At 41.8% G+C, this 52,210-nt stretch overlaps 1 protein-coding gene across 5 annotated transcripts; it reads right to left on the reverse strand.

Moving 5' to 3' along the window:
* Window positions 1-2,460: 2,460 nt before the first annotated feature.
* On the reverse strand, window positions 2,461-39,831 carry PWWP2B (PWWP domain containing 2B). 5 transcript variants are annotated; one of them, XR_016443461.1, is made up of 6 exons: window positions 39,495-39,831; window positions 36,387-36,795; window positions 24,211-25,837; window positions 8,103-8,976; window positions 4,898-7,799; window positions 2,461-3,046 (listed from the first exon to the last, which is right to left on the reverse strand). XR_016443461.1 is itself a non-coding variant. In XM_090057065.1 (4 exons), exons 2-3 carry the CDS (start codon window positions 36,527-36,529, stop codon window positions 24,229-24,231), a joined length of 1,752 nt encoding a protein of 583 aa, XP_089913191.1. In that variant the 5' UTR covers window positions 36,530-36,795; window positions 39,495-39,791; the 3' UTR covers window positions 2,461-3,046; window positions 24,211-24,228. The 5 variants fall into 5 exon arrangements, 2 of the variants coding, with proteins under 2 accessions (XP_089913191.1, XP_089913192.1); XR_016443460.1 differs by having other exon boundaries at window positions 4,898-5,003; window positions 7,427-8,976; XR_016443459.1 differs by having other exon boundaries at window positions 4,898-8,976.
* Between the last annotated feature and the right edge of the window lie 12,379 nt (window positions 39,832-52,210).

A 52,210-nucleotide genomic window follows, 5' to 3' on the forward strand; every position in this document is an offset into this window, starting at 1 on the left:
GCCCCATCCCAGGGTGGTGGTGGGGGAGGGGGGGCCCACACACAGGCCTCCCCTCCTCCCTTCAGCCTGCATCTAGGCTAGACTTGCTCCACTGCCACCTACATGGAGCCAGAGCTGCTACAGGCACTACACTCCAGCTCTAGCAGGATGGGGGCAGCTGGGGGCCTCCCTACAGCCCTCCAGTAGGGCTGGGAGGAGCAGGGTGTTGTGGGTTGGAAGCAAGAGGCACCAGCATGACCTAGGGGGTGGGTGTAGGGGCCTGTGGTTTGGGAGCAAGGAGCACTTGCAAAGCCAGGGGGCTGGGGTGGGGAGTGAGGAGCAATGGCAGGGCTGGAGAGGCTGTGGCTTGGGAGTGAGGGGCATCTGCAGGACCAGGGAGTTGTGGGTCAAGACTAGCCATCGGTGTTACAAATGGGTCCTAGGACAAAAGAAGTTGAGAACCACCGCTCCAGAACTGGGTTCCCGACCTCGTTGTGCTGGTCCGGGTTGCTGGGCAGAAGTCCCATCCAGAACACAGGTCAAGAAACTCCCCCCCCCAGGCAGGGGAGGGGGGAAACGGTGCACCAAACCTCAACCATGGCTGCTGTGGGCTCTGCGGGAGGAGTTATGGCCTCTCCGCCTGGCTCTGCGGGGCTGCAGTTTGCCGGTCCATGGTCCCTTCCAGTCTGGCAGTTGACTGTCCTGTGGACCAGCAGATGACTCTTCACAGCCTGGCACCAGGCCACATCCTGGGGGTTGGGAACCCTTGCTCTAGGAAACACTAAAGTCCCACACACAAGACTTAGAGGAAGAGTGAGTTTCACTTACAGGCAGGACAGGCTCACTTCATAAATAGATCCTTGCCAGGAGACTACAGACAACAACCTGCTTCTGAAATGGGCAAGTTAGATGCACAGGTAAGGAAGATCAATTTTGAGCCAGGCTCACAATGGGCAGAAACACTTTACTCTCATTACATACAGTTGTCCTCAAACCATTCTTCAGGGCACCCAAAATTATCTTGAGAGAGTCCCTTATATCACTGTTTTATTTTAGTTTCCATATTAGGATCCTATAGCAAATGATTGCAACCGTTTTGAAGAAAAAATTCTTCAAACATGCATCTCTTGCCAGGATTGAACAGAGGCACTTAAATGTTTTATAAAATGCAACTAAAATGAAGTAGCTCAAATTCCTCTTTCTTCCTGCCACTACATGATACGAGTTTTGTAAAAGGCCAAACTCATACATTTACATCTAATGTAATTACCCATGCATGAACTGCACACATTTGAGAATTCAGTGGTATTTTGAGACAAAGAGACCAATTCCCCACCATCCCCACTCCCACAAAGCCTTGTTTATTCATCATAAATATTTTTTAAAATGCTGATTTCAAAGATTTTTTTTCTACATTTTTATCAATTTAAAATAGGAAAGACATTGAGAGTCTAGATGTGACCTACTAGTTTCTCCAAACTGAAGACAAAAGAACTCTATAACATGGATATCTGCTTTAAAATAATTCTGAGCTAATCTAAATACTTTCTTTAGAAATGGATAGGAAGCCAACCATATTCTTCAGAGGAATCCGATTGAGGGAAACTTAAATTAGAAGCTGCCCAGAAAGAGAAAACCTAGTTTACTTTCAATAACTAAATATAAGTGAAATGCAGACAACATATGCAAAATAAGTTTTAAAAGTTTAGATTTTCAAACTTTGTGATATAGCAAAACTGCAAGATCGATTATCTTGGATCTAGATTTTATACAGCTACAGGACATTTCTTTTTTTGAAGAGGTTTTCAAGTTTTATGTGACCATAATGTTAACTACTAAAACATTACTTTACTATGAACCACTAGAAACCAAGAAAGAGTGCTTTTACTCATTTCTTTTCACTATTTCTCTTTTCTAGGTGGCGGCTGGATTATACTTTGTATTGAATTTTAAGCAGGCATGGATTGGGATTTTAGAGAAAGCAAGAAGGAACATGCACTGTCATGATACTTTAGAGTAAAGCTAACTTCCTAGTACATGCAGGCAGCTAACTGCATGGGGGCAGTTTTGACCGCTCCCCCTCATTACTAAATCAGGACTATGAAAAAGATACCGAAACTATATATCAGTTTTAAAAATGAAATAACTAAGGAAGTTCATAGTATTTCAAATTCAAATAGATTTGGAAAATAAATATACTGAACACTTCACAAATTTCACAGTAATAGAGTTTTCTGACCCTGCTTTCTTTAAATTAGTTTTTAAGAAAATGTGAACACAAGATTAAATTAATTCATCTGTTGTTTGCAACAGGCTGAGATCCCATCTCAATACATTTTGGAGGACTGAACCGAGTATACACTACCTTTTGTTTCAGATGACAGGAAAGTAAAACAAGTTAAGGCTACATCGCCATCCAAATTACCTGTTGAATGCTTGAAAACAGTATTCCTAGTTGATTACCTCCACTCTGCCATTAAACAAGTTCAAAAAGCTTTAATGTATGCAATGACAGCCACAGTTGTGTGATGCACATTTTCCAAGTTTTAATAGACACAAAAGTGAGTCCATTGTACTTAAGACACTACACTGATTTCATTCTATTGCGTGTCCTGCTCCAATTACATTTCTCAGAGTACAGTATTGAGTAAAAGTTTCATAGCTTTAAAATTAACAAGTGTGTGAAATCTGTAAGTAAAATAAGCAGCAGCAATTATTTTGGGTTTGTTTGTTTTATCAAGAGTAGCTAACATTTTAAGTAATAAATACATTCCAAATTTGTGGTATTTACTATTCCCCTAGTTCACTGCAGTATTACTTGTCAATTCTCTTGCTTTAGGTTAAGATATCCTTAAGACTTTCCTGTCAGCCTCACACCAGAAGAGTCTCCTAACTCCAGTCCAGGTGCCCGTCACCCTTCACAGATGATAAGCAGTGCAATCTGACAAGGAAACTCATCCTGCTGTCATGTGTATGGCAGCCACAAGATTCTCCTGGGGAGCATGTCAGGATGTTTACAGACTTCAGGAAACTCTAGGAGAACAGCTGTGCTCTTATCTTCTGTTACCTTGAAGAAAGTGAAAGAGGGAGAGATTACTGCAAGTGGCACAGAACTGACCAATACTAGCTGAGAGGCACACGCTCCATACACTCCTTGGTTTCATTTAAAAATAGGCTGAAATTCTCCGGGTCTAAATTCACATAGCAAACTGAAGACTGTAGTTGTTACTGTTTTATAAAGAGACCCCTCAAGCGAACAGATTTTAAAAGAGAGCTGAAAGCAATGTTTGGGAGTATTATTATTATTATTTTATTTATTTATTTATTTATTTTGAAGATAGTCGTTACGTAGTTCTATTGGTGAACAGAATCATCAGTTACCTAGCTTAGTATTAAAAGAAACAAAAAAGCAAACCAAAACACCCCCCTACATACTATACATACCACTTCCCAGTAAGAGAAATATTATGACTTAATTAACCAGAAACCTGTGCAAAAAAGAGTCCTATCAAAAGTGTTTAGAATAAAAGGTATAGCACCATGCTGTCTTACTACCTGCACTTCTCAGGAAGTGGTGAAGCAAATAGAAGAAGGTTTTTCTTGAAATCCAGTCTTAGCATAACTTAATTTTTTTTTGCCTTGTTAGACAGGTTTATGATGCCAAATATCAATTGGATAATTTAGGGTCCAAGTGGGAAAAAAAAATACATTTGCCAAATCAAATGCACCTCTATAATAAAAAGGATGAGAGCCTGACTTTCAAAACAAGATTTTTTTTCTTTTTAGAACAGAAAACAACTATACTTCACATTTCAAGTTTAATGGTATCCTAAAATGAAGGGAAATGACTGCATGATATTTCCATCAGATCTGTTCACATTGCATGTTTTCCTCTTGGTATTCTTGGTGGGACATTAATGCTCCCAACATCCCAAATCCAGGCCTCTGAGCAGAAATCATTTATACCTAACTACATCAAACTGACAGTGTCCCATTTACTGTTCCCTAAGGAATCAGACATTCTCGATACTATTTGCATTTGGTTTTTGAAGTAAAAGTGTTCCAATATCAAAAGAAGCTGTGAACTCAAAATATTCAAGGTGTTGTATTTGCTACTCAATGTTATGGAGCAGCATCTGATAAAACTGTTAGGCAGAAGGCAAGATTGTGGAACCTGTCATCTGGTCTGCAGCAGTCTTGGGCAGATAACTCAAGTGGTAGTCCTGGTTTGAAAAAAGATACCCTTATTAAATTGTTGCCTATTCCAATCTGTTTTGTTAGCTTTGCTGTCCAAGATGTACTTACACTGTGCTGGAGAGTTGGGTTATATTTTAATGCAAAATATTTATCTCGAAGACTGACAGGAGTAAACACTACCCTGCTCCTTCACCTTTCTTAACCAGGCATATGAGTCAGTAGAGCAAGTGACAGAAAAGTGAGTGGAAAAACAGAGCAATCCAAAAGCTTAAATGTTAACACTTGTTAGCAGCAGAAAACAGGTCACCATAAAGAACTGCAGATGCAATTCAAAACAGGCCTAACCTTAAAAAAAAAAAAAGGTATTCAGTAATCAGTCCCAACCCAGGTTGACGCCTAGTAATTCACAATGAGTCAGTAACTTAAGATTCATGGCCTCAGATTTGTTTCCCAATGAATACCTTAAGTAGGTGTAATGCTACAGCTTAAGGATGAAAGTTCTTTTAAAACCAGATCATGTTTTAAGCCTAAAAATTTTGAGTTACAAAACTAAAAACTCCTAAAAATTATTTCTTTTGACACCCCCATGAGCATCTACACTAAATGCTACAATGTTTCAGCAAAAGTCTGTGCTCAAGGATTTCATGCACACATTCAATACTGAGCAAATTCACAACAGCAAAAAACAAACAAACAAACAAAAAGCCAGTCATTGTGCTACCAGTTTGCTGCAATGTCCTGCAAGTGGTTCTGTCTGCAGGGTGGAGGTGGTCTGTCTCCATAAAGGTGCAGAAGTTACCTGCAGTATATGTCTTGCAAAATGCAAACTTAGTTTGAAAAGAGAAAAAGAGGTTAAATGCAACAGCAAGTAGGACTTTCAAAAGCACCGAAGTCAGTAAGTAACTTAGGTGCTTCAGATGATCCCACCCAGCTGTACCAAGTATGAATAACTATATAATTTACATTTATTTTGTTTGCAAACTTGTTTATTTAAAAAGGAAACAACAATGCTAAACTGAAGCCATTTTCCAAAATGAAGTTACCATTCAGCACCATTTATTTCATGCTATAATAGGGAATATTAAGCACACACAGACCAAACAGGGGTTTCTGGTGTTCTGAACTGTTGAAAAATTACTATTTAAAAAGCCATACCATGTTCAACACACCAAAACACTGTATTATTGTGAGATCCTTTTAATGCAAGACTGCAAACATTGGGCCCCTTCCCCTGTTCTCAGAGTTTTTAGAATTCATCCTGTTCAAGGGTGCTGCTTAAAGAAATTGTTCCAAGACCAAGATCAGAGATTTTTTCCTTGCAGCCGAAATCTGATACTACTGGCCAAACTGCAAACTGGCTTTTACAATAGTTTTGATGAACTCTCTGTCCTTAAGTGGTGAAACCCTATAGCTTCTGCTCAGATTCAGCCACAGTTTTGGTGCCATTACCTAGTGGCAGATGCAATTACCCTGAATACAGGAGTGCATGGCTGAAAAATGAAATATGAACCTTCTTCAAAGAGCAAAAATACCTACTTTAAGCATGCCTCAAAGTAGACTCACCAGTTTTGAAAATGCAACCCATGCTACTGATGCAAGAAGATTTATCATACAAATAAACCAAACAGTTCACCTAGTTACACTGATGCTTCAGCTGTCTAGCACTCCCTCAAACTAGCTTCATTTTGAATAATCTGATATTCAGGACACTGCCCAGTCCCTGAAGGTTTACACAACTATAAATACATACATGATACATCACTTGATTCAGGACAGCAGCATGATTAGCAGCTAGGGCACTGTACTGGAAGTCAAAATTAGGATCTGAACAACTCATTTCAGCAGCTTATTCATGAAAACACACAGACTGGGGTTCATTAAAATTATCTGCATGTTCAGGATTAATTTGGCAAATGGTTTCAGCGGTGCAAAACAGTTTGGAGACCTTCTTTTTTTTAAGGCTAATTTAATGAGTGGACTTGTGCAATGATGTCTTCCTCACATATTAGAGCCTGGTAGTTAGGATACAGAGGTGGGAGTCAAGTTCAAGACTACTCCAAATGAAGCACAGATGGGGGCAATCACAGCCATCCTCCATTTCGTGAGAAGCCTTGGGCCCAAGCGTGCCATGCAACTGTAGCCCTTCATTTTAAAGTTCTCTTGATTTTATTAAAACACCTTCATGTGAAGCTTTCCTTTTTTTTTTTTTTTAAACAAATTGATTTAGGTCAATCACAACCCTCCCCCCGCCTTTTTTTTTCCCCCCCCTTTTGCGCTTTCTTGGCCAAACTCTCCCCCTTCCTGTTTGCAGTCCCTGTTAGGAAACTCAAGATCCCAGCAGCCTCACTTGTGACATCCGAGGTAAGCCACTTGACCTTGCGCCTCAGTGTGTGCCTGCAGAAGAGTTTCACGTAACTAAATGTTTCATGTAACAACAGGGGGCAGAACAGTCTCATGCCTTAATTATGTTGAGCCTAGCTCTGTTGTTCCTAGTGGGCCCTATAGTCCTCATTAGATTTTACACACCTTTCCAGGAATATAAATGCCAATCTGAGCTTAACAATGTTGGACAAAAATCCAAAATTTCTAGTTTAAATACTACTGGGATTAATAAGTACTATATACATGCAATACTGCTACATTTACAATCAATCAGCAAGCCCTGCAACCTGTTCAGGGATCTGGTATGTGAGCAGGCAGACGCACATTAGCTTGGAGATGAACACTGAGAAGGATGTGATAGACGCGTTATATATTTTTTACACAGCACACAATCATTATGCCTAGGATAACACTCAGCATCTTCACCAGGCTCTCAGCTGTTTGATGGCTGAGGTCTAGTATGAAACTTGGGTAAAAAAACCAAATACCACAAAAAAACCAAAACAACAATCAAAAACCCCAAAACAACCCTTCCCCCCCCAGTTATACACTACCTACAAAGGCTGGATTACCAAGGGACAGTCAGGATAACATCCTGTTCCAAGAAGCGGTAGGCAAGCCCCCATTGACTCCAAGGTACACTGTTTTTACTGCCATGATGGACACGGTCACTCTCGGAAAAGATTTCTCAGGCAGTAGAAACTAGAAACATTATTCCTTGGCAAAGATTAGACAATGGGAAATGATGTTGGTTGAGCACTGGATCCATCAGAAAGGCTGTACCTCAGCTTGAATACATTTGGAATATGGCAGTGGGCAGGAGAAGGAAGGTATATGTGAACAAAACACAAAAAATGGCCACACTTACAGCACAAACTTCTGTTGCAGAAGTAATTCTATGTTGCACCTCACGAGCAGCGGTGTAGGGACACAGCCAGGCACCTGGGGCACAAGGGCAGCAGCAACTTCTGGTTGCTGCCCCAATCACAAGTGCCACGTGTTTCAGGTTCCTCTCTTCCCCCCACAAACCACCACACAGGGTGGTTGCCCCGGTCTAGTTCCACTACTGCTCACCAAGCCTTTTATATTTGGGATGCTAACTTTAGGTTGCCACAAGGAAGTTCCTTCTCACCCCATCTCTCTCCAGTTTACTTATGCTACTTTTGTCTTCCGTTTGTTTTGCTTGTAAATGCTTTGCTATAGTAGATGATGTTAAAAACTTGCTTTGGACAAATTTTCTCCTATGAGAAGAAAAAAAAAGAAAAAAAGACAAACACAGAAACTGGTCAGGAATTATTCTCAGAAGTCATTTCTGTGCCGTGTTATATTGATGCCTTAAGAGGAAAACTATTATTCCTCACACTACTTCACGAGAGAAATATTAGCTTTCATAGCTGGATGAAACACAGAAGTAAAACATATGTATGTCTTGGCCTGAAATGCTCATGGTTTTTCAGTGACTAGCAAGTTTAAGGGGCCACAAGTTGAGCACTCAAAGACATCCTTTAGAGCACAAGTAGGTCAGCACTTTCTGGAATTCATACCCTTAAGCCATCTCAAACTGGGACCAGCCAGGAAAGTCAGTGCCAAGCATCCTGTTTTAGAAGACTGTTGCTCACCATTCTTCATTTAATTCATCAGGAATGGATTCCAAATGCTAACTCACAAGTGACAAGTCTGTATGCAGGCACAGAGCAGAAAGGAAAGATTTTTCAGACTCTGACCAAGTAATCAAATAACAGTAATGTGCCTACAGGCTGCATACACATGTTCAAATAGTATGGGCAAATTCTCTTGGATTTGTTCTCCTGCTAGAGAAAAATCATACCCAGAAATGCCTGAACAGACATTTCAATGCAGAGCCCCTGAAGAGCGGGAGGCCTGAAGTGTTGATGCTGCACACCAGGGGTAGGGAGCGGGGGAATGCCTTGTGCACACACATCTTAGCATGCTCTGAAGATGTCCTTGGTCTGCCTGGAGATAGATGGTAGCACTGCACAGGGCAGCCACGATTGGCTGACCGAGACTGCTCAGACTCAGCCTGCATCTCTTTGAAGCTCACTGTGGGGACTATGAGAGAATCATGTTCTGCCTCATGCTTATCTGGAACAGTAGAGTCCAGCAAGTGACATGTTCCTGGAGGGAGTGAGGGTAAGGAGGAGACAATGTGGATGGGAGCAAAGCACCCTGGGTTGCTGGAGGACTGTGGTGTGGCTCCTCTCAGCAGAGAAACTCTGTACATGGCCTATGTTTAAGACCATGGTAGACAGCATGCTTTTCCAAAATGGGCTAATTACTGCTACCCCAAAGAATTCAAAAAAAAAAAAAAAAGTGTGGAATTTTGGCTTCTTCATATTCTGGGGAAAAGGCAGAAAAAGTTCCAAGTTTTCTCTGAAGTCACAAAAGCTGCAACATTTTCTAAAAAAATAAAAGAAAGGGGAGAGTTTAGGAAATGGACTTTTAAGCAAAACATCAAATATCACAACAACTGGAAACACTATTGATCCACTTCATATAGAGGCTGTTCAATTCACACCTGAAGATTAGAACCCTACACAAGTTGATTCCCAGTGCATAGATCATGTTCTGGGCTACTTATGTGGATCCAGTTATAGGATCCAACCCTAAGGCAGCAAGTCATGCAGCTATAACACTGGCAAAGCCAGTAACTTATAAATGTCACCTGTGAACTAGGAACAGATACCACTTAATAAAAAGGTCCAGAAATGTTCCTACAAACCAAGTGCCTATTCCCTCTCCTACCCAAACACATAAGGATTGACTGAGGACAAAAAGATTATGCTGGAGAGACTGGGTCCTCATTAGATGCAATAAAAAGAAACTAATGCAACTGCAAACTAAGCAACCGGTCAACTATGGGGACAGAATCTGATCTGGTACTCTACACTGCATTGGTGCTTATAAAAAGACAGTAGGTAGCATATTCATTAGTGAAACTCAAATGTGTCAAAACAAGCTCATTCTAGCCTCTGGAGTGATATACTGAGTGCTTTGTTATTGCTGAAGTCAGGAGGTAGACTGTAGTAAAAAAGTAATCATGTATTATGAGCTAAATCACATTCTGGAGAAGGATGATTATGGTAAGAAGGAAAGCAGCATAAAGGCCTTATACCTGCTCATCCTAAACCTACCACTGCATGTATGTCACAGACAAAGACACTTAAGATATATATAAATCACATGTAGAAGGAAGTGGTTCCTGCTTACCAAGCCACGTGGCAATCCCTACCCAGGGGTAGCCAGGTTGCCAGCATTCACACTGCAGTGTGTAACATTCACGGCCTGAAGCTTTAGCAGAACATCCTAGAACAAGCTTCACCACATTCTCCCCACTCACCCTCTGGCTCCAGAGGAAGGGTAAGTGGGCACAGATCCTAAACTTAGCTTGTGGCCAGACTTCCTCAGGAAGGCCAGAATGCTGCTGCATATTTCAGAGATGAAAATAAACATTCAGCTTTAACATATGAACTTAAACAGAAAGTGAAAACATTTGTATGTTTCTTTTTAAAAAAAAAAAAAATAAATAAAAATCAGGTGTTCTAAGATAGTAGAAGTTTTACCACAATAAACTTTAAGGCTCAACTCAGGGTCACCAATTCAGACTCCAAAAGGGGTCACGGATATAGATTTTAACTGTTCATCACCCTCTGGCAGGTTAATAGTAACAGTAACAGCTGACTCAAATTAGTGAAGCATGGCATGGCAAGCCTTCCAAAACCTAAAATACTTTATCCCTTGAAAAAGGTTTCTGCAAAGCCAGTATGTAGGGTGGGGAAAAGTGACACCTTTTGTAACATGTTATTAAAAGGTCTGAAGCCATCAGATACAGATGGCGACTTCCGGCATTTTTTTTATTGGAAAAGGTTGCTCTATAACCAACTTCTCAGTTTTGTTTTCAGCCTTTTGTGCTGTATCCCTCCACAGAGGGTTAGAAAGTCTCTTCTGTTCTTAAAAGATGACTGTGCTGAACAGCAGCTATCCTTGCAAGAGGAATCTGTAAATGCTGTTTGATATTTTGCAGTGAACTCTGTCTTTAAATTATTTCCCCAAGACAAACACTGTAGATCTACTGAAGGAAACCTCTCAAAAGACTGAGGAAAGGCTTGTGAATTTTCATATTTTTTTAGGATTTGAAAAGGCCACTCTAATAGGTAGGGCTATAAAGAAAGAACAAACAGAAACGCACACTTAGGCAGGGACAAAATCTGATATTAACCCTAGTCTTCCCTCATTTGGCTGGGGGAAAATGTAAGGAGATCTTTGAATACACATGCCTTAACCAAACTCTAGCCCCCATCCCCAAGTCTTTATTCAGTGCTCCCCATTTACATTCCTTTGACTTTTTAACCAGAGACTAAAATTCCCTGTTAGACTGCTCAGCTTCAGCCTCTTTCACTCATTCTCCAATCAGAAGAGGAAGTAATGCTATTCCCAAGGATAAGTGTCATGGTTTGGGGTCTTTTTTGGAGATATCATACAGCAGCAAGAGGCACTCAATCTGCTTCCCTCCTTCTTGGGTCACCTCCTAAACCTGCATGCACATTCATATAAACTTCCCAACCTGAGGAGGCCATTTATATTTCTAACAAATGAGCAGCATCTACAGCTGAACTAACAGATCTGCATAGCAAGAGGCAAATGCTGCAGAAAACTGCTATTTCTCTAGTTTTCTCTGAAACAAATCCTTGCAGTATCAGATGCATCTATAAGAAGAAAAGGGAATTAGAACAATCAAAACTAGAAACATCTCTCTGGGGTTAAATGCTTCTTAAAAATAAGATCTGCTATTAAATACTGATCTGTTCTGAAGGAATATAGTTCAATACCAATACAGTCAACTCCCTCCCGCAAGTTCTTGAGCAGTGTGAAGTACTATAATCAAATCATGAGGAAAGGTGGCCCCCAACTGAAGAGTTCAGCACTCCACCACAACCTTGACAATTCCATAGGGGTGCACAGCAGGACCATCTTGCACTTGGTTATCTTTAGGCAGCTGGATCACCCTGAAGGACAGAAACGACAATGTCTGCTGGAACTGGCTACACAAAGCAGTTTATAGCTGTGACCAAACACAAGTGCACAGCTGCAAACAGCTTTAAAAATGGCCCAGTGGGTGAAAATCTGACCCCTCATTGCATGAGGTATCAGATACAGACGTTTCAAAATGTGGCTTTTTTTTTATTTTTTATATAACTTGTCTGCCAAGCTCCCAGCTGTTGCCATGTTCAGAATGGGGGGGGGAGGGGGGAGGAAAAGAGAGGGAAGGGAGCAGAGGGAGTTGATTCTGGGGGGTTTTCAACCCCCCTTGGAGGGTGGGACAGGTGTATTGGACCCCCCTGGAGGTGGAGGGGTCCAATTCACCCACCCCACATTTCAGCACCAGTTAGCCCAAAGAACAAGTTCCCCGTGCTGGCTGTCTCCCTCCCATTCTGAAAACAGTGAGCAGTGGCAGAGAGCCCTGGCCTTGTTAGGCTCCCAGCCAGCAGCTAGCTTCCCCCCCACCCTGGAGCCAACAGTGAACTTCTGTTTGGTAGGCAGTAACTCAAACACTTTGTAAAAACCATTCCAAGTGACAGCTGGGAGCTGCACTTCTGTTTGCACTTGCATGACCTGGATCTTCCACTGATTTAAGGTCCCTTAGAGCCAAGCCAGACTATGACAGCACAAGTTAAAAAGCCTGTAGGCTGCTTTGTCACACGTTAAGAGCAAGGCTGGTGAAAAGTCAGGGCCCAACGATTAAAACTTGGGTGCCGAACAGAACACAAGTAAGGGGTACTAAGGGGAGAATCAAGCCATGTATCCAACCTACTCGCCTCCGACTTTTCACTCCTCATCTTGTATAAACAATGCTCCATTATGCCAAAGGGAGCAGTCACTTACCAACTACCCTTCACCACTAAAACATTTTTGCAACCTTCCTACCTTGATACATCACTGAAGAGGTGGTTACTCAGGCAGCCCGAGGAAGGAAAAAAACCAACCAAATAAATACATGAAAAGTAGTGGCAGGACAAAGGAGAAAAATGAAACTTTAAAATACAGTGATAAAAATATAAGTGTGCTATTAGCTTTCTCTGGTTGGATGGGGGAAAGGAGAGAGGGGCTTATGATTTTTGTAAGAGAACATGTGTATTTTATATGGCATATAAATATGGAATTATATTGGAATGAGTTGTATATGGAATATAAACAAACTAGAATAAAACACTCCTAGCTCTGCAACATTTTTTTTTAAGTTTGCATTTTTAGGGCAGTTTAATTACCTTTTTATAGTGTTTTTAAATGGAAGCCAAATCAGGCTAGGATTATTATTTACTTACTTTTTAGATTTATACCCTACCCTATCCCAAAGGCTTAGAGCAGCGTTTCATTTATTTGTATTTTTTTTTTGTGAAAGCGTTACTAATGTTTAGTGAAAAAATACTGCTAGCTGAGATGCATTAACAAAACAGGTGAACCTCAGTAAAGTGGACTGTTTATAGGACAGAAGCCAATCGCCTCCTTCTCACCATTTTTTAGCTGTACAGGTAGTGGAAAGATGGCAAATCAAGGCGCTCCAGAAGAGAAGTAAAGCCAAGGGAGCAGTGAGTTCTTACAATCACCTCAGCTGCTCCAGTGTAATATAGGTGGGAGGAGGGCGAGGTTCCCAGGAACAATGCTTTTTCAGCCTTTCCTCCACCCTGCACCCTCTCCCCTATATTCAAATGATTCTGCCATGCAAACTGAGTCATCATTCGATACCACCCCCTTCTGTCTATAACTAAGGAAGTTTTAGAGACATTTCCTGCTGTTTTCAACTCTGGGTCAAACTCCGATGTTGCTAAAGCCACTGGGAGCCCAGGCACAGTCAGGTTACAAGCTACTACCAGCATTTCAGCCTGTGACAATAAAGCCAGTCTTCCACCTGAAGGACAGGGTGTTTAATAAGGAGGTGGCCGCTGACAGATCTGTCTGAAGTACAGCTCCCACCTTTGCCCACAGTGGTGGTGCTGAAGAAGCATTAGCAACACTAGGCAACTTATTTTTAAAATGAAGTATTCCCCTCATGTAACACCAGGTGTCGAACTCGAGGCAGAGGCTCAAGTTTGAGAAACTTCCACCCACAGAAATGCTTAATTACAGACGGGGAGGCATTGTGGGAGGACAGAGTGTATTCCCTTGAGAGGCTGGATCTTTTCATCCATCATTTCTACCTTTAATTTAGAAGGACCAAAAGGTAGATTCGCTAAAGGAATTTCCCCTGTTGTTGAAGCTTGCAGAATTTAATATGCTGGATATTTAGCCCTCATCTTGTTAGGCAAGGCATATATTATTTAGAGCACAGATCAAAAGGATTCATCTTCCTGGGCCCAGCAAACAGATATTTTCTAGATACACACTTCATTCTGTCATGTCCTGGCTGGATCCCCAGGGCCTTAATTACTGTTTTTAATCAGTGACAAATAGTCAGCTGGGAGTAGATGTTATCCCCAAGATTCATTCCTAAACCACAGAACCAAAAGGGAGGATTCCCCCTTCCCTGGAGAGAGAAAAAGCTGAAGACAGAGTTTCCAAGTTATTACTCCTCTCGGGACGCAACAGAATCACTGACATGGTTAGAAAAGTTACCAAGTGGTTCTTTTTTTAGGCTCTGATTTTCTCAAACTCTTGCTTTGAAGGAGGACAATGTGAGAGCAATATGAACTCCAGGGGCAGCAAAATGGAAATTTAAATCCTCCAATAATAGATGGGTGGAAAAATATCCCTCTGCAGGAATTCAAGTCAGTAGGTAAACTTAGCCTCAGCATCTCTCTCTCTTTCTGAACAGAGGAAACAGGTAGCTGCAAATGTTTAAGAGCTTGCTTCTTCTTTCCTACTCTTTGAATGGAGGGTTGCGGGGGAGGGGGGGGGTGGCACAACCAAGCCACTGCCCGTAAATTTCAGCTAAAAACATCAAGAGATTGAGAGAAGTTCTCTCACAGGAAAGGCTTCCCCTCAGAGCTCAGGTGGGAAGTATTTTGCAAGGAAAAATATTATTAGTAATAATAATAATAATAATAATAACAACAACAATAATAATAATAAAAAACCTCCTAGTTTTCCAGCCTCTCAAGCAGAAATAGACAAGGGAGGAAAAAGCCAGTCAAAGGAAACCTCCAAAAGGAGAAACAGAGAACAAATTATTCAAGAGCCGCTGCTCAATGTGCACAGAAAAGATTTAAAAAGGGAACTGGTGCAGAATCATTGCATTCCCAGCCACCAGATCTCAACCATCAGATCAGTAGGACCAACCATCATACTGCTAGTCTTGAACAAGTTTTTAGAATTGGCTCCAAAAATCTGGTAAAGTAACACAAAGCCCATTCGCCTTAAATCTTAACTGCTTCACCACCTCAAGAGATGTGTGAAACAGCTCCCTGTAGCATCATGACAACCCAGGTTATCACTTTTTATCCTTAACAGATGAGCTCATTATTCATAGTCAGTTTAGTTGAGGGGAAGAAAATGTAGTGATGTTACCATGTGCAATTTACAGGAATAGATTCTTGCCCACCATGTATCCAACAACTTAGTACAAGTTTAATGAGGAAATACTCAACTGCGTGGAAGTATCTGTGCCTTCAGAAGATTAATGAAAAGTTTTGTTAGCCCCCCTCCCACCCAAAAAAAACCCCAAACCACCAAACACATGGCCCCACCTTCTAGGGAAAGGACATGACTGGACTGACAACTAATTCAAGGCAGCTGACAGTGTCAATGCAGGAAAGGCTTACAGCTAAGCTGCCATAGAATTTATTACACTTGCGGCCGAGTAATGATGACTCATATTCACTTACACGGGCCACTTACACCCGACCCGGGAACCGCATGGGGGCCTTCAGTACCTACATTAGCTGTCATATAATCCAAAATGTGGAAAGTACAACATGCCTATTATTGCAAATTTAAAAATTAGCAGACTGAAGGGCTATAGAAGCCCTCATTCCCTATTATACAAAATGGACAGGATTCTTTGCAAATTAATACTGCAGAGCAGACTTACGATTGCCCAGCAGCAATGTGTAGCAGCAGATATAGGAACCTATGGAAAACCTGGGAAAGTAACTTTCCATCAGCTAAAGGGCTAGTTTTTTTTTCCTCCAGAAACTGCTGGTGACTTCCCACCTATGGATATGGAAAATAGTTTCTCAAAAGACCTCAGATCTGTGCAGAGGCAGGAGACCCAAGGAACCAGTTATCAACAGCAGTCAAGGTATTCTTAAAAACTCCTATACAGACGTGCAGACTTCAACCTGAAAAGGCACAAAAATGAAAGTACATGCAGAAGGTCAAAAAGGGCATATTATAACTCAGTGGGGGCCAACCTTTTTGCCAGGTTTAGCTCTGCACTTTCCTTGACTAGCACTCTGATCCCCCTGCCTCATCTGCTGCTGTTTTCTGCCCCATTTGCCTCTGTGCTGCCTGCCCCGTCCCCAATTTGCCACATGCTACAGACTGCCTGTGCCACTTGTGGCATGCATACCCATAAGTGGGGCACCCCTGTTGTATCTTGCTTTCTACTGCTTCTTCCATTATTTTTTTATTTACACAAAATAGGAAGCAGGTGCCAATGCAAGTCATTCTGGTTTCAGAGACTGATACAAGCAGGCAGTGTCTGTGATACCAGTAATCATGCCACCAAATGTCAGTTATGGGCACTTCTGTGCAAGTGGAGGGAGGAGGTACGAAGACTTGCATGCAGCTTTTGCCCGACTTTAAAAGATTTAAAACATATTCTGCAGGAATTTCGCAGTCATGTCAGATAAAGTGCTAATATAGCCTATTGGCAGTGTGGAAGCTACCTATGAATTTTTATACCATTCTTCAAAATGAAATATTAGTTGACCATACCTAAAAGTAGCCCTGGCATGCTTATTTAGCTCTCTGCTCTGCCATAGACAATGAGCAATTTATTTCTCAAGCTGTTCCTGAAGTTCCAGACCCTCCAAACTGCGTCTACACTGATGTTGAGAAGACCTGACAACTTCCTGTTTTGGTACAGTTATGTAGATGGACATTTAAAAAGCAGTAAAAAGAAGTATCAATTACACCTTTCTGGAACAGGACAAATTTTGTACTAATCATTTACCAAAGCTACTCAGCATTAAGAGTCCTACTCAAAAATGTATTTCAGCCAGTCCTATTATTGCAATGCCTACACCCATCCTGCCTTACTTGCCTGTTAATATGCAAAAGAGAAGCAGAGCTAAAATCTACATCTAAATACATCCAGTTTTAAATTTCCATGATGTACGAGTGCTTGGACTGTAATGTAAATTCAGGAAAACCTGAAGATATTTGATTTATGCAGTTTACAAAAGTGTCACAGACTTTGCCAGCTGAACTTGTACATCCATAGGCAGATTATTAGACTCCTCAGAGTAACAACTTTGCTATCTGAAGGTTTGACAGATTTCCCCTACACTCTAGGGGAAATTGCAAAATCTGATTGCATTTCAAGTCCTGCACTGTATCTGCTTCTTTCAAGCTCCAATCTCTGGAGCATTTTAATCAGCTGTGACCAGTTCACCAAGACCTGAATTCACCATCTGGTTTTCCTTGCAAACAGACCTGGCTAACTGCTCAGGAACCCACCGTCTCTGCCAGCTTCTCTAATGTCTCATTTATACCTTCATCCACAGCACGCTTGCAAACACTCCCCAAAAGACGCACGTAAACCTGCACAGCGATTTGGCTGCTGGTTGAGCAGTTCTGCCAGCAGAATTTGTCAGCTCTTTGCTCCGGAGCTAGTGGGCCTGCAAAGAGTGCCATAAGCTCCTTAGTCCAAACCAAAACAGCTTGCTGCACTTCCAAGAATGCCTTTCAGTTACATAAGCTATTTCAGCAGCTGAACTTCTAATTCTTGTAAGCGGATAGCTCTAGTTTGCCAAGAGTGCCCCCATGCGCACTTAGATACAGCAGTCTAACAGAGTATTTTACAGCTGGGGGGCGGGGAGGGAGGAGGGAGAAGAGGGGTAGAGTTTGCAACACTTTTCCATCTCATAAGCAACAAGTTCAGATAGTAGATCGCCCATACACATCCATCCTTCTATCAGCATTACACAGGCCACATACCAGCTGTCTGTTTCCCTCAGCTTGGAGAGGAGTCTGTAATACTCGGCAAGCCAGCTGTTCACAGACCAGCTTGTGATTGCATGTTGTACTGCACTTTGCATTTCCCATATTTAAGGTTTCCCCCCTCCTCTGGCTCATTCCACTGCCTCAGCTTTAGTTGTGTATGTGGGCCGACTAGTCTGTTCATACAGACCCGTTTGGTATTTCATATTGGCCGTTTGATTTGGTTAGAAACCCAGCACCGAAATTTCCAAAACATTCACTTTCTCAGTTGAAGGATACCGAATGCAAAAGGGATTGGTATTGGCAGGTGTTTTGACACCTCTTCTAGGAGTGCAGTAACCACCACCACCACTTCCTGTTGTCATAGGGCTACTACATGGGCCCCTTTTGGTAGTATTTTCTGTTCAGCCAGTAATACGCAGAGCAAATGCGCATCTTGCTTCATGAATTGTTGGCAAATAGTGCCAGTAACACATGGATAGGGGCCTGAAACATCTTGGAAGGTGAAATCATAACCCAACATTCCAGACTTTACAGTAGTACTTATTATGTATAGCAAAAATGTAATGTGATTCTGTTTTGCTATACAGAGCAAGATAGCTATTTTTTTATTGAGTGACTAAATACACAAAAACTATGTGCAACACAGCAACAGAATTAAGAGCTGCTAGATAGTATGTCCTAGCACGTTTTAAATTTTTAGTGGTACTGTGACTACATACAGTATTACTGGGGAGGGTGAGAAAAACTGGAAGATGCCATCATGAAAAACTATTATCTCCTGGGCTGAAACAGCAAAAGAACATCAGTATTAAGAAGTCTCTGCACTCAGCTGGAGTTACTCTATGACACTCTTACATTATTCCTCAAAAAGCTTCAGACGAGGAACATACAATCTGTTTTGAGTAACCATTCAAGAAACCCCATTAGTTACAAACCTGTTAACGACAGATTTAGAACACAACTTTACTGCCCATTCATAGTCCATGGGGCAAGGGCCTCTCAGCATTACCGATATACGGGGTCGGTCTACACGGGATGCTATGTCGCTGTATCAACGCATTACAGTCACGTAATGTCGGTGGGCACAAACTACGCTGCTAAAGCAACTCGTTCCCACATTATAGTGCATTGTTACGATGTAGGGGCTAAAAATAACCATGCGCCACGGGAACTGTGCAGTATAGGCCGTTACTGAGCCGTCTCCCAAAAGGAAGTACTAAATAATGGCGCAGTAACAAAGCAGCATAGAGGCACATGTAGATGCACCCAAGGGGTCCGTGTATGACAGGCAGCAACAGTGGGGCTCTACAAATCCCATTTCCAGCAGATTATCTTTTCTCTTGGACTAAACTGAGACAGTCACATGGCTGCCTTCTGAGAACATGCTTGTGAGCGCCTGCATGGGTGAGACAGGAATGAACTCGTGGCTGTCCGAGATTCTGGACAGTGCAAAGCACAGAGAGGCTCCAGGAAGCTGCCCTAGCTAATGCAGACAAACTGGGGTGGGGTGTTTAACAACCTCTTTAGCTCTTGAGCAGCTCAGGGTTAGGAGAATTCATAAATGGTTTAAAGTCACCTTAAGCAGCAAATGGATATTCCCTTATGCTTAAGTCACAATAGGCAACTGTGGACCACAGCATGCATTTATTTTGTAGCACAAATGGTACTGCTTGTTCTGCTACCTGACAAACTATCAAGGTGGCAAGGCAAGTCCAACAGTCTCACTCCCAGTGATGAGATCATGACCACAAATAAAATTTGGATGCTGATGTTGTCCATATCATCCCTCTCCATTTTAGAAGAAGTGACCCCATGAAACTCTGACCCAAGCCTCCTCTGGCCTTCATACACCCAGATGACAATTTAAAACTGATAATCATTGGTTCAGTTGGACCTCCCTCTGAACCCAACAGATTATTTCTTCATTCAAGAGGCTCAAAATTTCTTTTACTCTACACTGGACACTCTCACAGTTTACTACACTGCTATAGTGCCAGACCTGCCAAGTAACATGCATTTTTTAATTCAAAGTAGAATTACTGGGCCTGTCAGGATACCTTGGTGGAGCATGAGACAAACTGCTACCATCTCCCACCTCAGGCTCAGCCACTCCAAGACTAAAAAGAGCAAACAACAGAGGCTGAAATACACTTCCATACTATGATATCCATTCCTAAAAGTAGTTACGAACAACTGGAAGTGGAAAATGAAATAAGTGGGATTCCTCACTTAGAGAGAAGTGTAAATCCTAAGGTATTTCACCCCCTCTTGAAAACAGAGGAAGGTGTTTTGAGGCCAATACTTTCACCTTTCCAAGAGCAGAAGTTACTGTTAGAGGAAAACCCTTTCAAACAAAAAGTAGTTAGAGAACAACAGGAAGGGGTTTTACATTTGGAGGCTCAATGAAATCTAGAACACCCCACCCAAAATGGCAAGATTACTAAGACGTTATCATTTTTTTCTCATAATCTACAAGCAGATTTTTAAAACGATGGTGAAAATGCTTTATGTATCGGCAATAAAAGTTGCTTATTGAATGGGTATATCTTTTCGATGAGGTTTGACTGATACATGGATAACATGTATACATCTGATGTAGTATGCTTGAGTTAACAAAAGCTTATGCCTTCTAGTTCGTCTAAGATGAATCTCTATTCTGCCTCCTATGTGAATAAAAGAACTTAATTATATTTTAAAAGCTTTTTTAACCTATATCTCTCTATTGCTATTAATCATATCAGCAAAAACTTCCTTTAGCAACCAGAAATATATTGAAATCCAATTTCCCCACCAGTAGCTACTGTAGACGATTTCATTAGCTTTGAGGGAAATTAATTGCAGGGATGGCAGGACAGGGTGTCACTATGCAGAAAGACGTAAGCTTTTGTCAGTGACAGCCTACTTGGTATGCACTTTGTCAGACACATCAGCAAATATAAGATGTTTGCTGTATTCTACTTTTCAGTGCTAAGATTTCAGTGCTTAGAAGCCAAGACACAAATATGCCACTGAAATAGGATCTGCCTACTGCAATCATTTAGTTACAGCTATATCTGAAAAAGTAGGCTGCTGCCTACGGAAGCTCAGTTTAAAAACAGTAAGATGTCACCCCGCCCTGCCTTCTGTCTGACTTCAGGCCAGCAGCTAACTACCACTCTCCTATCCAAGAAAGAAGGGAAAAAGACTTCCTATGCCACCTGAGCAAACAATCCTAGAACCCCAGCTGGTATTAACCAAGTACATGGCAAAGCCAAAAAGTGCTCATAAGCTTGGTTAAAGGAGCAGCAAGAGTAATGACAATTTAGCTGCAGCTTAACACAGCATTTCTGAGAGTGCTTAAAGACTTGGAAGAGCCTTTGGCTAAGGCACAAAGCCAACATGGAGCTCTGTCACCATTTCTTCACACTATGCCATGACATGAAACTAGGCTGCATTCTGGCTCTCAGCTATCATTGATAACTTCCCTTCATTACATGACTTTAGAAGGCCTACTCTGAAAAGGGATTTAGTTTTCAGTTTTAACTACCGCCATCCTGTATTTCAACATTCCAGTTCCTTTCAAGAATATAAAGGTTTTCATTAACAGCTAGAAAGAAGTTTGCTTATATTCTACTTTTAAGATTAAAGATAGATTGAGCTTCAGTGCTCAACAGCCAGCAAACAAATATGCCACTGAAACAAGAGTCTGCGTATTGCAAGCTTTTAGTTACAGGGCAAGACAAATCTGTAAAGCTTTAAAAGTATATATAGCTATCTCAAAGGAAGCCTCAAAACAGCACAGGAACATGTTTAGTAGAAGGGTTTTTTTTCCTTCCCTTGACTATCTTCTGAACCTGTCCTATAAAACCAGATTTTACAAATTACTAACTTACCTAATGTTTTCCAGAAGCCGTATGTTTATTGGCTTTTAATGGCAACATTTTAAACTACTTTTCCCTGCAAAGAAGTGCCAAATGCAAGGAGAAAAGAAAGAAGCAACACTTACTCACCTACCCAACTGAAAGAAGTATTTGTTAAATAAACTTTGTCAAAATATTTTTAAAAGATGATTTGACAGCACTCAATTTAAGTGAATCCACACATTACTCTGCTTGTTTTGAATTCATATACTGAGATCTCTTAGAACTGCTCTACATGTATTCTCCCATCTCTTCTAGACCAGAGGCACACTCCTAACATATTTAGGCAGGATAAAAGTAGAATGCTTTAGACAGCTAAATGATTTGTTTATCCAGTTTGTTAATACCTGTTGCTTGAATTCTAAGCATGAATGCTATGTACATTTACTGGACTGTAGTTAATTCTATTTATAAACATTGATCTACCCTTATGCAGCTAATGAGCCAGTTTTTAGAATGACAAAGTGTGATAGTACAACTATAGGGTCATAATCTTGTTATCTACTGCATTACACACAAGACAGTACAGCTCAGAAGAGGCCTCAGGATATTTTGTTGCAAGTCAAAGTCAGTTGTATTTCTCTTCCTGGAATCACTGACTGCAACAACAGCTGAGCCCCAGGATTTTTTAGCAAGTAAAGTTATCTCCTATGAGGGAAAAAAAAAAAAAAGTCAGTTAGAAAACAAAATGCTGGAAAAGGTCTTTTTTTTTTTTTTTAAACAAAACTATCAAGGAAAGTAAAGGAACTGTCTCACTGAAGGGAAAGTGGATAAGTCAAAACAAGAAACCAGAAACACTGGAGTTAATTTTTAATGAGATACACCAGTAAGTAAAAAGATACACATGGGTGGGGGGGAGGAAGAGTGGCACATGTATGTAAATTCATTTTCAGATCAGTAACATGCATTAGTAGATATGTTTGTCATGCAATGAAGATGCAAACAATACATCAACCATATCTTCTCATCCAGAGAAGTCAGATGCAAGTCACCTCCTTGTGCATACAGCATTATGCTATGATACGCACAGCAGATGCTGATAACTGTCAATAACTACTGTTATATAAACCAAATGGCTTCAGCAGAGAGAACAGAAAGAGGAGTCTAAAAGGGTCACTCTAAAAATGGAGAAAAAAGTTGAAGACATTCTGTTAAAGCTTGTCTGCTATTCTATATGCATTTCTGGATAGAAAGCTTCTCTGGCTATTCTATATGCATTTCCTAAGAAAGATGAAGGATGTTGTCTGTTGTTATGGTTCAAGAAATGAGGGTTCTGGGTTTCAGGCCGTCTTCACCCTAGTATTCACTTGAGCTTCAACTCAAGGTTTGCCCCCAGCCAGATTCCTGCCTACATATAAAAGGCTCTCGGTTGAGTAAAATGCTGCAGTAAGTTCAAGCTAGCTGGCTTTTCAGGGAAGGAAACTGAAGCGCCAGTGTTCCTAACACTCAAATTCATTCAGCAGAAATGCACAATTACAACAACCTATAAGCTACTACTCAAAAATCACACCATGGCTATTCACTCAGCCTACTCTAGCTCGAGCAGAATAGCTCAGGTTGGGGTTTGTCCTCAGTGCAAATAGTCAGTCACCTTTGGATAAACAGTGATGCGAGAACCACCCAGTGCTTCTTAATAGTATAGTTTTTAGAGACATTACCACAAAGCAAGCCTCCATTTTTTTCCCCCCTTACATAATCCTGAGTACAAGTTTGTTTGGGTTTTTTTCTCTCCATGAGTTAACCAGCTTAGTCCCAATACCCAAAGTGCTACATCTAGCAACACCATCACCATTTGGGGGAGATGGGGTAGGCAAAAAAACAAAACAAAACAAAAAAAACTTCTTCATACTAGAAACTCCATGAGAAAACTATCAGTGCCCAGCATAAAGGTTTCTCCTATGAAGAAAATAAGCAAAATATGAGACAAAAGTAATGAACCAATGCTGAAATCTTTTGGAACCATAGGACAAACCTAACATGGTAAGTTACAAAGAAAAGGTTTTCCTAGCAGTTAAGATTGCATTTTTCTTATAGAACGTTTAGTTCTTTTCTGGTTTAAACATCTTTCACCATGCTTCCCATTCAATGTGCATCACAGAGGACTCTGTTCACCATGATAGCAACCTGAAGATGGTGGCTAACTGACAAATGTAGATCATATGCAAGTCACTGGGAGTTTAGCACCAACTTTGATCAGGTCAGGCCCTATAAAAAGGACAGTTCAAAAAAGCCAGGAGGCAATTCCAGCCACAGCAGAATGAGTTTCGGTCCAATTTCCCCACATGCTGGTAGGCAAGTGTTATGCCCAGTTGAAAGATAATACACTGACTGCTTAAAGATGTGTTGGTGGCTTCTCTGCCCAGCGCCCCATTCCCCATAGTTAGAAACTGGTCTATAATTCTTGTGAGGGGTAAGAGGGCCCAATTCCAGTTCGTTTCACTGAACTCATCACTTTTGAAATTCAGGCCACTTAAGATGCCCAAAAACCCAGGTCTAAAAAAATTTAACCCCAAGCTTTTATGGAATTCAAAGACACAATTAAGTGAAACAAAATACAAACACATAACAGAAACAGAATCACTAGAAGATGGTTAGCTACTGTACAGGAAGTATGAGTCCAGCATACACTCACCTGGTACTGGAGGCAAAGTTATGTTTCAAATTGTGTTAAGAGATCTCTTATTTCTGGGGTCAGATGCTCTACTGCCTTTGCAGCTTCTGTAATAGCTTTCCGATACATCCCTTTCTTCTTACGATTAAATCTCAGTTTGAAATATTCAGAGAAAGGAGAGAGTTTTGAAACAGATAAGAATGAAGTCGTTGGAGAACCAAACCATGATACTTTAGCTTCTCGCCAGGAAGGTTCTCCATTTTCCTTTTGGCTAAGGTTTATGTCAAGAACACGAGCTGGCCACCATGGAAAACCATGAATTTTACCCCAAACAATATCCCCCACTGAAACAGTTCTTCCATCTTCAGTGACGCATTTAGAGACACTTTGTGTATGTAGTCTAACTGTTAAGGGCGGCACAATTTTACGCTCATCTTTTGAGGATGAAGAGACAGATGCATCATCACCAGGTAAAAAGTCACACATTTCTGGTGATGTTACTTCTGAACTAGAAGATTTGGATTCATCTAGACTGTCATTACTACACACCGATAAACTAGAAGAATCTGCTTTCCTTTTACGATAATTCATAAGAAAAGCTAAGTTATCACGTCCATCTTTACCTTGGGGAAATCTCTTAAAGTCATCATCTTCACCTGAACTCCCTGAAGACATCTCAGCTAAACTTCTATCTGCAGATTCCTCATTATAAAATGCAGCAGGACTGATCTCATCAATAAGTTCTGCTTTATAAATTGACACGCTCTGACCATCATTTATTCGGTGGGGTTTCAGTCTGATTTTTGGAGGTGGAACATCTGCATTGGAATGCACAGGCCTAGTTAACTTCAGTTTTGGAATGGAAGCAAGTTGGCCACTCGCCGACTTATCCATAAAACATTTGGTTTCCTGACATCGTTCAGAGTCTCTGGTCTCCTCTTGGTCCTCCCCTCCATTCTGCAAAATTCGCTGCGGGCAAAATGGTTTAACTGAGCCATGAACCCGGGAGGGAATTTTCACAACTTCACCTTTACCTTGTGGCGTGCTGTAGGATATTTTTATAACTGGAGTTCGATGCACTAATTCACCAGAAAATTTGTCTTCCTCCCTCTTTTCTCTTTTGTTCCTTTTCTCTACATAATCCGAATCACTGTGCTTTTTCTGTTCCTTGTCCTGAATGCTTAGCTTCCTCCTCGTTTTAGCATTTTGCCTGGCTGTGTTAGCTTCCTCTGGGTTCAGAGTGTTTTTACATTTTTCACAGAGCACTTGCCTTGGCCTCAGTCTTATAGTGCTCATAATGAGCCTTCCCGGGTCTCTATTTCGTGACAACCGTCTTTTTGTCCTCTTTATAGTCCTTGGAGGTGGTTGAGGAACCCATTGATTATATGTATGTCTTAACCATAAGGGAGGAGGAAAAGGAGCTCCCTCAAAATAGGGAGGGTAAGGAGGAACATTGCCCGGTGGAGGAGGTGGCAGAAGAGGAGGTACTTGTTCATCATTGTTGCTCTTGGGAGGTTTTTCACTAGATGGCTGTGAATCAATCTCACCCGGCACAGTCTCTTTGCCTTCGGGGATCCAGTTAGTGCAAGCATTAGCAGGAGGCTCCTCTTGCTTCAGCAATGAAGATGGAAGACAGAACAATCCAGACCTACAAACAGCATAGGAAGGAAAAAAAGAAAGAAGCAGAAATCAGAACAGTTTGATTAACAGTAAACTTTCCAAAAAATGTTATTTTATTCAAGTGTCCCACACACTGAAGCCAGTCCTTTCCCTTCATTTTACGAGGAAACACCTTTAAGCATAATGAAAAAGTACAATTTATGAACTGGCAAAAGGGATTTTCTACTCTGTAGATGGAAAGTCCAAAATGACCTGTGCATTGATTTCTCCACCTTCCCTCACAGACACCATCGTTTTGTTCCATTTACACAACCCAGGATATGTAACTTGTTTCCAAGACTATCACATTCACAAAGCCAGTAAAACCTCAAACAAAGGTGGCATAGGGGAAAATAGAATATTGAGAGTTTTGAGGGCATCACTTAACCTCATTCAATATGCTAAGTTTTCAGTTTCTCATAAAATAGCTGAGCTACCCATTTTGCACACCCATGGCTAACTGTATAAACAAGCTCTCAGATTGCATTTTCACGCATGGTACTTTGTGATAGTCTCCCCCAAGCCTTAAAAAAATTGCCTCTTACTATACTCTTAAAGACAAAATGAGAAAGAAAAGGGAAAAAAGAAGGGAGGGGGGAACAAAAAAACCCTATGCTACTTTGCCAGTATAGCCAAAAGATGAGAAAAAAATGTCTTGTTTATTCAATACCCTGTTCTAGTTCTCTTGCAGGTACCTCTTTGCATTTCACAAAGGCTCCTTCTAAAAAAGGAAGAAAAAAAATTATTTATAGAGGTTAGTTGTGAATTTCAGCTATCCCAACCATTACTACGCTGTTGGCCAGACGCTTTACAGCTGGTCTGATCTCTGATGCTGTACCCATGTAAGGGCCAGGCTCAAGTCTGTGGAGAATGGGAGGGCAAGACTATAAGCTGTAACAGTGCTTATTCATACCAGTTCTTTATGGATTTTCCCACCTTGCTTACCCAAATTATAGTGGCAGCATGCTGCAGATACCCTTGCTTAGCCTGACTTTTTGAATTTTCTTGCTTGCTCAAAAAAAATCAGTACACAACTACTGAGGGATACGCTGAAATAATGGGTTTCCACTGTGGAAAGTTTCCAATTGCAATATAAAAAAAAAATTCTCTATGTTGGAAAGGATTAATGAAAGAGGCATGTTCTTTATAACCACATGACCAGCAAGCTGATTCTCCCTATGAGATTCTTCTTTGCGATTAGATTTACCTAAGTGCACTCAGCACTTTGTTCCACTAGTTTATTAACAGTTTGTCCTTGACTGACTCAGAATAAATACACTGCAGGTAAGATATGCATTTTTTTTTTTTTTTTTTTTTAAAAGGGCTCCTCATTGCATCTCAGTGACTCTGTCTTACCATTATTATTATTAAATAGCCTCAATACTCTCCCAGATCCAAGCCAGGTTTTTTCTGGCTCAAGATTTACCAGTATTATACTCTATAGAATAATTTTTGCTGTCAGGTGCTCTATTTTTCCTCCAACAAAATCCAGTATAGAGTCAGCAGCCACTTTTAAGATCTCAACTTCCCCCTTGAACCCTGAGGCATGCTGCATCTACTAAGGCCTAGTGCAAGATGATATAGAGTACAGTATCTTAAAGGGACATCCTTAACAGCAATGACCTTTAAAAATATAGTAGTGTGTGATACTATTAGAAAGGACAAACACCTCATTTGAGTGAATGGAAACGGGCTACCAACGGGCTACCATCTCAACTCTTGTAATAGAGATCACCCTCTTGAATAATGACATGGGTGAGCTATTTTTGTCCTGAAAATATCTACAAGATATCCTAATGATATCACTACGATGCAGCTACAAAGTCTTTTCTACCTTCCAGACTTCTTTTTACCCACATTTTCCCTCAATGTTTAGCAGCACAAATAAAAGAGTCAAATAACAGCAAAGAGCTGTCAGTGTAGCATAGCATCTTTTTTTCATTGTTGCCAACATAAATATATGGTCCTTTATTTTTAGATTCCTTGGTAGTGGGGCTATTTACAACTACTTACTAAATTCTCTCTCAATTTCTTACAATAGGAGACCTAGTTTCTTTTTAAATAGAAAGTCTTTTGAGCATCTCAGACACCGGGTTTGAGTTATCATGTGCTGTTCTTAAGAGTCTTGATGATTTGTACTTTGTTTTTCTGACTGGGGGGAAGCACTGTCAACACTTACAGTAGAAAAGAAGTTTGGAGGTAGCTTTGGACGTGAGAAAACACCACGTTATAAACAGGTCTGAACACAAACTTATCTAGCACTATCAAACAAGCATTCCCACTTCTTAAATAAATATTCAATGTTTTACAAGCAAGTTCTGTGAAGTTTAAAAAAAAAAAATATGGAGGGCAGGGTTACTTCTAGGCCAGCCACCAGCTATTTTTAGGTTGAGATTATATGATCCTTTTTCTCATCAGCTCTCTGCTTTCCTTGTTAGTATTAGCAAGAACCTTATCCTGCATAAGAAGGGGCCATCACTACCTACAGAAAGGGGATTTGTTTCCCCTCTGCACAGAGCATACTTGAGGAAGACTGAAGAGAAACTCTTTCAACCTGTCCTCAACCAGCAGCATAAGGCAGTAGGAACAGGAACACACCACAGTCAAAAATAAGGAACAAGTTCATCGAGTCAGAAAATGGGGCTGTCAAACTGACTGACTGCCCCATCAGGCATCCAGACCACCACTACTGAGACTGCTGTACTTCTTCAGTAGTTTGTCCTGAATTTGCACTAAGAGTTGGATTAGATGACCCTCGAGGTCCCCAACCAACTCTACGATTCTTCCCCAACTATTACCCCAGGATGGAGCATTTTTATAAAAGGAAATGACCAAGCTCCCCTCCCCAACTGCAAGTCTTCTTAGGCTACTGCTCTTTCAGGTGCATGTTGCTTCCCCATACTAAGCAGAAGAGGGAGGCTCTTCTTCCTAGAAGCTTTAATAAAACAAATATTAGTAGGTCACATAATCTGACTAAGGGAAAAAAAAAAAAAAAAGAAGTTTATAACTTTTCCCAAGACCAAAAACAGCCTTGCAAAACCCACTGATGCTTCTCTCCCCCCTAGTTCCTCCAATTTATTACAGTTACAATTCACTATGTTCATTTTTCTTTTTCTAGACATTGTTAATCATAGGCCAAAACTCTCTCACTTAACTCACATGAGAAAGTCTACCAGTGTTAAAATAAGTTACATAACTGATTTTTCTATGTGTTTTGATACCAAGTCATTGCTATTTTCTCTTACCATCTTTTTAGGTGAAGTACCAAATTATTCTAACTTTTAACAGTTTAAAACCATCTTTTCTAAGGAGGAAATTTTTTCCCCCTTCACTTTGAGAGAGATTAGGTTATCTTGACCATTTTCATCTTTAACGACCCTGTCTACTTGACATGTACTTTCCAAATTGCAAGACCGACTCAGTCCAGACGAAAAGGACTTAAAGACATAATTGAGAACCGAGTCATTTTGTTCCAAGACTTTTAAGTCAAGCCTGACATTAAAATAGTTTGAAGTGAAAGCCTGCTAATACATTTGCTCTAAAGCAACCACAATTTGTACATCCAATCCAAAATATAATGGAAACTAAGGCAGTGTTATTTTTCATGCAGCTGTAACTGTGCAATACTTTGATTATTCAATCATGTAAATATTCTTATTTGGACAAGGCAGGATCATGTAATAAGAGGAACTCTTTCCTCCCCACCAAACCCCTCCCTGCCGACCTAGTACCATATTTAGATATAAACTCATTCTTTCTATAAACAGACTGAGGCATTTCACCTGAACTATAGAAGTTATTAAGGAAAGCAGGTTGGATCAGCCCATTCTGTTCTGTAAAGGCCTCATCTCTCCAGCTTCAATTATATGAGCAATGTACTATTTTCAGTGGAACTCCTTTCTCTAGGATCTGCTGTAGGAGCTGAGCCTTAACTCTGTTCACAGCTGCACTAGCAACAAATGCGTGTGAAAAGGCATTGGTTCATTGGCAGAGTGTCCAGTTCTTAAAATTTAACCAGAATTAATGCACAGTCCTCAAAACGTCAAAGTTCACTAGGACATTCTTTGCCACAGTAATGAAGCCTGACTAGGACCAAGGCCACACTCAATCACTCTGCTATTAAATCTTCCCCAAAAAATGGAATGGCACTGTTTTAGGGAAAGTTTTCAGTTCTGTGCATTAGATATTTGGTATTAAAGAAAGTCTCTTCCATATTGATTCTATAAGCCATAATGCCATACAAACAGGAATTTCAGGACTGACAGAAAAACTAGCAAATGCACATTTTAAAAATGTAATTAAGGTCCATAAACAGTGCTATCCATTAAGCCAGGTCAACTATAGCAAGTGGAGACCAATACATAACTTGATCACATCTCCTGAGTGCATGTAAAATTAACCCAACAGGCCTTATTTAAGAAAGCTTAGTAAGTTTTACGTCACCAAACTATTACAAGTCTGAATTCTCTACTTGAGTTGGTGAATTTTTTTTTTTAAATCAGAACTTGTCTGCAACTTATCTTCCATAAAGATTCAATGGAAATATCAGTTATTTATATCACTGCAATGTCTAGAAGGATCAACCACATCAGAGCCCTATTTTGCTAACCTATATGCAAAGAACATAGAAAAACACCAGTACTAACTTTAGAGAGTTTATAGTCTAGACACAATCACACTGCTGTGCATCAGGACATTGATGCACAAGCCCATTAGTCATCTGACTGGCTGAAGTAATTCTGTTGGTAGTTTCCTCTACACCACCCTTCTTTGTGGAGGGACTGTACCAGCTGTTCCTTACTCATATTTGCAATCCCTTTCCCAAGTCATTTTTGAGCCCTGGTTGTCCTGTATGCTCAGACTCAGGTAGCAGTAGTGGCCAAGAAGTCTTTCCATACTTTGGGAAGGGTTTGTATACATAAATGATCACAGTTACCCAGCATCAGACTGCTGCAACAACCATGCCCTCTGGTAATTTAAAACTGGCAGTTAGAGTCACATGCAACTGACTTTCAGTTAGTTTTTTGGTGACAGTTTAGAGCAATTGTTCTGGATCAATTTCTCCCAGTCTTTCCCCACCACAGTTTATGATCATATTGAGCTGGAAGACAATGATTTGGCCAGGCTATTAGTTGAAGTTAAGTGGATATTTGCAAAGAGAAGGCAAACGAGTGTTGGGTGGTAGCTGTATAATCTCTCTGGGACACCTACAGGCAATTGATGAAATCAATAGTAAAAACACAGCCTTACAGGAGCAAAGAGTTCCCTCTGTTGTAAGTCTTGGCTTCTAACAAGACACCAAAAATCTAGGGAACTATTCCCTTTCCCAGGAACCAACACCTAACATTGTAATATATTCTCCAAAGCCAAAAAAAGGAAACAAAAAAAGTGAAGAGAACTGGTTGCTCCCAAAGGGCCATATTTTGCTAGTACAAAGCCAGCACATTTTTGTTTCACTCAATTTAAAAAGTCCAGGGGTTTATTTTTCAATAAAACCATTTCCCTTCATGTCACCGTTTCAGTTTAATTCTTGACACAGAGGGTCAGAACAAAGGCTTTGCTGCTTTTACCACCACTTTGCATGCACCATTTGAGAAATTTCACCCATCTATGAGTCCCATCTCATAAGGAAAGAAAGACAAGTATCCAAGGAGACTAGGTACCATGCCCAGCATTTGAATCTATTTATAAACTTATGTGACTCACCTTGCCATAGGATTTATGCTATTCTCCTCTGTTCAAACAAAATTATAAGCAAGAATAAAATATATCTTAGTCTGAACAGGGCTTTTTTTATACCTCATCACCTACATTTCCTCTCACTGAAAGCTGTACAAAAAATAAGATGCTCCAGTCAAATTCAGCTGTAGAAAGATTAAGAAATTTTATAAAGTAAAAAGCAGCAGAACTAGGAAATTCTTTACAGAGCCAGGACATCCTCTAGAATTCAGGATATCTGCAAAGAAATTCTAGACATGTTTAGGCCTCTTCAATAGCTTTTAATCATCTTGCTTGTAAAAGGTAAGTATATTGCATGTGCTTCTTGTTCCAAACTTCTCAATTCAAGTCCAGTTTTCACTGCAGACATTAATAAAATGTCAGTGAAATCCATTTTTCCTCACTTCTTGGAACATACTATCTATCTGCACACTGTCATTATTGATTCAGCATATTTGTATCTGCCCAGTGATAAACTGTGCATTTTCAATTTATCAAGCTTAAGAGATGCCAAAAAGCAACTAGATATTAGTCTTCAGAATATACCAGAGCATGTGACTTTAGTCTCAGTGGTGACATTTTAAGTTGCAAGGTGTTTAAGGAAAAAGAGACCACATTTATTAGTCAAAGGCATGAAAGAGGGAGGCCTCTTCTGTCCAGAGACAACACATTGATGAGAAACCACCATCTTTTAATGCTGCAAAAGGAAATGGTTCTGAGGTTTCTACCAGGTGTATATCTTAGACCTAGATTAAGGACAAAGACTCCCTTATTTAAGTATGCACTTAATTGGTTTTTGATAAGTACCAAATTCCCCACCTCAAAAGAAACTGAACCCCACATTCCCAAGCTGACACGGTCGCTGGGCAAAATATTTTCTGTTCTTTCCCTGCGACTTACAGTTGCTACAAGTGGAAAGATGGCCGATGATGAGTTGACACTATTCTCTTCAGCTGAAGTCATTATGCCCCCACAAGACAAGAGTCTGCCTCTAAAAGTTTAGATTGCAGGGTCCAGGCTTTAGTCAAGCTAGACATTTACTAGATAACTCCTAGCAAGAGAGCTAGGCTCACTGCACAAGTCCCCAGTATTTAACCCAATATAAGTAGGCCTACAGTCATAAAGGTCACATGAATTTTGGGTAGGGAACTGCAGGAGGGGGATGATCAGTTGGTAAGATCAAGGCCTCAAACCTTGCTGAGAAGTCCTGCTACTAAGAGGACAGGTTCTTACCCCAAAACTACTCAAGGCTTGAGTGTTACCTCTTACATAATTTCCCTTTGTAGATACAGATTGGAAATTTCCCACCCACTACTGCAGCCCTCTAATCACACAATGATTTTTAAAGAAATGTAAAGATCTTTTAAAGATATTTAAAAGAAACCCCTGTGGGTTATTACACTGCTCTTCTTCACATTTCAAAGACAAAGGCAATGACCATGACTGGCACTGCAGCATCGCCAGAAGCACCTTACAGCTGTTTACCCTGCTGCTGCCTGTTTGAATTTGTGGTATTTGGTCCCATCTTGACACCTCTGTACTGCCTAATGAAGAGCTTAACAGAAGCATTTTGGGGGAGGTCCAGGGTTGCCTAATAAGGTATAACCAATTTCAGTAGTTAACAGATAAGATAATTAACCTTTTGTCTTCAACTCTTCCTCACCCCACCACAAATCAGAAACCCATCTGGCACTTCTATTTACACTTTTCGAAATAATCATAGTTGATCAAGCCTTGGATGTTTGACACCGACGCATTTGACAAGACCTTCTTTAATAGAAGACTCCCTAAATTAAGATGAGGTTTCTGGAAGTTCTTTTTTCTGGGACCTCGCAGACTTGGGGCAGTCTAAACATATGCTTTTGAATTAACTTGGGAAAGGCAGAGAAAGATTCTGGAAGTCTTTTAAAATACCCAGAAAGGGGCCTATTAACATAGCATCTTCTTGGTTCCACTAAGGAGGAAATCACCAGAAAGTTAGAAGAGGAAGGGGGAAAAAAACCCCCAAACAAATATGAAAACCCAGAAGAGATAGGAACCGAGGATTTTTTTTTCCTCAAATGACGTAGGAGGTTGAAACCTGGATTTTAAAAACAGCAAATACCTAAACGTGCAATTAGAAATTAAGCAAGTTAGATGCCAAGTAACCATTAAAAACAGGCACTAGGCACCTTTAAAACAGATACTTCATTCAGTTAAAAATCTATTTGTATCACTAGGCCTCTAAATACTTTTGACAATCTGGCTTCAAGTTCCTGTGTCAGACCAATCCCATATACAGGTAAGCACTGCCATTCAAGGCTGATGAAAAAAAATAAATTCAGAAGTCTTTTTTCATATGTCCATTGAAGAGAGGCCTTGACAGGGTGTGCTAGAATGAAATAGACTATTCAATAAATGCACAGTCAGTGATCAGCCCTAGCTCAGAACATAAATACAGGACATGTATGAGCTAAAATCCTTCCTTTGGCTTGCCATTTTTCATATTAAAAAAATTAGTAATTCTCATTACCTTACTGTCTGGCAGTATTGTTTATTATTAATGTCCTCACAATACCTGAAAAAAAATCCATCTAGAATTGAAGTACCTCCTGTGAGAGAATCTCTCTTACCCTCCACAAAACTAGCCTTTCAGATTCAGGAACCCTTCCTCTCCAGGTCAGAAGAGGTCCTGACCCCTTCAAAGCTGGTACAATATATTCATAGTGGCATTGTGGCAGAAAACAGTCATGGGAATCTGCCACTGCAGGAGGATCCCCAATCCAGCTAAAGAAGAGAGAAGAACATGAAAAAGGCCAACAATACCTCAAGGATTTAAAAGCATATGCAAAAAAAAAAAAAAAAAAAATTGAAAGAGCACTGACATTTTAGGGTGGCTGACTCCTGCAGGGATACAAGAAAAACAATACAAAACTACAGCAGAAATTCCAGAAAGGCAAATTCAAATGGTGGAATGAACCCACATTATTGGCTTCAGCTTCTCCAGTGAGAGAGAAATCAATAAAGCTGCAGTCCCTCTCCAGTGGCTCACTACATAATGCAAGGATTTCTAGGGATATTTGATAATATTAGTAATGCTAGCTGGCTGCTTGGACAATGGAAAGGAAAACACATGAATCCCCAATTAACTAAATTTTTTAGATTGACATGTATTAGTGCTATGCTCACACATACTGAAGATAATGAGGTAGATGGCTAAAATTCACATGAAACCATATGTTAAGTCATGTGACTTAATATTAATGGTTTCTGGCACGTCTAATTAAGAGATAAAGCCAGTAGGATAATTGTCAAAGGATAATGGTTTCACACTGCTGGAAAAAAGCTATAGCAAAGCCTAGGCATTTATTAAGGAAAAATTTGAGGCCTTCAAAAAGCAGGAGACATTTACAGTTCCCACTCTGAAAATAAAACACTGAAGGAAAGCCAATACATTTACATTTGATTAATGTCTCATCCTTCTCATACCACTCATCTAGTAGGGATATCCCATTATTATGCATTGATATATTCCAGAGACTTTATCACACCAAAGAATTAAATAGAGAGATACTGGTATTCCAGATGATTTAGATAATTGGCATATATGCTGTTCTTTAGCCAATCAGAAGCCAGACTGTTTTAAAAACATTACTTCAGATTTATAAAGTTTATTTCATAGATGTTTAAATGGATTGCCAAGTAGGAAGTATAAGTACTCCGCTATCAGTAAATAAGGATTAGTCACCTAATTAGTTATTATACATTTTATTATGGCTAACAGATTTCTTTTGTTAAGAGTTTTGTGATTAAATAATCACAAATGTAAAGCATATGTCAACTTGAAATATGTTTATGTACATTGCTATATACTTATATGCAAATCAATATTGTTACTACACTATTCTTTTTGCTAAGCATATTAGCTCCAAATACATGACAAATAAAGTATTTCACTTAACTGGTCATCTGTGTTTAAAATTATAACCTACTTAAAGCTAATATTTTTGCATTATATGAAGCATGAACATAAGAGAGGCAACATTAGACAGTTTCTCTAAGATAAAGCTGTTGAAGGGTTTGGTACTCATGAACAAAGAAAGAAAGTCTATAATTATGGCAGCCTCTGACATCATGTGTGTGTCTATGCACCCACACTAGTACACCCCAAGATACTGCACAAGCACATCAGCTGTAAGAACTTTGCTAAGTTGAAATATTGTTATTCAATCAAACCTTCTCTTTGGAAAAGCATGTCTTTTTTGCTCCAACATGAAGTCTGAAATCTGCAAGCAACCCCTTTAACATTGAGGGCACTTCAGCAGATGGACTCAATTCCCTGTCTGATGGGACACTTTCCTTCATATTTTACAGCCATAAAAGTGTTACTTTCAAATGCTTTCACATTGCTGGGTTCTCCCCCTCCCCCCATCTTTTAAACCCCTCTACCCTAGGTACTAAGCAGTGGTGCTAGGCTGATTTGGGGTAGTAACTGGGCAGCCACCTTCTGAAAGTGATTTCTTCCCCTCCAAAAAAACATTTTGAAGAGAGAAAGGTGAAAAAAAAAAAAAAAAAAAAGAGAGAGGGAAATCCAACCCAAGCCCAGAGCCTTCTTTTTTCTTTTTTTTAAAGCCACCCCCCCTCCTTTTGAAGCATCCCCTCCCCCAACTCCGATGTGCAATGCAACCTTAACTCTTTAATCTGATTATGGCCTAATCCCTCCTCCTCCCCAGCTGCTCTGCTCTCTCTGTGCAGTAGGCCCCAAGCTGGAGAGAAACTTCTCAGTTGCAATCCCCTTTGCAAACATTTCGGGTAACAATCAAAGCATTGCGGGCTCCTACTTTTTAGTGCAGTCTAGGAGGATCCCAGTGAAACGCCTCTCCCCGCAGCTCAAGGTGACCACCAATGTGTCGTTCACCATCTGCTCCACCAGCACCGGCAGCCAGGAGCCGACCTGCAGCTCCTTCGCCTCAGCTTCCTCCATGCTTGCCGGAGCTCGGCGCCCGCCTCGGTGCAGCTGGAGCGCGGCTGCGATCTCCCTCCCGGCCGGCCTCGCTCGGGCTCGGGCCCGCCGCCCGCTCCGCGCCGCTCTCCCCTCCCCCGCCGCTGCTCCTGCCGCTGCTGCCGCCGGGATGGCTACACGGGCCGCTGCGATGACCTCATGGCTCCAGGCTCCCCCTCAGTTGGGAGGATTAGTAGGTGCGCTGACGTCACAATGCTTCCCTCCCGGGAACGTTCCACGGCCGAATCCTGCAACAATTGGCTACAGTTCAGGGTGATTATTGGAGAAGAGCATGTCAGTTACACTGAGGCTGCTGCGGCTGCTGCCCATGGTGGGGCCTGGCAGGGCGTCTGCTCTCACCCCCACGGCACAGCATCCCACACAAGGGGCACTAGGTCTCCCCTCTGCGGTACCCAGGGGCTCAGCCCTCTTCCTGCAAAGTGGTCTCCACGAGCATCAAGGCGCCCCCTCCACAAATCCTCAATGGATTAGAGTAAGGGGTTTCCTTTCTGCCCCAAACTGATGGTTAGGGGTTAATTACAACCTGCCCACTCCCCCTCCACCCCAAACACACTGAACAAATCATTTGGACATGGCAAAGACTCAGGGAGTTGTCTCTTCCTGTCCCAGATTGTTCTCTAGGAAGAGAACCACACCACCATTTACTCCTACTCTGTACACACGGACTGCCCTCCCGCACAGTTGGTAAGAGGTAGTCTTTAAAAGTAAAATATGAGATTTTCCAAAAGATATCAGTACCCAGTGTATTCCAAAGGGCTATAAAGGCAGTCCAAATAGCCTTTCTAATGCTGACAGATATGTAAATCCAGGAAATAGTTTCTACCCTTTTAATAAATTAGCTGCTATATTAAATTTGCTTTCTGAGAAAAGCCAGTTTCTCTCATATCCCTTTATACTCCAAAAGCTTACTCTGAATGGTTTGACAGTCTTCTAGTTCTGTGAGTGAGTGAAATTTCAGGAAATTGCATGCAATTCAAATGCCTCACTAGAACCCAAAGTAAAGTGCTTTATTGCAAATAGGAAATACTGTAAAATGTGCTTTAAAATTACTTGAATGAAGAATTCCAACTCCAGAGAATCAAGACTGCATTTGGAAACCTGGGTTTATTGCTTCAGTTTTCTTTCAAGCAATAAAAACTTCAGATTCCAAAATGTCTCTTTCTAAGTAATACATTGTGGTACAGGAAAAACTAAAAACATTTTGTAGGTTTAGCTTAGGAAAAAAGACTGTGTTCTGTACATTTTGAAACAGATTTCTTAGTAGGCAGTAGAGCAAAACGGTGTTGAATTAGAAAAGGAATGCTTCATAAGGAAATCTCTTCATATACAGGGGTATCCTCCTCCAAGAGGACTTTCCCCAACCCCCATACCAACATTGGACAGATTCCTTTTAAGACTGTGTTTACAGGACACAATTTTCTGCTATCATTTAAGTAACAATTCAACAAAGTTATTTTCAATAATAACAATAAAGAAAACAAAGGCTGAATGGGCAGTTCTCCAGGTTCCTGTTTAGGCCTGTTAAGGCAAAGCAATAAGGAAGTAAAAACAGTTTGATCAGGAAACACATTAGATTAAAAGTATGGCTGAAAACTGTTCTTTTTCTTAGACCTACTCGAAAAGATGCTCACTTCGTCTCAGAGATTTTCAGTCCTCCTTTAGATTTTAAATGTACCAAACTATTTGTGAAGTATTACTCTGTTGGGCCTATCCACAGTGTGACAATGAACACAGACAACTGCTTCTTACTAAGTAATGCTGTATTCAGGAGGGGTCCAAGGTCAATCAACCCTTCCTGCCCATCCCACTCTCAGATTAGCTCTTTAAATATATGCCCACAAAAAGATGTCAAAAAAGTTTTGCATTCATTGTCTCATAAGCCTGTACACACACAGAGAGAGAGAGAGAGAGAGAGAAAGCAGTTTAAAAAAGTATAAGAAATGTTTTGGTTAAATAAGATTCAAAAGAGAAATCGGACTTTCACTCACATTAGTCACAGAACGGAATTTGCCATTACATATGTATTTTAAAAGGCCAGGGATGGCAATCATGTAACTAGGAATTACAGGTTTATATTTTTTAAAGGAATATGCACTTCCTGTTTGCAAGGTAAGCAAGAGCTTTTATTTTTAATGAAAAGCTACTTTAAAAGCAACACTGACACGATGAATAAAGCAGTAAATAAAATACAATTTGCCATCTATTCAGACAAGGAAAAATTCCCATTTGTATATTTGGATCAACTCAGTTATTGCTGATATTGAAAATCTGTGCTGCACTGACCCTTTTGACTACAGTCATAATAGCAGAAAAGACTTTTATGCTGCATTTAGTTTAAAAGCTTCAAAAAAGTTTTTGTTTTGTTTTTTAAAAACCACTCTCTGAGCAAGAGGATTTTAAAATACAGGTTCCTTCAAGTTGTGTTCATAGCAGTAAAGGTCATTTAACAACCCACACAGTTCAATCCCAAACCATCCTAAAGCAGTAGACGGATCATTTGTAGGACTCAGAAAAGAGTAGCTACAGCTTGCCCACATCTAAATATTACAGTTCTCCGCTTCATTTAAATCCCCTTTCTGGTGTGACCCACATAGAGAGCTACCGTGTTGCAAATTAACGAAGTAAGATTACGGGGTCGCTGCTCTTACTTGTTAACTCCATTACTCCAGCCTCTATACGGGTGGTTGGGAGAGGAGGGTGTTGGGGGGGGGAGGTGGGGGGCAGTGTTTTACCAGGTAAAAAAAGGTTTCTTTCCTTGTTCATTTGCAGTTGGTCGCTGTGGATCTGAAACGCAGATGGAAATGGAAAAGAGCAGCCAAAAGCGACAGGGGGAACAAGCAAAGCCCGCAGAAGACGAAGCCCAGCAAACGAGGGTGTCGCAAAGGCGGCGAAATAAAGGCAGAGAAAAGGCTGTGGCTGACGTTACCTGAGCGATCAGTCTCCAGCCCTTTAATAATTACCGGGCTTGACAATCTAGGAGGTGACTGCCCAGCACGCCCCCTAGCGGCCACGCGCCGCCGCGGCTCCCGGCCCGACCCCTCCGGGAGGCGCCGCCCCCGCGGCGGGGACCGGCGGCAGCCGCGCTCCGCCGCCGCGCGCCCCGTCGGCCACTGCGCAGCCGCCGCCGGAGCTGTTCCCATTGTTCCAGGGAAGGAGACTGGCTGGGTTTGGCAGGCATCCTCCCAATGACAAGGCCCGAACTTCTGCTCCTGGAAGCATGCCCCCTGCAAACTAGTTCAGGTCGGCCGGGAGGATGCTTAGCGCTGGGTAGAAAATGCTCAGGTCTGTTTTAAAGGGAGAGGTGAGAGCTTGCTCAGGTTTGGGAAAGGCCCCGCGTCGGCGCACGCTGTTTGTATCCCTGCCCCGCCACTTCAGTTTATTGTCTGTCTCAGATGTATGCAGAGAAGTGTATAAAACTGCTTACTTGCTAGGTTAAAAAAGAGCATCAGAACTCTTCAGTGAACACAGACTGCACTGAATTTATGCTTTGTTGAAATTTAGGTTTCCAGAAACTTTCAGAAATGAACTCCTAATTTTGTATAAATTCCAGTGAAACTTGCTTTAAAAAAAGGGTGGGGGAGGGGAAGCTGCCTTCTGCACTGGAAGTGAAACTAATACTTTCATTCATTGGTCAAGCTGTGAGAAATGAAAAAGTGAAACAAATTCCACTGTAAATGCCACAAATTTGAATAATCTAAGATAATTAGTAAATTGTAGTAGATAAGGATTTAAACAGGTGTTTTACCTTTACAGTTTTCCTTTCCTCCATTAGTCTGGGGGAAGCTGAGTAGACATGGTGACTCCACTATTGCTCCTTTTCCAGTGCAGTTGATAAGAAAGAATCTGGCTACCTTTTAAAACTGCTGTAATTTGATATATGCAAGCAAAAAACTCTAAAACCTATACTATACAAACCCTTGTGCACATGTTTAAAATTTACACAAGGGAAGCCTGGATTCAGCTGGGTTACTCAGCCTTTTTCGCCTGTCACTTTTGTTTTCTACACAATAAACTTTCTGTCGCATACATCTGATTTACAAGCCTGTGTTGTCACAGTAAATAGTATGAGAAAACTAGTTTTGTGATTGGAGCACAATCTGACAGTAAGAAAATCTGGGTATTCCAGTGCTTCAAGAGCCTTCCTTTGTGATCTTAGGCAAACCACTTTAACTTCTCTCTGCATCACCTTCCGCATCTGTAAAATGGGGTTAAGACTACTTACCTGCCACCCAGAGCTTAACAAACTGGTACATATAAAATGCCTTGAGAGCTTTGTACAACCTTTGAGTGCCATTATCCTTGGTTGAACAAATCATCCATAAAAAGGCACATTTTAAAGGTGATAGGCAAAAGACTGTTTTTTGGTAAGAAATTGGTGCTGTGCCCCATAATGAATCATAAGGAAGTGAAAATGGTCCTGAAATATTTTTATAGCATTCTTGTTTAAGCACAACCATATCACTCATATTTTTAAGCATGGAAATATAAAAAATATAAAATCTCATCCTCTTCTCTTTTGCTGGAAGACCAGTTAAGAGGTACAGGATATTTGCTGGGTACTGAGTGAAGCATCTTTGAAACCAGTGGGCATGATGGTTGTTCTTTGTTCAGGATATATGTAAGCAAAACTAAGTTCCCTCACTGAATACATCACTAAAACAAACAGGAACCACCAACAAAACACATACCACATGCAGTCTTGGTGTTGCAATTATGCCAATGGCTGACGCTGGTATCTAAGTGCAAAACTTGGTCTGGGTATTATTTAATGAACTACACATTAAAAAAGGAGCAGAAGCAGGAGCATACAGAAAGACAGCAAAAAAGGCCTAGAGACATGTTTGTAACATGATCCTAGAAAAATGGTAATTAAGAGATCTTTGGAGGTACAGTGCTTGCTGGAAAGAGGCTTGGAATCATGAGCTAAGAAACTTTCCTGCCATTTCAACAGGACTTTATAGTCATTATTTGTAAATAAATAATTGCATCAACGAAGTCATTACTAATTCCTCTTCTTACTAGAAATAAAATGCAATTCTGACTTGGCACTCAAAGTGGCAAAAGCATGTTTACGGTCAGTTCAGTATACCTGAACTGAAAGATGAAAGGCACAGTAGTCGGTATCTATCTGTCTCACGAGACAACAGAATTACACCGAGTGGGACATCAGCTCGCTCAACATACTCCTTTCTCAAAAATAAAGTAAAGCTAAGTGACTGTGCCAGTATGTTTGGAACCAGCTTGGCTACACTGGTGAAAACATATAGTGTTCACATCTTAATCAGAATTGCGTTACATTGTTTGTAACCAAGGTAAAAAAAAAACAACACAAAAAAACCACACAACAATTTAAAAGGTGACTTTCCCCCATTAGAATTCAATGGGTGCATGGCTGTATGGCTACGTTGCTATGGCACCATCCTTTTGGAAGTACTAAAGCATGGTGCAGTAACTGCCTGTACTGTGCTGTGCGCACAGCGCATGCTTAGATTTCACTGGTGTATTGCTGTAACGGGAGTGCGCCACAGCGCCGATGTAGCTGCCGATCAGATCCACATTGCTGTAGCCCGTCGCTACATCACCATAGGGCGACGTGTAGACGCACCCAATGTTACATTTATGTAATTCCTCCCACCCTTTACCAAGTCCATACTTATGTATACATGTAGTGTCAGGACACAGCCATCCTATAGTCAAAGTAAATGGTAAATTTGGACTTCGTTGCAGTACTTTGTACTGATTTGCAGCTCCCACTGCATAGTCAGTTTAATGGGTTTTTTTAAAAAAAAAATACATCTCAGTGTAGCAGGACACATCCAAATAGCTTTTGAGCTTGGGGAAGGAAGGGAGGAAGGAAGGCACTGAGAGACAAAGTTCTCTGTTGTCTTTGAGGCAAAACTCAAAATGTGCTGAAATACTCTTTACAGGGAAAGTACAAGCTATAAGGAGGCTACAGAGGATACTCAGCAACTTCCCTGTAAGCACTTTCCTCATGTCTACACTGTGGGGTGCACTAGACTCTATCTGAGCTAGCTCTAAATTAGCTTTAACCAGTCTCTAAAATAAACTAGTGAAAGTGGAGCTGCTAGAAGGGGAATGGATTTTCCCCTCCTAATGCGAGTGAAAGTTGAGCTTAGCAGAATGAATTAGGAATGCAGAGAAAGGCACTGTGGGGAACGTCAAGTGGATGGTTAATTGGCTCATGCTCAGTATGGCTCCCATCCCCCCAAGCCCCACAGAGAAAAGGAAAGCAAGAAACACTGGGACAAATCTGTAATTCCTATTCACACCTAGGAGTTGCAAATGAGGCAAAGCTCTTGTGGAGCAAATGATCGCTACCTTCAGAGTATAGTATAGCACATCAGCTGGGTCCCAGGACAGCTTCCATGAGCAGCAGCAGCGGTGACTTGTAGCAGCTGCTCCCCAGCATAAATCCCTTTTATGTGGGTTTGCTAGGGGAGCCATCATTTGCCCTCTGTAAAACTCAGAGTGCTTAAAGACTCCTTGACAGCATGCCCAAATGCCAACTTTATCATGCTCCCACTCAGCAGCAGAATCTCTTCCTGAATGCCTGCCTGTGCATATATGGCATTGCCTAAACACTTACTTTTTTTGTAGAGCTCACAGAAGTTTATGCAAGATAGATCCCTACATTACAATACCAGAGATCATTATGCTTAACTTATTGTCTGAACACTTAAAGAAGAATAAAAGATTGCTTAGCAACAATGTATGGGAAAAGATTTGAGAAAATGCCTAGGTTTTATTCCTGGATCACTTACTTCATTTCATTTTACATCCCTGTGCCTCTGTTTTCCTAGATCCAAAAATGGAGATCAAGTCTAGCCCAGACATTCATAAATAAATCACTCCAGCCACAAATGTGAGAAAGAGTGCTACCAGACAGGCAGGCATTGAATATATAGGAAACACAATGTAGAACTATACATGCATTGGCATTAGCAGATTCCATATAAAGTAACTTTAGATTCACGTATGCAGATTCAACATATTCATGTATCTTGCAGGGATAACAATACTTACTGCTTTGTAAAACACTTAGAGCTTCATATGAGAGCTGAGTGCAATGATTATTATTCCTCATGGAAACCACCATTTTTTCCTTATCTCTTTGAATAGAAAAACAAAAGCAACAGGACACACAGCTTGGAAAAAACCTTTGTCTTAAAAGATCTCAATGTCCTCACACACAAAGACATGAAAGAGCAACGTTACAGTGTATTGATACATATTGCTCAACATAGCTGCATGTTCCCAGCATTTGATTCCAAGAAAGCTTAACACACACTTTTGTCTCTAGCTAACTCCTCTTCTGTTTTTTCCCCCAGACGGCAGCATCTTGTGAGAAATACGTAATGTACTCTGATAATTCATCATCAGAACAAGCTGTCACTTTAATGATGTATTCATGTGATATATCATCATATCCAGTGAAGCATACTGATGTAATCCAAAGCCAATACTGTCCAGGGAAGCAAAAACAGAGAAGATTTAATAACCTGAACAATGTAGAAATCAGTTAATATTCAGCATCTAAGAAAGCAACCTTTGCTATATACAAGAGGATAAGAATATTGACAAGAACTTCTTATAATATTTCTGATAGCACATCACTAATATTTAAATTGGTGCAACAGAGATTAATTCTTCAGGTGAAAGCAGACATTTTTTTCAATAAAAAAGTGGACCCAAAGTGATAAGTTTTAGATGTGTTCTAACCATAAGTGGTTTAAAATGGAGCAAACTGCAAAAGTGTTTAATGTGTTAAACATCATCATTATTGACCACATTGCAATTAGTATTAACTATATTTAACAAGAATGTGCATCTTCAAAGTATTCAGTATTAACTTATGCAACCGATTTAGAAAGACAGTTTGTTGACGATGTGCAAAGTACATTAGCCAGGACCAGGGGCACGGTTAGGCTCCTTGATTCATAGTTAGTAACTTGAATAAATGTGTTAGATGGGAGCTGCCAGTGCTCAGCATTTTTTTAAAGTTTTACAGGCCTAAATTTGGATTTAGAAGCTTGTAAAAACAAACTTCTGGCTTTAAAAAGGCATATATTTAGAATTTTCAAAGTTATTTAAAAAGGCATATATGTTAGTGGACTCCTGTCACTTTTGAGGCCTGATTCTGGATTTTTGAGTTAAGGTCCTGGATTTTAAAATGCTGGTTTGTATGTGAAGTACAGTACAGGTGACCCGTACCATTCACGGGGGATACGTTCCACAGATTTCAAAATCCGTGAATAAGGCACTGTGTTCATGAATGCAGTGCCCCTGGCTGCTGGGGGGTGGGGACGGGTGCACAGCTCTGGGGGTGATGGTGGGACCATGGCAGTGGCAGCAGGAGCCTGGTGGCAGCAAGCACAGAGGAACTCCTGTAAGTGTATAAAGTGTATTTAAAACGCGGGTTTGGCATTAGTGAATATTTGAAACCACAAATGTCGACCCTGTGAATAGCAAGGGTTTCCTGTATGGTTCTTTACTTGCATTTACAAGTGGCTATGCTGCATGTATGTTCTAGTATATATATATTATTGTGCAGATACATTAGATACACAGGCAAAGACTTCAGGGGCTTTGGCCTTACCATTTTTCTTGAGGTCCTAGAGCAGGGGTGAGCAAAGTATGACCTGTGGGCCAGATCTGGCCCACCAAGGGATTTTATCTGGCTTGCAGCAGGCCCCTCAGCCCTGCCCAATCTAGGTGCGGGGGACAGCTCAGGCCATGGTGTGAGTAGCTGATCCTCCCACCCCTGAGCATGCAGCATGGTGGCTAAAGTCACTTCCCGACAGCCCCTGCAGCAGAGGCTTCTTCCAGCTGCTGCTGCCACACTCTGCCACCACTACCAGACCCACCCCTGTTGCCTGGGCACCCTGACCTGTCTGGCCTGCACCCACCGCAGGGGGCACCAGGCAAAGCAAGGGGGTGGGGTCTCCATGAAGGCTGCCCTGAGACCCACATGGGCAGGGCATGCTTGGCCAAGTGGTTGGGCTGGGCGTCAGGTGGGCAGGGAGCAAGATCTGGGAGCAGGATGGGTAGGTGTGGCTGAGGTTGGGGCTGGGGCTGGGTTTGGGATCATGGTGTGGTGACAGTGGGGACTTGGGCCTAGGGCAGAGCCATGACCTGCTATCCACACGTCCCTGTGACAGGTACCAGTTATGTGGGCAGAGGTGTGCAGGAAGCAGATTGGGGCTATGTCCCAGGCCCCAGCCCCACATTGTCACCACCTGGCAATCCCATGTTCTCCATGGAGAACAGCCCAGGACCCATGCTGGCAGGGCACACTCAGCCAGGTGAATGGGATGGGGCCACAGGCAGTCGGAGTGGCATCTGGGAGCAGGATGGATGGGACTGAGCCCGGGATCATGGGGTGGTGACTGTGGGGCTAGAGCTATGATCCACTCCCTGCACACCCCTGCCTGTGATCCCAATCCCAGCTCTGGCCCCAGCCCCACTCTCCTGTCTCACTCCTGGATCCCATTCACTGCCCATCTGCAGTCCCATCCTATCCATCCAGCTGTGTGTGCCCTGGCCATGCAGGCCCCAGGCCAGTCTCTAAGGAGACTCTGGGATCATTGGGTGGTGACAGTGTGGAGTCAGACCCTGGGCCCTGGGACAGAGCCACTTTTAGAGTTTTGGTGAGCTGTTGTGGGGCAGGGGATGCTGACCCAACCTGGAGCCTCAGGGTGGGGTTGGGGGTGCTGGTGCTGACCCAGCCTGCAACAGCTTACCAGAACTCCCTAAGTGACCCTCCAGCCCAAATAATTGCCAACCCTGCCCTAGAGAAAGGTGAAATGAACAATAATGAAATTGCTTTACCTTTGTTCAGCTTATCACATTTTTTATTTAAAAAATCATAATCGTAAGATAACCATAAAAATGTTCTCATGGTTTGTGATGATGACTCCTTGAAAAGTGAACTCTTACGTTAAAACATGGACTTGAATCAGTTCACGTTGTTTCCAGTTCTAGAGTCCTGGAAAGATAATTCTCAAATCTTCAGCCCTTTAAATTCTAGGGATCCAAGCACATGCCCAGAGTCAAGGTAATAATCCCAGCCAATTGTGGCCAAACACGAAGCTTCCCAAGGGGTATAATATGCTTCCACGTGGTTTTGTATACTTTGCATCTACAGGATATAATGCATCTATTGATCAATCTCTAGACACTAAAAATAAAAACGTTAAATCTAAACTTAGCCATATAAACAAAAGGACTCCTCTGTCAAGTCAACAATAATTCCAGGATTGTTGTGTTTTAAAGCATTTTTAGCATGCTACATTTAGACAGAAAGTATATTCAAAACAAGAGGCCAGATCCTTGGGTTGACTCACATGTACTTGGCTGAGAACCCAAAGGGAGTGGTGGAAAAAGCTGCTCTACGGTTGCTTTTTCCATCCTACCTACAGGTCATTTGGCCATCAGTACAATCAGTACAGTTGACCATCAGTGGTTTTCTGTTTTTCAAGCAGTAACTCCTTCAGCACTGGTTTGTCTGGAGAAGGTTGCTGGAGCACCACACTTCTTCCTATGGCAACGTACCTTCTATGTCAGGGGTTCCAAAACAGGAGTTTAAAACCAATTATATCAGACTCATAGGATCTGGGATAGCTTAAGGCCTGTTAGAGCAATTTTCCAACTGCTTTGCCTTCCCACGCAAAGCTGCCATCTGTGGATCTAATCTTATATTTTGTTGCTGTTTTGGTCCTATTAAAATGGAGTCAATGACACATTTGCCACCAAGCAGAGCTAGGAGATCTATTATCTTTCAGCATTATTAAAAATAAGTTAGGTTAATCTTTAAGATTTCATTGTTTAAAAGTTTTTATTTTTACTCTCTATTATTTCGTCTTTCAGTGGAAGTAGACCAATTAGATTCACATTTGTTCTATTTATTTTTTTCTTCTAGATGCACTAACAAACTTGGCAACCATTGGGCTGCACACATGGTAGGAAATGTGTACGTACCAATCCAAAAACATGGTTCAAACTTCTTCCTCTCAGAGAAGTCAGTCATAAAAGCATTTCTGCTTAAAATAGCTTTTCTAGATTGTTATTTTCAACAAATACTTAGATGTCAGCCCTAACCACCTGCTTGTGCAACCAATTTAAAAAGATAATTTTTATTTGGAGAATTTTTTTCTAAGCCAAAAATTAGGTTTGGCTAGTGACTCAGTTACTCTAGCTGTAAAATGGCACATACTTACCTTATACAGATTCGTGAGGCTCCAAAATCCTTAAAAATATTTGAGAATGCATGGTAACAGATAGAGCAGGAAATTCCTCTTTTAATTAAGGTTCCAGTATTTGTTCATAACTTTGTCAAACCTTAACTTTTCGAATGAATTTTTTCATGACTGGCATTTATGTCAGGCAGAATATTTGAAGCTAAACCGACTTGGCCACTTCTAAGAATGGACAGTTTTGTCAATGTTATTCTTAATCTCTGGGCCCCAGTCTTCCATGTAGAATGGGGATGTCTGTTAATTCATAAGGGGTATCTGCCAAACTTGTGGATAGTATAGTGACTGTAACAGAGAAATGCTTACAAGAGAATTTATACCTTTATAGTCAGTGCAGAGTGTACATGGAAGATACAAAGAAACCATCAAAAAGCAACAACCCTGCCCCAAATGAAACAAAGGTCCTGCAGGAACCACTTGTGTGATTATAGCTCTAGCGATATTCCTCAACATGTATACACACACCCACGCACATGTTGTGAGGGAAGTCTTGAGCAAAGCAACTCTGAATGACCTACCTCCCCCCGCCCCTCATGCAAATATATGATATATTTAATAATTCAGAAGCAGTGGACAAAATGATTAAATGCACACATTCCAGTTTTGTTAGGTCTACAACAGAAACCTTGTAAAAATAGGGCCAGATTGTACTGGCATCTTTAATAGTGCCAATCCACAGAAATCATACTGAAGCCAGAGGAGTAACTCTGGATTTTATACCTGTGTGAATTAAGAGTAGAATTTGGCTCACCGTTCATCAAATCCATATTATCAGTCACTACCCAATTTCAAAATGAGAATATACACACTTGTCTGTACCTGGTAGTAGACCAAAGCTCCTGGTCTTGACTGGTACATGACTGGTGTATGAGGAATTTTAGTCCTTATTTCTCAACTTGTGTGACCTGCTATGCCAAAGATGCAGGGCTGGTTACACAATTCTGGGAACAGGGCATAAAACTGATCATACCCTAATAGTATGACTGTCAGTGGAAGCGGGGGGAGGCACCTGCAGTTGGGGATTGGGAAACTCCCTGTTCCCTAACTATACCTCTGCACACATGGAAGTGGCAGCTGGGAGCTCCCCACATTTCTAGGTGCTGCCTCCATGGGCACCTGGAAATGTAAAAAAGCAGACGTATAGCTGGGGCTCCCAACTGCGCTCCTGCTTTTTAAAGGTCTGGTGGTGACTTTGTCCTGGACCACAGGGCTCCCCAGTCTGGATCCCAACACTCAGTTGAGTGTCAGGATTTGGTCCTGGGCAGCGCCAGTCTTGATTCAAACCTGGGGCTGGCCTGTGCAAAATCCTGGATCAGACAGGAAGGGCTGAGTCCCAGATCCCAGAGCTGCCCCCGGCCCCTTAAAGAGTAGGGACTACAAGGCAAGGCTCTTTAAGCTCCAGGCAAGCCTGCATTCCAGTGTTAACAAACAGTGAAGCTGTAGCAGGCCAGAGGGGTGGGGAGAAGGGTAGATAGCTCCTATGGCTCCTACTTGGACAAGAACCCAGGTCAGAGCCAGATTTTGAATGGTGGCAGCAGCTGCTTGTCCCACCCTCTTTATCTTCTCCTCTAATGCAAGACAAAACCCTCCCACTGCTCATGTTGAACAGGGGGGAAATACCTCATCTTAGATTTGAGTCCATACAGCATTTATGGTACGAGTAACACATTAATAGGACTTGGTATAAATTGCAACTTTGCATTTTTCATGAAAATCATGAAATTAAGTGATTTTCATGAGAAATGTGATTTGCAGTGAAATGCCACAGTATGGCTGCTTGCTAGAGAGTTCCTCAGCTGGCAGCAAGCTTAGTTTCATAGTAGGTAGGGTCGGAACAGACCTGAGCAGATCATCAAGTCTGACCCCCTGCCATGGTCAGGAAAGGATGCTGGGGTCAAACAATGCTGATTAGGTGATTATCTAGCCTCCTTTTTGAAGACTCCCAGAGTAGGAGCCAGCACCACTTCTCTTGGAAGTTGGTTCCGGATCCTAGCCGTCCTGACTGATCCAGATCCTAGCCTCCTGATATCTAGCCTGAATCTACTCTTGGTCAACTTATGGCTGTTATTCCTTGTTACTCCCAGTAGTGCTCAGGGTAACAGGGACTCTCCCATTGCCTGCTGGTTCCCCTTGGCCAGTTTGTAGATGGCCACCAGATCCTCTCTCAGCCTTCCCTTGCGGAGGCTGAACAGGTTCAGGTCCCCTAGCCTCTGCTCGTAGGGCCTGCCCTGCTGCCCCAATCATGTGAATGGCCCTCCTTTGGACCCTCTCCATGCTGTCCACATCCCTCTTGAAGTGCGGTGCCCAGAACTGGATGCAGTACTCCAACTGTGGCCTGACCAGTGCTGCATAGAGGGGGAGGATCACCTCCTTGGACCTGCTCATGATGCATCTGTGGATGCATGACAAGGTACGGTTATCCTTCCTGACCCTGTCCCCACATTGGCATTCCCCGGCCAACAGCAAAAGCCTAGCAGCACAGGGGAGGGGGAAGGGGTTGCAAAAGAGACAGGGAAGAGAGAGCTTGGGGGTACCTGAGGGCTCTTGGCAGATGGCCCTGGCACCAGTTAGGGGAGGGACTGTTTGCTCCTCCAGGTGGTAAAATTGGGGTGCCAGGGGTGGAGGGAGAGAACACGTGTGGAGGAACATACAGCCCCTCTCTTACCTGGTGTCTTTATTCAACAGCAATCAGAGGCCTTGGGAGCAAGGCCTCTGCTGCTGCAATTAAACCTGGCCCTCAACCTGCTCCCTCAGGCGATCTGGCTGTGAAAATGCCAGCCCCTGTCACAATTGGTTCATAATATTAATGAACTGGGCCCATGATTTAAACCAGGCTGTACATACTAGTCACATTAATTGCACCAGAAATGTAACTTGGGCCAGTGGCCTAAGTCACAATTGAACTAACAAGCTATTCTGGTCCAAGCATTCTGAAGAACCAGGAGTAGCATTTTCTGTTGTAATCTGTTTGCCAGCAGCCCTCTCATCTCTGTCCCTTCTCTCATCTTTGAATAGAGGATTTTCTTCTATAAGATACCTCATAGGTTTTCTCCTCACATATCCCCAGAGCAATGATCCTCCTTTTATGAGTGGAGAGAAACTCTCCCATCACATGCTCCACTTTCTCGCATCTGGCATGGCCTCCTTGTCTGAGAGATTTTTGGATTGGTTTTATTCTGTTGCAAGAGGTCTTTTTTTTTTTTGACCAAAACTTTAATTATGAATTTAGAATTCCAGTGACTATTAAAACATTAGCACAGAATATGAGAACAGGGCTAAAACACTAGATACATATAGGGTGTGTCCACACATGCAAGCATGTGTGCTTGCAGCAGCTCAAATAGAAGCAGTGCACATTTGAGCCAGGACTTTTTGCTTCAGTGCACTTGGTTGTGGAGCAAATTGCGCCCCTTGGGGCGAAATAACCCTGCCTGGTTCCTCCCAGGGGGAGATAGAGCCTGAAGCTAGCACCTGTGCTGTCCCCAGCAGTATAAAAAGCTGTCCTGTTCTGGCCCCATCAGTACAGAAAGCTGCCCTGGCAAGCAGCTCAGGGCTACTTGTTCTCAGGAGCTTCTGGGGGAGGAGCCTCTGAGAAAAAGCTGGCCATGCCCCTTCCTGTCCCAGCCTGCTGCTGCTGTGGCTGGTTGCTGCAAGCTTCGTTTCAGGAGCTTCTGGGGAGATGGCCAGGCCCTTTCCTGCCTCTGGCTACTATTAGCTGCTGGTTTGGTCTCAGAGCTTTTGGAGTTAGTTGGCTGCACCCCTTCCTGCCTTGGGCTGTGCATTTGTCTACTTATGTGTCCTCAGCTCCCGCAACTCCCACTTCTATGCCCTGGAGGAGAGGTGGGGGGCTAAGAATTACATCACCTGCCTTCTGGTGGGTGACGGCACCCCCTTCATGGATCCAGGCGAGATGCGCCAGCGTGCCCAGGTCTTCTATGAAGAGCTTTTCTCCCTGGATCTGATCAATGCTGAAGCCTGTCAGACCCTGTGGGAGGGACTCCCGCAGGTCAGTGTGGGTGACGAGGACTGGCTGGAAGTTTCTCTTACTCTGGCTGAGTTTTTGGCTGCCCTCTGACTGATACCTGCAACAAGGCTCTGGGCATCAATGGGCTGACCTTGGAGTTCTACTGGGCTTCCTGGGACATCCTTGGCTCAGACCTTGCTGTGGTCTGGGCCAAAGCCAAGGGAAGTGGGGAGCTCCCCCTGTCATGCTGGAAGGCCATGCTAACCCTCCTGCCGAAGAAGGGAGATCCTTGTGAGCTAAGGAATTGGTGTCCTGTGTCCCTCCTCTGCATGGACTACAAGGTGGTAGGAAAAGTCATCTTGCTGCACCTGCAGTCTGTGGTGATGGATGTGATCCATGCCAACC

This window comes from Crocodylus siamensis, chromosome 7, assembly GCF_052110815.1.
Source record: "Crocodylus siamensis isolate JL-2025a chromosome 7, ASM5211081v1, whole genome shotgun sequence".
NCBI classification, from domain to species: domain Eukaryota; kingdom Metazoa; phylum Chordata; order Crocodylia; family Crocodylidae; genus Crocodylus; species Crocodylus siamensis.

What these genes read in the sequence shown, in the direction of transcription:
- PWWP2B (XM_090057065.1), bottom strand. Translation starts at nt 36,529, where the DNA reads ATGGAGGAAGCTGAGGCGAAGGAGCTGCAGGTCGGCTCCTGGCTGCCG. An exon ending in CTCCTAGACTGCACTAAAAA is followed by an intron (nt 25,838 to 36,386) that starts GTAGGAGCCCGC and finishes TGCTGTTTGTAG; the next exon opens with GTCTGGATTGTTCTGTCTTC.